This window comes from Mesoplodon bidens (assembly GCF_964165515.1).
Source record: "Mesoplodon bidens genome assembly, chromosome: X".
Taxonomy (NCBI): Eukaryota; Metazoa; Chordata; class Mammalia; order Artiodactyla; family Ziphiidae; genus Mesoplodon; species Mesoplodon bidens.
In genome coordinates, this window is record NC_138163.1 from 3,910,762 (window position 1) to 3,980,055 (window position 69,294).

The following is a 69,294-nucleotide window of genomic DNA, read 5'->3' on the forward strand; positions in this document are numbered from 1 at the left end:
CCGACCAGCTGGCAGGAACAGCTGCAAGCGACCAGAGCTGGAAGGGGGATGGGGGGGGTGGGCACCGACTCAGGCTAGGCCAACCAGCCCGCTAGGGAGCCCCATCTTCTGGGAGGGACAGTCGCCAGTGGCCCACGTGATCCCTGTGGTCTCAGTGGCAGCCAAGCTACGCCTCGCCAGGGCCTGGCCCTTGAGCAAATCAGAAGCCAGCATCAAGGGATGGCAGTGGAGACAGGATCACGTTTCTCAACCCATCTGGGGCCTGGCCCCTTGAAACAAGGTGCCTGGCGGCAGACGGGAGTCTTTCCCGGGAACTTGAACCACGCTTTTTGAGACTTTTAGAAAAAAAGACAGACCCCGGGGACCCCGTTCCCATCCCCTCCCACACACTTGGCCAAGGCTCCCTCTCCAGACCGCCTCTGTGACATCATGTGACCAATAAAGAAGACTGCGACCTAAGTGGCTGGTTGCCCCACTAAAGAGATTCTAGAATCTTGCAGACAGTATTTATTTACTGGGCATCCCCGCTCTGGTAAAAGGCATTTCTGCCCTGAGAATTCAGTGATACGGTCTCGGGTGGAGAATGCTCCCAATCTAGACTGGCTCCATGGCTAGTCAGAGTAGCGATGAGCTGTGTACAGCCACGCTGGGCCCATCGGCTGACGCAGAGCCAGCAATGTGGGTCCCCTCTCGTGCGTCCCCGGATCCAAATGTGGATTCAAGGGAGAGTTCGGAGAAGCAGGGTGACCAAGCCGAGAGCCCAGATCCTGGCTCCCAAGACAACCCGCCACCACAGGGCCCAAACAACCGTGTGGCCAACGAGAGTATCCTTGAGCTCTCCTTCCCAAGAAAGCTCTGGAGGATGGTGGAGGATTCCACCTTCACCTCTGAGCGCTGGAATGACGAGGGAGACATGGTGATCATCGAGGAAGACCTCTTCCAGAGGGAGGCTCTTCACCGCAGAGGCGCAGACAGGATTTTCAACACAGACAGCTTGAAGACTTTCATCCGCCAACTGAACCTGTACGGATTCAGCAAAATACGCCTGACCGGCCGCTCTCCAGGGAAGAAGAGGCTGACGGGAAAGTAGAAAGCCCTTCCGTTGCCCATGTTCTCTTGTTATTCGAGCCCCTTCCAGGGAGGCCAGATGGGCCACGTGCTGAACGGGTTTCATTTCCGAGAATAACTTTCTTCAGCCACAGCCCCTGCGAGAGGACCTGCAGGTGTGCCCACAGACCCTCGAGAGAGGCCACGAGATGTCAGGTAGTGACAGTAACACCTCGACCGAGGCTCACCTCGGGGAGCTCTAGGGAGCGCACACTCCAAGGCGGGATAACCTGCCAGGAACTTAAAGAGACCTTTCCTCCATAATCAGATAAGACCATTATGATGGACGGGGGGGTGGGGTGGGGGGGTGGGGGGGAGGAATGGGTATTTTCTCCCAGAATGGCTCAAGTGATTCGTTTCATTTCAGATCTACCGCAGCTCCAACTTTCAGAGAGACAAGCCTCTGCTCATCGAGAACATTCAGAGAAAAGGCAACCCGGGAGCAACCGCTCAGCCCGGGACCAGCGCAACAGCCCCAAAGAGAAAGAAGCCAGTGGCTGCTACCAGACGCTCCCCACAAATCCATTACAACAATTCCACCACCCAGAAGAAAGCCCCAAGTGCTCAGAGGCCCAGCGGTACCCAGTCTTTCCTGTTCTCTAGCATGTGCTCTATGAGCGGTGGAGCGGGATGAGCCAGGGAAAACCATCGCCCCAGTGAGCGGGGCAGTCCGAGTGGGGAGGGCACTCCCTGGAATGTCACTTCTGTGCCCCCGGCTACCGCCGGAAGGGACGGCGCCAGGGAACTGCCCGCCAGCCCCACGGTTTACCGGGCTTATGGCTCGGAGATGTCTCTGTACAGCTGTTTCTCCCTCCTGCTGGCGGCCCTTTTAGCCACGTCCCCAAACAAGGTCCCTGAGGTGGATGAGGAGCAGGAGGGCTCCGCAGATTGCAGGCGTGCACACTGCCGTCTGCCGCAGAAGAGACGGGCCCTTCCAGCCGACACCTGGGGGAAAGCCCAGCACCGTCAGAGGTAACAACCCCTAGAAAGCTTGCTGACAAATGGCCCCAAACCCCACAGAGAAGTAAGAGATTTCCACAAAGTGAGCGACAGCCCTTCTCACTTTGCCGTCAGAGCTGTATTTAGGAGCCTGTCTTCGGACGTGAAGTGGCCGGGCAGCACGTCTAACACACACGCTTCGTGAGCCAAGGGACACTTTACAACAGGGCCAGGGTCACCTGCAAGGACAGACCGCGCCCTGTTTCTGGGCCCGCGGTCCTCTCCCGCGTGCACGAGGCCCGCCACCAGCCTTCCCCCATCGTTCGTTCCCCAGACGCACTCCAAACATCTGGGAGTTCTGACCAGGACAAAGAGGGGAAAACGCTAACTGGTACCCTCAAAACACATTTCTCTCAACCACCCAGAATCAGTAGGGCCAAAACGAGTGGCACTGCCATCTTTTCCTAAAGGTCAAAGTCCTCGAGACTCTATCGCTGAGCCCAGAGCGGCATCGCACGAGGAGAGTCCCAACCCGTCCCCGCACCAGGTGGGCACGTCTGCTTCCGTGAACAGCACGGAGCGGGCAGCGCTCCCCAGGGGAGGGCCTATTCAGACCGAACCAGACGTGCACGTCCAGGGCGTGAAGGTGAGCGGACGGTGGCACGATGAGCTGGTCTCTCCATCACCTTCCTCTCGAGAGCCCAGTCTGGTCAGGCCTCCTGCCCAAAGGGGATCAGGTGCTCGGGGATGTCCACCTGGAAGACGTCCTTCCCGCCTCTCCCGGGGACAGGCTGCAGCAGCCAGCGGGGGTTGGCAAGCGCAGTCAGGTACTTCTGCCGCAGGTTGGGCAGCAGGGCTTGATTCTCCAGCTCCGCAACCTCGTTGGGACCTAAGTTTTCTGGGCACAGCAAAGTGTCCCCAATGTCAACCAGCCCTGTGCACAAAGACAGAAACACACAGATGGAGAACAAGGTGATTCAAAGTCACGACCGCTAGAGACTAAGACCACGTCGTCGAGGGGACCCGGCGAGAACTGGGTCCCTCTGGCTGAGCATTTCCCACCTGCCAACCTCGGTTCAGGGAATTCAGGGCGAGGCCGAGGGAGGGAGGGAGAGCAATGAAAAGGAGAGGTCTGGTCCTCCATGACCCCACCAAGGCCCGGGAAGCCCCCAGCCCGACCGCTGCAGGCAGCAGGTACAGTTCAGGAGGGCCCCCGGCCGCCGCTGCAGGGAGCCTACGGGCAATCAGGTCCCTGAGCGATTCACTGGGGGCCAGCGGTTGATGCGGGACCTCGCCCCCGCCGGGGGGCTTAGGGGACTTCCTCAGGACGCCGCGGGCAGCGGGGGTGAGGCAGGCACGTGAAGCCGGGCGGGCAGCCTGAGTTCCCAGGTCCCCTCACACGCAGCTCTGGCTGCCATGCTGCCTCCCGCGGGCTCTGCCAGGGCACACAGACACACGCGTGTACACGTGCGCGTGCACACGTACACACACGGAGACGAGCGCCACGGGCAGAGCCGGAGCCACCTCTGCTTCTCAGAGCACAAAGGGGGACTGAGGCCCAGAGGGGCGGGAGGGGACCTGGGCCCGCCGACCCCCAGCCCAGGGATCTTCCCGGCCCCTCCGAAGGTGAGGTGCCTCAGGAAAACTAACCCTAACCCCACACCGACCGGTTCAAAAGAGAACGAGGCGCCGAAGCCCCGGGTGAGACCCTGGGGGGCAGCCCCGGGGCGCGGTCGCCACTTGCCGGCTATCACTCCACGGCCGAACTTCTCCCCGTCCCGCAGCAAGGCCTGGATCTGCGTGGGGCTCATCCCCAGCCTCTCGGCCAGCAGCTCCCTCCAGGCCGCGTCCTCCCAGTCCCTGTGCGCGATGTGGACGGCCAGGGTGCGGTGCCGCTGGCCGCTCAGCACGGGCCGCCACCGCGTCTCCAGGGTCTTCACCCCATTTAAGATGAAACCCGCATAAGGCTGCCGGAAGGACAGGCAGCCGAACTTCATCTCCCAGAGCTCCCAGGGCCTCACGCAGCTGCGGAAACACAGAACCGTAATGGTCAAGGAGCCTGACGTGCCGGCCTCCGAGCTCGTGACCCGTGGGCCTGACCTCAGCCCCGTGGGCCCCCCGGGCGCCAGCCCCTTCCATATCCGTCTCCGCGCCATCAGCCGACACGGGGTGCCGACCGGGGGGATCCGTCCATCAGATGGAGTCCGCGGGGAGCTCACAAGGGAGGCCGGGACAGCGAGAGACAGGCGTGTGGGCAATTCCACGACAGAGGGCACTGGGCCCCGGGCAGCAGAGAGGACGGAGGGAGGGCCCCTTGGCTTCACAGCCCAGTGGCCGGGCTCTGGCCCTCTCCTGGCACAGACAGGGACAGTCCTGGGCCTGGCTTCTCCCCTGTCCCCGGCCCCGCAGCTCCCTGGCCCTGCCGCTGCCCATGCTCTGCGGATCCCCCACCTTACCCCAGGGCTGCTGAGTGCAAATCCTTGGCAACCAACCTTGGCTCGGCCCTGGGGACGCCCTGGCTCTCACATGGCCCTGCCAGGTGTCTCTTCCCCGTGCCTTGGGAGCCACCCTCCTCCCACCCCTTCCTGCACCACCGCTTCCACCCCGGCCCGGAGCCCAAGAAAGGATACGTGACGGCAGGAACTATTGGCACTGGTGCGCGCTCCGTCTCCACGCCAGGACCTGGGACGGGCACCATCCAGGGATCATAGATTTCAATCCTCAAATAACCCGGGAGGTTACTGTCACCCCGCTCTGCAGCTGAGGAGGCGCCGAAGGATAGAGAGACAGCGCATGGTTCCAGGGGACCTGACTCCACGCACCCCCGTCCTCGCCTGCTTTCCTTGTACCTGGGGTTGGGGGGAAGGGTCCCCGCTCGCTGAGGACAGAGGAGCAGGGGAGCCGCGGGCCTGAATGTCAGCCGGGTCCGGCACCGCACGGAGCCTCCACTTCCACGTGGCTGTGAGGACGGGGGACAGGGCCGCAAAGGCAGCCAGCTCAGGACCTTCCAGGGCTTTCCTGCCCCGAGCAGGGCGGAGCCACATTTCTCTCCAGGGCCCATGAGGCCCCACATGATCTGGCTCCTCCCCCTGGCTGCCTGCTCTCCTCGCCCCTGGATTCATCCCCTGCAGCCATGAAGGCCTTCCTTCCATCCCTGGAACGTTCCACGTGTGCTCCTACCTCAGAGCCTTTGGAGGGTGTTAGGGGTCACACCGTGCCCCTGAAATTCACGTGCTGGAATCTCAACCCCAAGTCCCTCAGGGCGTGACCCTACCTACAAAGCAAAGGTCTTCACAGGGGTGATCAAGGTCAGATGAGCTCATTAGGGTCGACCCTCCTCTAACAGGACTGATGTCCCCATAAAACGGGGCCAGTTAGAGACAGACCGGCACACAGGACAGCCAGCAAAGCCCCGGGAGTGAGGGGGGTGGGACGGGACAGATTCCCTCTGCAGCCCTCACAAGAGCCACCATCAGCGGCACCTAGATCTCGGGCTTCTGGCCTCCAGAACCGCAAGGCAATACATTCTGTAGTTCAAGCCACCCAGACTGTGGGACTCTGACACGACTGCCCGGGCAAGCGATCACAGAGGGTCAGCCCTGTCCTGGATGCCTCTCCACGCGGGGGTGGGGGATGACTTCTCCGCTCACAGCACCTCGGGAACACTGCTTCACGTCTGTACGTCTCCATCTGTCCTATTTTCACCGCCCACACTGTACTGCGTCGTCGGCTGTCCCACAGGTTGCTGACTCTTCCCCCTGCCGATGGGGACTCACAGACTGCTTGGCACATTCTGCCCCTCTAGACACTCAACATGACCACGCACTCACTAACTGAAGCCCCGGGTCGGAGGAGGCCCACGTCACATGGCACACATCCCGAGATGCTGACACACGCCAGCAAACGGCCTTCTGCAAAGGCTCCCCCATGTACACTCTGCCAGCCACGGGCGAGGCTGCCGTGCCCTCACGCACTGGCGGGCCCCCGAGCATCATCATCCCGCTTAACCTCTGCCAACCTGATGGGTGACAAAGGGTCGCCCTCCTCACTGCGTTTGGGTTAGTTACGAGGGAGGCTGGCCAGTCCCTGGGGCCTGGCCGTTTCTCTGGCTCCTACTGGGGTGTGTGACTGGATCCCAGGCTTGCCCGCGGTTTCCGCCACTCAGCTTCTCAGCCAGCCCCTTCCTCACGGGCGCCACCAGATCACAACCATGGGACCCGAACCGTGTGGGTGGAATCCCTGGGGAGAATCCCTCGGGAAGAAGGGGGCTGAGTGCCCTCCTACCTCTCGACGCAGAGGGTGCCTGCTTGGCGGCCAGAGGAGAAAACACTCTTCCACTTGTCTGGGTGTATTCACCTGCACGAGGACCAGAGGGACAAGGAGAAAAGTCATCAGCCACAAGACAGCAATGCTGGCCAAGGAACCACAACGGTCTTCTCCTCGGCAGGGACCGGAGACCACCAGGACCCAGGAGTGCCCAACCGATGAGAAACACACGTGCCGGCTCCCTCAGGGTCGGTCGGTTCTGCTCATCAAGGCAACGGCCCCGTGTCCGCCCGGCTGGGTCGGGAACCCCACGATGCCTCAGCCCGCAGCACAGAAGCCCATCCCACAGGACTGATGGTGATCTTACAGCCCAGCAGCTCCCGCATCCAACAGGAGAAAACGACACTTCTCCTCACAGTGCCACGCGGGAAGGATCTGGAGAGCCCCACAGTCCGTGACCCTCAATGGACTCCTGGGTGGGCCCCACCGGGAGGGGAGCCACGGACAAGCAGCTGAGCCCCGCAGGGCAGGGAGGTGGGCTGGGCGGGGTGGGGGTGGGGCAGCACTGCGGGTGGCAGGTGCGTGTGGACCAGCGCATCGCGGGACACACACGTGGAAGGATGGCGGGCGGGGACGGTGGCGTTGGAGGGGACAGGAAGGTGCGGCCTCGGCCGCCCCGCGCACGCTCCCCAACACAGAGCCCGGGAAGCTCCCGCCCGGAGGTACCGTCCGCGGGCGCGGCGGGTCCCGGCTCCTTGCAGGCGGGGCGAGTCGCGGGCACACTGGGACAGCCCGGCTGCGGCCACCCGGCAGGACGGTCGTCCGCCTCGGGGAACCGGGACCGGTGACAGGTGCTCGCGCCCGCAAGCGCTGACGCCCCTTATTTCCGGGGTGAACGCATGCACGTACACACGTACGCACGCACGTACGCAGGCACGCAGGTACGTAGACACGCCCTTACGAACAATCGCGCATTCGCCGCAGGCTCCGGCCGCTAGGAGACAGAGTAGGAGCCGCCAGGCCGTGCGGCGCACAGAAGGCCAGGCCGCTCAGAGGCTCGAGACCGGCGGCGGGGAGCGGCACCCGGAGGAGGACCAGGAAGTGGGCGGGGGCGCGGGTCGGAAGGGAAGGGGCGGGGCTGTGGCGAATAGCTGGGGAGGAGCTGGGGGAGGGGCAGGGCGGGGGTGGGAGGAACAGGGGGAGGAGTATTTGGGGCTGAGGTGTGGGAAAGAGCTGGGTGAGGAGGAGCTTCTGGAGGAGGAGGCAGAGCTGAGGAGGAGTGGGGCGGAGCTGGGGAAAAGCCGGGCACGTGCGGGGCGGGGGCGGAGCTGACAGGGATGGAGCTTGGACCCCTGGGAACCCATGGAGGGTGGGCGAGGCCAGCTCAGCTGCGGAGGCCAGGCGGTGCCCTTTTGAGTCCCTTGCCTTAGGCGTCCAGTCCGCGCCGCAACAGTCGGCAAGGGTCAAAGTGGCAGCGACCCAGGGTCCTTAGCGACCGAATCCGAGCCTCAGAATGGACCCCAGGGGACAGGGAGGCGGGGTGGGGGGGAAGACGGAGGATGGGGAGGGCCAGGGGGAGGGCGGGGAGGGGAGCGGGAGGGGGACAGGGCGGGGCCTCTGGGCTGAATGCCCAGGCCACCTCCTGTCCAAGCCACCCTGGGACTGCTGGCCGTGTCCTGAGGGACAGTCTTTATCTGGCCTTTTCTGAGGTGAGAAGAAAATTTCTCACTCGGCTTTCTGTTGCCCCTGGGACCTGGCATGTCCCAAACAAAGCCAACTTCCCCTTCAGAGCAGTTTCCTGTCCTCTTCCTCCCAGTGGGGGGGCGGGGGGCGGGGCCTCAGCCCACTCAGTGCCGCCCACCTGGCTCTGCTCCTCCTGGCTTTGCTTACCCGAAGCCCGCCCTCCCTCCCATTTCCTTGGTGACCCAGTCCTGTGTCCCTGCCTCCCAAGTGCCTGATGAGAATAAATGCTCCTCTTTCTGTCCCCACTGCTACTGGCTGACTTCAGGCCTCATGACCTAGGCCCGGCGCTGTCACCTGAGTCTCCCCACCGGCCGGGACGCCTCCTGTCTCTCCTCCCCCAGTGGGTGCCCCACAGGCCATCGGTTCCGTGTCACACCGCACATCTGTCCTCATCAACCCCGGACTGAAAACCCTGCCAAGCACTCTCCTGGTTAAGCTCCAACACCTCCTTGGTGCCCTGGGAGGGCCTTCGAGTGGCCCCAGCTCTCCGTCCTTGTCGCCCAACACCCTGGGTGCCTGTGCTGTCCCTGCACGCTGCGCGCACGCGCTCTGCGGGTCTCTACCCTTCGGCACGCGCGGTTCCCGCTCCTGGACCCCTGGTTCCTCTTGTCCTGGCAAGCTCCTGTCCTCCTCCCAGGCACAAGTGTAACGTCCCCTTCTCCACCTGCCGCGAGCGTCAGGAGCTCCCGTCCGGGGTTCTGGCAGCGCCCTGTGCCTTCCTGCTGCCTTCCTTCGCTGGGCTCTTCTTCCTGCGCTGGAGCTGCTCTCCAGGAGTCCCGGGAAGACAAGGACAGGCTCTTACTCGTTCCTGGAAGCCGGGCGCCTGACACAGCTGCTGCTGAGGGGACGTTGGCTCGACAGCGCACTGCTTTCTCTTGCAGCGAGCTGGCCTCCTGTCTCCTTGCAGAAGCCCAAGGAAACAGGAATGCCGGCCCCGAGGTGAGGAGCGGAGGGTGCCTTCGTGGATTTGAGGCCTCGGGCCTGCGGGGGACCTGAGCGATCAGCAGATCTAGCTCCCTCCATGCCCCTCCTCCCCTCCTCGGCTCCTCGCCCTAAGAGTGGTTACCAGCTGCGTCCAGACACCCCAGAACCTCGTCGGAGTGGTTTCAAATCATGAGGGAGGGTCCCGTGAATGGTGGGTGGGCTGCTGGTGTTCCAGAACTAGAAGAACTAGAACTTGCCCGGTGAGCTAGAGGCACGTGATAGGTGGCTGCTGGTTGGGGGACAGCTGTGATGGCCCTCCCTAAGGACTCCCTTCTCTGACCCTCCCCTGAGTGCTGAGAGGCGGGGAGCCCCAGGGCCCCCGGGGCGGGGGAGGTCTGGGGTAGTGGCTGCCAGGCCAGTTTGCTGCCGGATGGGCGGGCCCAGGAGGAATGGCCTGGCCGTGTTGCAGGTGGGCGTGGGACGGTGTTTGGCTGCCCCTGTGAGACGGACCCCTTTGCAACTCAGCCTTGATCTTCAGTACAGGTAAGTCAGCGCCGAGCCTTAAAACCATCTGATTTCTGACTTCCCGGTGACGGTTTCTCCACCTGCTGCTTCCCACACCCTCCAGGAGCAAGGTCCCGGCAGGAACAGGCCTTCTCTCCCTTCTGTCTGCTCATCAGGGTGTCAGCCGTGGCCTCCAGCCTGGCTGCTCCTGCCTTCCGCTGCTCGGGCTCCTGCTTCCTCCCAGCCCCTGTGACTGGGCCGCAGCCCACATCCCAGAAGGGAGTCTCCTCTTCAAGCTCCGCTTCTTCCCCAGACACACTTCTGTCCCCGTGAGGCACCCCGTCTTCCTTCTAGGAAGTCCTCGTCGTTTGCGCCACTGCTCTTTGGGGGACGGTGCCCCGAGGACATCGCCTCCTCTCAGAGCCCAGGGCACCTGCTCCGAGTCCACTTCCCTTTCTGACCCCCCGCCCGTGGCACCAGCAGACCTCACTGTCCCTGCGACCCATCTGGGCACTTGCCTTTGCGGCTGCATCCCCTTCTGGTCCCCGGTGGCCTGGGTCCCTCCAGCCCCGCACCCCAACTGTGTCTTTGAGGCCCGGAGAGGGTTCCAGTTTGCTCCTGCTGCTCGTTTGGGGGGCACCACCAGTGTGGGACGGGCTCGACCCAGAGTCTCGGTTTCACTAGTGTCCTCCTTGGTAGGGCTGGTTTCCTCTCTGAAACGCCTTTGGCCCATCTTTCCACCGAGCTGCGTGTCTGTCCTTTTTGTGCCGAGTCGTGGGAGCTCCTTTCGGGGTCCGGGTACTAATCCCGCCCTGGTTGTTGGTGTTGCAGATGCCTCCTCTTGCCCCGTGGGGGCTGGTTTCCTCCTCTCTTTGAAGGCCAGCTTTGGACTCCGCATGCACCTACACCTTCTCCGACTTGTAAGTGCCCCACACGTCAGAGCGTGTCCCGCCGGCCCTCCAGCTGGAGGCTGCCGTCCACTCCCAGGCCCGCCCCCTGGGGCTAGTGGTCCCCGCGGAGGCGGTGCCCTGGCGTCCAGCGCTCTGCCCGTGAGAAGGGGCTCCTTCTTGACAGGGTAAGTCACTCGGTCACCGCCTGGCTTTAGTTCCGTGCCCTGGACTCATGCAGGCAGCCGTGCGGCTGCAGGAAGGCGGCCGGCCTTGTTTTCTCTGCCCCAGCTCCCGGTTTACCTCCTGCCGCCCCACATCTGGCCTGTTTCTAAGACGTGCTCCCCTGCCCCCGCCTTCCCCTCTGTCCCCTGGGCAGCTCCTGTTGGCCGTGTCCCTCTCCACACGGCCCAGATCGAGGGGTCCAGCCTGAGAACCGCAGGTGTTTCTGATTCTGTCTTAGTGACTGGCGCTGCAGGACCTCGGGAAGAAGTTGCACACAGGGGCCCCGCAGACGTGAGGAGCCACTTTGCCACCACTGCTCGGGGTGGTGCCTGCGTAGGGAACGTGGCACAGCACAGGGGGACTCCTGTGCACTTCTGGCGATGCCCCCACGTGCATTCACGTTACAGACCATTACATCACCTTTGGCTGGGGGCGGGAGACGCTCGTCTCCACATCTGCGGCTCCTGAGCTCTTGGGGCTACGTGCTCTTGAGCGTCCTCAGTCTCTGGGCCGATCAGCAACGACCCGAGCCCCTGGCCCTCTCCAGCTGGAGGGGGCCTTCCCGACATCAGGCCGTGGCCCAGTGAATGGGTCCAGCTTACTTGTTTGAGAGATTCAGGAGTGGGGCCGGGGTGCAGGGGTGGGGGTCTGGAGCGAGTGTTGCCATCCCGTAACCGTGGTTACAGCGCTTGGATGACAGGACTGATGTGCTCTGCATGTGGGGCCCATTCAGCCGCCTCTTGAGTATCTATGTGCTCTCGGTGGCGACTTTACAAAGTACGGAGAGGATGTGAAGAGGCAGGAGCGAGGGACGCCCATGAGGCGTCACCTGGAGGCAAGACGGTTTGCGGGTTCACGCCTGGGGCGTGTTTCCCCTGCTCCTTTTCTACACGTTTCTCCTTCACTCACTGCAGTGCGTGCAGGGTTACCATGGGGCCTTAACATCTTCTCACTCCCGTTAAGTGTTACCCGGGTTCTGAAGGATTCCTCGGCAGACAGCTCACTAAGCCCTGCACCTGGTTCTGGAGGATATTGGATTGCAGCCTCTCCCTGCTCAAGACCAACTGACAAATCCTCGGGAACGGCCCAGTGACAGCCTCTGCTCAGAAACCCCAGCCCAGGGGTCCTCCTGAAGCGGCTGCAGAGACAGAGTTTATTGCGTCTCCCACATCAGGGTCAAGCTGGGCCCAGTGTCCAACAGCCTCCAACTGTCTGGTTGTCCCGCTTCCCGGTGTTGGGTCACCCAGCACGGAGCCCGAGGTCCCTTTGGGAGGGGCTTGGGGGTCATTCCAGTGCCTGCTTGCCTTGGTGCTGCAGCGTCCTTCCCCCTGGGGACCCGCCAAGTCCCTGGTCTGCGGTTCCACGTCTGAGAACTGGCTCAGGGGCAGAACCTGGGCGAGGGATCATGACCTGTTCACTGGGGCGGCTGCCCTCGGCCTCCTGCCGTCTGTCCTCGCTCTTTTGAGTGTCCGTTTTAGACTGTATCTTGGTTGGTTGCCCATCCATCGAGCCCCCGGGAAGCCGTGTTGTACTGATCACCTGCCCCCCTCGGTGGGTCAGGCCTCCTGGTCAGTGGCGGTCATCGTCATAGCCCCTGGTTTCTGGCTGCTCAGTGGCGCCCCACGACCTCTGCTGCAGTCCCTGGGTGGCGGGGGAGGGCAGGGGCTCGTCCGTTTCCTCCCTCACCAGGCCTGGCGTGCCTGGCCTGTGTTGTGCGGTGGCTTCGCTCTGCTTGGGGGCCTGGCAGTGGGCTGCCCACATCTCCCCATTTTTCCTGCACTTTCCTGCTTGTAGCGCTTCAGGTCCCACAGCAAATCGGGGTGGCTGGCTACCCTGTCTCCTGGGACAGAGGGCACCTGTGGGGAAGGACTCGGGTCATGTTTGCTCCCTCGGGGGTGAGGTGGGGATGCCCGCTCTTTGGGGGAGGGGTGGGCCGCTGCCGCAGGCTCAGAAGTTCAGAGACATCTGGGGATTCCTGCTCTTCTGGGGCTTCCTCCCAGTCTCCCTGTTCCTCGTGTCAAGGATGCAGGTTTTCCCAAGTGGGCTTCCGATGCTGGCGGGACAGACGTGCCTTGGTTGAACATTCAGCGTCTTTGAGGTTCAGGCACTTCTCTCGAATCCTGGGTTGGGCAATTGTCCACTGCCTGAGATGGGGGCTCCTTTGTAAGGTACTGGGGAGACCCTGGGGCCCCCTTTTTTCTCACTTTGCTCTTCACCCTAAGCTGCTCATCCCCTATGGTCGGCAAAGCAAAGAAGTCACCTCCCCTTGTGCCCCCCACGTTCCGCACGCTTGGCTCTTCTCACCTGCCAGGAAATTCCTCTCCCCCTGCCAGCCCAGCGAAAGTTCTAGCATGAAAGTTCTAGCAACTGGGCTGTGGCCTTGTGCCCGGGGCTGTCCACCCGCACGCCACCCATCCCCGGGGTGGGGTCCTCATTGCCAGTGGGGCAGGTGATGACGATCCCGTACCAAGACCCCATCTTGTCACCTGCTCCTTGGACCATTCCAGGACCGACCGGCTGGGGTTGTGTCCCTCGGGAAGCTGATCCCAGGAGAGAGTTAGTGTCAAAGGCTGGCTGGGGACTCACACCTGCTAAGGGGACAGGGAGCAAGCAGGGTTGGGCAGGGTGTCCTTTCAATCTGTGATGTCGACCTGATAGTATCTGCCAGCCCGTCGGGGAGCTGCAGAGCACGGACGGGCATTAGAGGTCCCTGCAGTGGGCCCCAGTGGTCAGGGCCTCGTAGTGCCTGAGGCCTCGTGATCCACATCGACTGACCAGGAGAGCCAACACCCAGAATTGGTGCCCGAGGAGTGGCTGCGTGCGCACACAGGGCACCAGCTGCCTTTGCCCGGGCAGCACCTTGCTCTGCCCTGCGGCCGGCCTGGTGGGAGGTGCTTTGGCTTCTTGAGCATCAGACAACCGCTGGGTTGGGCAGGGGACGTGCTTCCAGGGCGCTGGCTAACTGGCCATCTGTTAGCATCGTCGGTGTAAGCGCAGCTTGATGGGAGAGGGCAGATCTGGATACCAGACATCATAAGGCAAAGCCCATTTAAGTCCGCAGACGTCGTCCTGTGAGAGGGTCCTGGGCTGTGCAGGGACACAGGTGTCCACTCACCCTTGGGTTCCTCAGGGCTGGTGGGGGAGGGGCATCTTCCAGGCAGACATGTAAGGCACAGAGTCTGAAGCGAGGTGGAAGGAGGGGAACGTGAGGAGCGGGGAACCCCTGACTCAGAGCAAGGGCTGCAGAGGGCTTCAGAGAGGAGCACCATCTGGGCTGGGTCTTGAAGTGAGAAGGGTCTCCTTAGCTAGGAGATGGGGGACAGGCCCCCTGGAAGGGCCAGGCACATTCAGGGGACTGAGACCAGGTGTGTGGCTGGAGTAGATGAGTTTATGGAGTGCCCCAGCCTGACACCCATCAATTCAGGTCCTCTGAGCGATTGTTGGCACAGAAGTTTTAGAGATTTTGATGTGCTGTGAAGTTTCATTCATTGCCTGTAGAGGGAAGTGTGTGTGCAGAGCTACCCAGGTAGGCTGGGCAGGCTCCTGTCGTCCACAGGGAGCAGCATGCGAGGAAGCACAAGCTCTGCTCTGCCATCACAAACCTGGGATTGATCCCCGGCACCACCACTGCTGGAGTGTGAGTCTAAGCAAATCACTTTACCTCTGTGAGTCTTGATTTCCTCATCTGAAGGATGGGCATAATGTGCAAGTCTCCCCATAAGGACTAGCTTTTTTTATTCTGTCTGGTGGGGGTGAGGATGACACGGGATGATTCACATGAGAGCAGTCTGTAAACCCGAAAGCACCTCCTACGAATAATGTTTGAAGAGGCGTCTCTGTTTTCCCAAAAAGGATTTGCCAGGCTAGAAAGAGTATGGGAAAGCAGGCCTGTGCCTTGAAGCCTGCAGCTTGGAGACAGGCAGACACTGAGAAGCCTCCAGCTTGGAAGGGAGAAAGAGAACAGTGACACTATCGGACCCCAGTCCCAAAGGTCCTACAGGATATGTCCTGGGGACTTGGGGCCCATGGGTAGGTTTAGACCAAAGACGTATAGTGGCCCCTGGACACAATAGGAGGCAGCGTGAACTGAGTCAATCCGACAGGGTTTGAGAATTAGGGGCTGTAGCAGTGCCGGGAATCGCTGAAGCTAGGAGCTTCCCTGAACTGTGTGGGAGTTGATGTCAGCCTGCTGCCTCGGGTAATACGGGTCTGTGATCTGCTCTCCACGATTCCATCAGCCATGATGTTTTGGCAACCAAAAGTGTTTTCAGCAGCTTGACCTAAACCCGTTTGGTGGTAAAACCAAAAATGGATGATGGCACAAAGCTATTTATAGCATCCTGAATTTTTTTTATTTATCCCATTTGGTGTTAAGAGTCATGTGGTTCACTGCAGAGAAGTCAGCGTGTTTGCTAGACCCTGCCAGGGTGTCACTGATACATGCTCTGTGTCCCCGTCATCTTTATGAATCCTGAAACTCACGTGGCCCCCAAGGCTTTTGGACAAAGCATTGTGCGCATGTGATATTAACACCAGTAAGAGCCAACATTTTGACAGAGGCCCAGGGTTCCTGGGTGTGTGACCTTCCTCCAGCCTTCGGCCAGCAGGGATGCCCTTCCTGGGACAGGCAGGACTGAGGCCCAAGCCCCAGGTCAACCTAGATGACTAGACACCCCACCATCTGTCAAACTGCATCAGGATGTGGAATCTCGTTTGGTACCAACCACGGTCTTCCGTGGTAGAAATGGGATGAACCTAGAGCTAAAAGGAGGAAGGGCTCTTGGAAAGCGTGAATGTCCACTGTTTATATCTCTCAAAACCTGTCCACTGTCTTGTTTCAGGAAATCCCGAGCCCTGTGCCATCTCCCAGTGCCGTCCCACAAAGCCTGGGTCCCGCACACAATTCTGGCGTGTTTTGTGATTTAGGAGTCTCTGATTTTGAGAGCTCGGTGATGACACAGGAAGCTTGGCAGCGTCAGGCTCACCCGCTTGCCTTGCTTTCATAGCACACTTCACAAGGGCCCAGTGGGAAATGCAGCTGGAGGAGATGAGCTGAATGGGCGCTGTGCTGCCACAGGTGCTAGTTGCTCTGCTGGGCGGCCCCCCTCTGTCCTTGAAGCCTGTCTGTTAACTTTGGACAGGATGGAAAGATGCCTTCAGGGAGTAGCACCGACATCTCACTTGCTCTATGCTTAGTAACTAATTATATTATTAGGATTAACCTGGACCCTAAATTGCAAAGTCCATGTTTTCCCTGAGCAAAATTGGGGTTTTCTGCCAGCCAATGATCTGGAAGCTCTCTCTTGCCTGCCCACCCCTGCTTCTGTGCCTTGGTGACTCTCCATGTACCCTGGTTGCCCATGAGGATGCATGGTGATCAGCCTCACATACAGGGCTGAGCGGCCCAGACCAGTGCCCTGGGCTGGGTTTGTCCTTGGCATTGTGGCCGTCATGGCTCAGAGGCTAGGGTTTAAGTTCCAGCTCTGCTGGCGGTGAGATCTTGAGCCAGTGCTGACCCTTCTCCAGCCTCAGTTTGCACATCTGTATGCTGGGCGTAGTAACTGCACAGTTCCTGGGGCAGCAGGGAGGATTCTGTGAGTTGAAAGGCTGGAATGAATTTGGTGCACAAAGATGTTATGGGGAAGAGAAGCAGGAAAATTATGTTGGGGTCTTTTGCCTGCCTTTGGGCCCCACCACCGGCTGACAATTGCAGAAAAAGTGCTCAATGCTACCTTGCCTCCAGCCTGTTGTCGTGTGCCTCTGGGGTTCTGAGGACTGGTTCTTTAAGCAGCTTGTTGTTGACGTAGAAGACAAGTTACACTGGAAATGTGAAACCAGAGTCGCTCTGCTCATAGTGCCAGGAACAAGGCACCAGGAAGATGCCCCACTTGCTCCCTGGAGCCTGTCAGGCAACTGGGTGGGCATCACCTGAGTAAGGCTGAAGTCCCCTGTGCCACAGGCTGCGGCTTCAGAACTGGAAGCATTTCACTGGCCCAGCTGGCATTACTCTGAAGTTCATGAGCCATGGTGTGGGACTCAGGAGAGCCAGCAATCGCTGAGGCTATGCGCCAGTGAGGCTAGAGCTGGGGCAGGCCAGGTAGGGCAGGATCTGGAACTCCATTGGCAGGACCTGCTACCCACAGCCCCAGATTATTGAGTACCTGCTGGACACTGGGAACAGACCCCTAGGTAGTCTCGTTGTGGGAATTCACATTTCCTGATGTGGCCAAGGGAGGTTTAGCAGCGGGTCAGGACCACCCTGTGGAGCTAAGATTGAAAGTGCATCTGTCTGAAGGCAGAGCCCATGCTCATTGAATTGCCCCATCATGTGGCCACTCCACGTGCCATCACTCAGAGAGGTGGGGGCCACATGGCCAGCTGGAGGCCAGCAAGCTGTCGGGGGCAGTGACATTGGGCAGCTGGTGGTTTCTGCCGGGGTACAAGGTGAAGGCTAGGACTGGGAGTTTCAAGCTTTTGCTCCTATCCGGGGTTCAAAGGCAGCACTTGGGCTCCAAAATTCAATGGAGAGAAATCCCAGCTTTAAGGACTTTTGCAAGCTGTGTTTTGCCTGTGAACACATGTCCTTTAGCAAGAATCCCCTCTGGTATGCCTTCCACCCAAGTGTTTTTATTGGTCCCTTAGAGACTCTTACAGAAGTTTCCCATATTGATAGACTTTTAAATGATGTTACAGAAATATCACATCACACTGATTACGTAAGGGGTGACGTCCACTGCTTCCCAAATGCCACATTTCTTCAAGTAAAACGCAGATGACAGCCTGCAGTATATAAGGAAATCACATCCTAGTAAAGACAGAATTGAAATTCTCATCCCTTTTACTTATTTTAAAATTATTAGTGCCATATAAAATGAGGGCTTCCTTTTCCTCACCAAGCCCGTGCTCCCCTTGCTACCTTTCTGGCGTAAACTACTAACTGCATGAAGACACCTGTCTGATGAGGCACATGCTAATTCACCGTACCACCGAAGATTCCTTCCACACTTCTGTTCCTCCCCGCCCCTGAAAAGGGCCCCGTTTCGGGCTGTCTTTAGCTATTCCTTCTGTAGATGGACCCATTCGCGCCTGAGGTGTGTTTCATGGCACAAGTATGAGAGGGGCCACAGAGGAATGTCACCCAAGCCTCACGCTGTCTCCCAGCTCCACTTGTCCCCTGGCTTTGACTGCAGAAGTGCAGAGGGAGAGGGGGTTGCCCTGGCCATCCAGCTGTGGGCTCCCATTCGCAAGAAACACCCAATTGTCAAGAGTCTAAGAGCACAGGTGTGCAATGCCAGACAGGCCTGGGGCTGGCTCGCAGCCCCTCCCCTCACACAGGAAGCCCCCCAACTATGAGAGTCCTCCTTGAGGTCTCATTATTCCCCTTCCCTGAGGCTCTTAAATCTGGGGGAGTAAGCCGAAATCCTCCCTAGATGGAAGAGGAACGGGAAAACCAGGAGGAAGGGGGTGACCAAATGTAACCTCCTCAATTCGGGTGCATGCAGCGCAAATGGGAAAAAAAAAGATCTGACTAGGCATTTGTAGTTTGTTTTAAGTGTGTGCTTCGTCTATATATTATTTTAAGGACATGAATCACTAATGAAGTAGCGCCAGCGAACACCAGCGCTTGGGCGGCCCCTGCTGGAGGCTTTTAGAAATTCTCCACTTCCTGGCTCTGACAGCCCTAGAGTTGCCTGCTCCAAGCTAGAGGCCTGTCATCCCACCCAGAGCCATGCTCGGGGAATCAATGAATGGCAGGATGGAAAAGTCTGGGCTTGAAGAGAAAATGAAGGAAAAAGAGAGTAGAGAGAAGGGAAAGGAAAGATTGTTCACAGAATGATGCAAGATGTCCAGAGACAAATGGGCCTGGGACCAACCTCTTCCACAATGAGAGAATCATCTCACCTTACAAAGTCCTTGACTTAGGGCCAGAGCTCAGCGAACGTCAATGCTGCAGTGATGCCCAGTCCCTCTTCTGCCCCCTCATGTTCCATAACGCTTTACTTCAACAGAATCAGATTCTGGTTGTGATCCAATTCACCTTCACTCCCCCGGGAGTTCCCAGCTAGACACCAGGCTATCCCTGCTGTATCATCAACCTTGGGGCAGCCCAGACCCAGCTCCATCCACCTGGCACTCCCCAGGCAGTTAGAGAACAATCCAGCACATCTTGAGACAGCCATTTCCGGGAACAGGACCCTCGGTATCCGGCACATGTGGTGGCAATCGCAGCCCACATCAGGTTCCTTCTCAGATTCAGTTCACATGCCCACAGACACAAGGGTGCTGCCTGCCTCTCTGTGCAGGGTGAGCTCTGCCTTCTCATCCAAGTAATTCTGGTCATGCTTGTCATCCCAGTGATCCCTCGAAACCCAACAAATAGTGCCAGCCCTGTGGATACAGCAGCGAATGGAAGGAGCAGAGCCTGCCCTCGAGGAGTGCCCGTCCGAGGATCCCAGATCTGGAATGAAACAAGCCTTAAATTCTCCGCCGAGTCCTCATCCTTCTGCTGCGGCAGGGGATTGTGGAATATTGACCAATACACCAATATTTTCTGCCCTCGCCCCCTGAGAGCGCCTGTGAGAGGGCCATCTGGCAAGGAACTGCAAATGGTTTCTAGGAGCTGAGAGCGGCCCTGGCTGATGGCCAGCAAGAAAATGGGGACCTCAGCCTACAGCCACAAGAAACTGAATTCTGCCAACAACCTGAATAAGTTGGAAGAAGACACAGAGCCTCAGATGAGAACATAGCCCTGGCTAACATCGATTGCAGCTTTGTGAAACCCTGAGCAGAAGACCCAGTTAAGCTGCACGCAGACTTCTGACCCAAGGAAACTATGAGGTGATAAATGAGTGCTGCTTACAGCCACTAAGATTGTGGTTACACAGCACTGATTGGTCCCTCTCCCTCACTCATTGAAGACTCGGGCACCTGACTCACTGGTTTCCTTGGCATCCTAAGTCCTGCCATCATCCTGGGTGACTTCAGTGTCTACCTGGGCAGCTTGTGCTACTCACAGCCCCTTGACTTCTTCCTTGCCTTTGACAATCTCTCTTCCTCTCCACCTCAGCACCCCCATCTTCAAGGCCACATCCTAGACCTTTTCATCATCAGGATCTGCTCCACCTCAAACATCTTAAACTTCAGGATCCCACTCACTGACTGAAACCAGTTCTCTCACACCCTCCCTCTTAACCACTGTCACCCAAACTGCTCCCTCACGGGCCCTCTCCATTCACTCTCACTCTTGTCCTGCTGTTGCTACTGCCCAGCAAAAGAATAATAATAACAAAAACAATATAATTATGCCAACTGCTACATGTAATTTTCTATCTCAGCTTACATTCTGCACAGCCCAGCAATCTCATTACATTTTGAAATGTTTTTAAGTTGTATTTCTCTGCTAGGGCTGATGTGACGTACCACAAACTGGGTGGCTTAGAACAACAAAAATTTATTCTCTTACAATTCTGGAAGCAGCAAGTCCGAAATCAAGGTATTAGCAGAGGTATGTTCCCTCTGAAACCAGTACCAGAAGGATCATTCCTTGCCTCTTCCAGCTTCTGGTGGTTTACTGGCAATTTTTGCCTTTCGTTGGCTTGTAGATGCATCACGCCAATCTTCCATCTTCACGTGGGCATCTTCCTTCTGTGTGTGTGTGCCTTCTGTGTCCAAATTTCCCCTTTTTATAAGGACATCAGTCACATTAGATTAGGTCCCACCTTAATGACCTGATTTTTTTAAAGGTATTTTTTAAAATTTATTTATTTTATTTATTTATTTTTGGCTGCGTTGGGTGTTTGTTGTTGTGCGCGGGCTTTCTCTAGTTGCGGTGAGCAGGCTTCTCATTACGGTGGCTTCTCTTGTTGCAGAGCTCAGGCTCTAGGTGCCCGGGCTTCAGAAGTTGTGGCTCGCGGGCTCTGGAGCGCAGGCCCGGTAGTTGTGGCGCATGGGCTTAGTCGCTTCGCGGCATGTGGGATCTTCCCGGACCAGGGCTCGAACCCATGTCCCCTGCATTGGCAGGTGGATTCTTAACCACTGCGCCACCAGGGAAGCCCTAATGACCTGATTTTAACTTGATTACCACTGTAAAGACCCTAGTTCCAAATAAGGTCACATGCTGAGGTACTGGGGGTTAGGACTCCAACAAATCTTTTTCTTTTTTTGGGGGGTGGGGTGGGCAGACACAATTCAACCCGTAACGGAAGTCAAAGAGAACAAAAGGCATATAATACAAAGCAAAGGTCCTGTGCTCTGCCCCTCAGCACCCCATTCTCATTTTAAATGTTTCTAGTTTCAGTTCGTCTGATAGTTTGCCTCTACCTTTGTAAATACTATGCTTATATCTATATCAACTTTTTTACGTTGTCAATTTTAGACATTATCTGCTGACTTCCTGCTATGCTAGATGAGATTATAGTTCAGTCATCCTTTCATCTTTTTGCCTATATTTTTAACTTTTGATTATGGTAATTGATCAAACATATGCAAAAGTACAGAAAATAGTATAATAAAATTCACATGCTCATCACTGAAGTTCATCAACTCATGACCAATTTCCTTTCATCTCTCCCTATCATTATTCCTTTTCCTCATAATATATAGATATATCACTATTTTCAGGTCTTCTATTGGCTACTTTTATACCTTTAAATAATATCCCTATACCTCTATTTTTCTTTCCCTCAACTAGGGACAATAACTATTGATTTTCTACTTTGTAATGATATTAATGTGCCTCCATTTCCCTCCACTTCTCTTCCTCCCTTCCTCTTCCCAACTTTCTGTCAATTGTTGTTGCAGGTTGGATTCCCACAGAAGCAGGCTCTAAGGTGAGATTAATATGCAGGAGTTTCTTTGGGAGTTCTCTCAGGATCAACATCTGTGGAAGGTAAGGAAGGGAAGAGAAAGGAAGGGAAGGAATCAGGATTGGGTAGATGGAGAAGGTGGGCTGTAATGCCGTCTCAAAAAAGGCTTCAGCCAAGCCTACAGGGATTTCTGAAGCTGGGACGGTCTTTCAGAGATAATTTGGTTTTATATTATATTAATTATATTAATAGATATAATTTCCTAATATATATGAATATATTATATAAGTTATGGTGGGGATAGCAATGGTGGTGTTCTTCCATACTTCCTTTGGTTGCTAGAGTACATCCTTAAGTAACCTCCTAAGAAAGGGTCGAACAGGAAGTAAGTTTTTGAATTCTTGCATGTCTGAAAAAGTCTTTATTCTATTCTCATAGTTATTTGACAGTTTGGCTATGTATAAAACTTCACTCTGAAATTTTGTATAATTTTTTAATCTCTGCAAGCTTTTAGAATCTTTCCTTATCCTTGGCGTTCTGAACTTTCACAAAACTATGCATAAGCTTGGGTATGTGTTCATTCATTGTGCTAGGTACTCAATAAACCTTTTCAGTATGAACTATTTTTTCTTTAGCTCTAAAGTTATTTTTCTAATATACCTTTAATTTCCTCCCCTCCATGTTTTCTCTTCCATTTCTATAACTTAGGAAGGTGTTAGTCTTCCTAATTGTCTCATATTTTGTTTCATACTGCCGATATTTTGTTTGCTTATGTTATTGAGTAATAACTTACATACACTAAAGTGCACAAATCTTAAGTGTAGAGCTTCATTTTTTTTCATATATACTCACTCATATAATCACTAATCAGATAAAATACTAGAACATTTCCAGCACCCGTGAAGACTTCCTCATGCCCCACTCCTGTTCCATACCTTCCCCCAAAGGTAACCACTATTCTGATCTTACCACCACAGATCTGTTTTGCTGTTCTAGAACTTCCTATAAATGTCATCGCACACTATGTACTCTTTGATGTCTGGCTTCTTGCAATTAACGTTATGTTTTTTTGAATTTAACTATGTTGTTGCATGTATCAGTAGTTTGTTCATTTTACTGCTGCATTGTATTACATTCTGTGATTATATCACAGCTTATCTATCCAAATTATTGGATACAATTGAAGGACCTTTGGGTTGCTTCCAGTTGTGGGCTATTACGAATAATACCATATGAACGTTCTTGTCCATGTCTTTTGGTGGCTAGAAGTCTCACATCTGTTGGGCATATGCCTTGGAGTAGAGTTGCCAGTTCTTGGGGTAGGCACGTGTTTAACTTTAGCTTTGGCAAATTCTCCCACAGAGTTTTCCAAAATGGCTGTATCATTGAATGCTCCTACAAGCAATGTGAGAGTTTGAATCACTCCACATTCTTGCCAGCCCTTGGTGGTGTTCTTTGCTATATTTCTGTTCAACATTTTAAAAGTTTCTCTCAACTTGACTTTTCAATTCTTTTATTGAATGTTGAACTTTACAACCATAGTTTTAACTTCCAAGTGGTCTTTAATGTTTTGTTGGAATTTTTCCATAGCAATCTATTCTTGTTTCATATATTCAATTGCTTCTCAAGTCTTTCTGATGATCTTAATAAAGGGTATTTTTGTTTGTCCTTTAAAAATTATTCTTTTCGGTGCCTTAGTCATCTCTTTCCTTTAGGGCCAGCTTTGCTATTTGTTTTTCTTGATATTTCTCTGTCATCTTGTATGCCATCTTCAAATGTTTGGCCTTTCTTTATTGTCCGATTACACTTAAGAACGAGGCTGACTGGCAGCTCTGAGTACATGGGCGGGAGTTATTGATTTGCAGGCTTTGTTTTAAGATGAAGAGGCAGTGTGCTGATAGTTTTTTTGGGGGTCCTCAAAAATGCCATAATATGGAGAAATTTTTTTGGTGGTGGTGGTTTCAATATTGACTCCAGTTTTCCTAGCCCTCCCCCAGACAAATTATTCAATTTCTTTAGAGAAGAACCCTTCTTTTTTTCATTCTTGTGTTAAAGACTGGCTTTGGGGCCTTCTGGGGGACATTAACAGCCATATAGAAACCTTCAGTTAATCTGTCTGGGTTAAGTCCCATGTCTTACTCTGCCCACTGTCATACCTGCTGTCTCAGAATTGGGAGACTGTCTAAGCTAAGTTTGTCCCCTCCTTAGCTGAAGTCCCTTTGTAGGTATTCTAGGCTGTGGCTTCATCAGTCTTCACTGTGGCAGCTTCCAGGAATTTGGGGACTTTTTTTTTTTTTTTTTTTTGCGGTATGCGGGCCTCTCACTGTTGTAGCCTCTCCCGTTGCGGAGCACAGGCTCCGGATGCGCAGGCTCAGCGGCCATGGCTCACGGGCCCAGCCGCTCCGCGGCATATGGGATCCTCCCGGACCGGGGCACGAACCCGTATCCCCTGCGTCGGCAGGCGGACTCTCAACCACTGCGCCACCAGGGAGGCCCTTGGGGACGTTTTTAAGCCATTGTAGGTCCCCCTCCCTTTTTTTTTTTTTTTTTTTTAAATTGAGATAAAATTCACATAATGTAAAATTAACCATTTTAAAGTAAGTAATTCAGTGGCATTTAGTGCATTCACAGTGTTGTACAACCACCACCTCTATCTAGTTCCAAAACATTTTTATCATCCCCAAAGGAAACCCCATACACATTAAGCAGTTGCTCCCCATCCCCTCTCCCCCAACCCCTGGCAGCCACCAATTAGTGTTCTGTCTCTACAGATTTATCTCTTGTGACTATTTCAGATAAATGGAATCATACAATATGTGACCCTTTGTGTCTGGATTCTTTCAATTAGCAGGATGCTTTCAAATTCATCCATGGTGTAGCATCATCCATGGTGTAGCATGCATCAGTACTCCATTCCTTTTATATGGCTGCGTGATATTCCATTGTATGTATCTACCACGATTCATTTATCCAGTCACCTGTTGATGGACATTTCAGCTTGTTCTACTCTTGGCTATTGTGACGTGATGCTATGAACATGCATGTACATATATTTGTTTGGGTACCAATTTTCAAATCTTCAAATCTTCTACCTAAGAGTAGAACCACTGAGTCAAATGGTCATTCTATGTTTAATTTTTGAGGAACTGAAAACTGTTTTCCACAGTAACTGAATCATTTTACATTCCTAAGAGTAAGGTATAAGGGTTCCGATTTCTCCACATCCTCACCCATGCTTGTTATTTTTAGTTTTTTGATATTAATCAGTCTAGTGGATGTAAAGTGCTACTTCACTGTGGTTTTGATGTACAGTTCCCTAATAACAGTTGAATTTGAGCCTCTTCTCCCATCCTATCTTGCTGTCAGGTTATATTACTTTTGTTCCTTCATGATGATTTCAAAGGGCAGAAGAGATGTGAACACAGAGATGGGCCACTTAAGCCCCCTCTCAATGAAGGCCTTCTTGCCCCAGTGGCTGAGAGGGCAGCCCTTTAGGGCCACCTACCCCTTCAGGGCTTGCCTCAGCTTCAGAGAGCCACTTTGCCCAAGATCACAGCCCTCCAAGGGTAGCCACATTCAGTGACTTATCCAGGTGATGTACAAATACCTGGCCATCTCGGCCTAACTCGAGACAACTCTGAAGGCCTATTCTAGCTCTACACTGCCCTGTGGGGTTAGCCAAGGCCTGTAGCACTGCTCGACTGCTCTTTCTGTCCATTCTTACGCCCTTCCCACCCTTTCCACAGGTATTTCTCCTAAAGGCACTCCCTAATAAACATCCTGCACACTTAACTCTGTTTTAGAGTCAGCTTTCTGATGAACCCAACCCATAAGAGACAATAAATGCATGTGTCTTGTTAGTCAATTTGAGCTGGAAGTGGAACCAATTATTATTTCTTTAATATTCCAGAAGTATAGTTAAGATTGGCTTGTATAAACTACTTTATATTGAAAGATTGGGACTCTGTGCTCTGGATACCCCTATTAAATCTCACGCAGGCATTGAGCTACAAAGTGGTGACAGTCTTGAGACATCCAAGGCCTGATTTTATGATGTTTCCAGCTAAATATTTTAGTTTTTAGTGAAACTAGGTTACTCCCTTAACTGCTCAATGAATTGGAGCCACTGTATGAACGCAGCTGATATTGAAGAGGGCATTCACATTCTGGTCTGTTGGGATGTTTAAGTACTTTTTTAAAACTCAGCTTTGAAATTTCAATCATGGGAGTCATTAAAGTCCAGGGTATCTAGAGCAATCAGGGCTGCTTTGTGTTCCTGAAATTGGACTATGTGTCCAACAAAGTCAGTCTTCAGTGTTTGTTTTCACTTCTCCTCCACCATGATCTCCCTCTACTTCTGCATTTCATCTTTCAAGCCTCGCCAGTTGCCCTCCAAGTTCAATCTCAGCTGTGCCTGTGGCCTCTTGGCCTTTGTTGGAACATTGAAGGCCTCCCCTCTTCCCTCAGTCTTTTTTTAAATTAATTAATTAATCTATTTATTAATCTGTTTGTTTGTTTATGGCTGCATTGGGTCTTCATTGCTGCACACGGGCTTTCTCTAGTTGCGGCGAGCGGGGGCTACTCTTCATTGTGGTGCATGGGCTTCTCATTGCGGTGGCTTCTCTTGTTGTGCAGCACGGGCTCTAGAGCGCAGGCTCAGTAGTTGTGGTGCATGGGCTTAGTTGCTCCACGGCATGTGGGATCTTCCCGGACCAGGGATCAAACCCGTGTCCCCTGCATTGGCAGGCAGATTCTTAACCACTGCGCCACTAGGGAAGTCCCCCCTCAGTCTTTTCTTTGATGATGGCCATAGCAAGGTTGAGGACAGAGAGGCCATGTTTTCTGTCCAGAATTGTGTTGCCTTCACACACCCTGGCGGAGCTGGTGGATTGGTGTTAATCGGCACGGTTTCTGTGGAACCATTCCAACCTGCTCTCATGGACTCTTATGGCATCAATGCTTTCATAACCATAAGAACACTCCCTAGGAAGGGATCTGACCTTGCAGTCAATGGTCTATTCATTTTGTGAATGAGCAATGTTGTATTCACCTTGTATTGCTTCATAATAAGTTACCACAAATTTAGTGGCTTAAAACAACACACATTTGTTAGTTCACAGTTTCTGTGGGTCAGGAGTCCAGGCACAGCTTAGCTGGATCCTCTGCTCAGGGTCTCACAAGGCTGCGTTCCCTTGTGGAGTTCAGAGTCCTCTATCAGGCTCTTGTGGTTGTTGGCCAAATCCATTTCTTTGTGGTTCTAGGACTGAGTTCTCTTGGCTTCTCAATGACTGTTGGCTGGAGGCCACTCTCAGGTCCTAAAAACCACCCACAGTTCCCTGCCATGTGGCTCTCTCTAGGGGCAGTTACAATACGGTTTTTCCAAGACCAGCAGGATATCTCTCTGTGCTAGCAAGATGGACCCTTATACACATCATAATGTAGTCACAGGTGTGACATCCTGTCTCGCCTTTGCCAGATTCTATTGGCTAGAAGCACAGGTTCCACTCACACCCAATGGGAGGGGATTATACACGGGCATGACTCATTGATGCTCACCTTAGGGGTGTGTACACCACGTCTGTCAATGGATGCTAGCTGTGCACCTTTATTCAAATTTAAACTCTTCCAGAAAGATGCAGCTGAGACTGCATGCTCAAATGTTCATAGGCCTCATGTCTGGTCTCTCATATCTGTCATTAGAGGCCCGGCTGTTGTCTAGACAGGCTCTCCAGCTGCTCCTTCTTGGTGTACCCCAACACCTTGGCAACAAGTCAGAGGCTGCTTAGATCAGTGTTGGACTGGGTGAATTTGTCTTCACATCTGATTGCTTCCTCTGGAGAAACTCTCTTTTTGACAAGTCAGAAGGCTACCTCTGTGATGGTGATCAGGTCGTGCTGCTGTCCCTCCTCCCCACAGGTTGTACGTGCCTGGGGGGCTGCAGGCAAGGACCCGTCTGCCTCCTGATTCCTCATGCATCCTTCTCACCTCCCACCCCAGGGCCTGGACGGGATGATGCTCCGGAAACGTTTGCTGACTTGAACGGAGTCCACAGGAGAACTACAGACATTTTTAGAGGTGGGAACTGTGTGTGACTTTTGCCTCATTCCCCTCCTTGGCCAACCCTGGGGTTTACTGAATGATTTTTTGTTAATGGCTTTTTGATAATGACAAGTATGATATCATTTGCTCCTTAGTTCACAAGCTCTCAGGAGACACCTGTTGCTATGAGACAGTATCACAGATGCCAAGGAAAGAGGAAGTAAGGATGAGAGTAATTTTCTAAATAGACACTGGAGTCCTTGTTGAGGTTGGGCTCAGAGTTTCCTGAAACATTAGGGGCCATACTTTTGGGAGGGAAAAGGCAGCCACCAATACAAGGGAAGTGTCAGGATGAGGAGGGACAGCTGAGGTGCCTCCTGAAGCCTGGCAGCTTGGGCACTTGGCTGGGGCTGGCCCACCCTGAGGGACTCGTCCTATGCTCTGGTCTGGGGAGTGCAGGTGGAAGCTGGCCCTTCCCAGGGAAGGGGGCGTTGCCAGCCAGGCTGCAGTGTGAACAGCCAACCTGCTGGGACCCCAGGATACAGCAAATGAGGTGCAGCAGCAATGGCAGCAAGCCTCCTGCGGTGACTGCGCTCTGGCTACCAACCGCGGAGGTTCCCTCTCACAGAAAGCCACCCTGCACCTCCACTTCCTGGCTGTGTGCCAGGTCAAGCGATTTGGCCTCTTTGAGTTTTAATTTCTGGATCTGTAAAATGGGAATGTTAGTAGCATCTAGCTCACAGTGTTGGTGTGAGGAGAAAATTAGCATGTTGCCTGGGTATAGGAAACCCTCAATAACTATACTAATATTTATGTATTCCTATATGCAAAAAAAGATCTCCAATCTGCCTGGCATTGTGTTAGGTTATTTCACTAGGAGTTGGAAGTGAGTCAGAGACAGAGAGAGAGGATTGTGATGTCCTGCCTAAGCCTCAGCCCCAGGCACGCAGTGAATGATTCTTGCCACTGAAGAGTTATGACCCTCACTCCTCCCATCTCCTACCTGCTCCCCATCTCCTGTTTCCCCGCCAGCCCCACTAGCCTCTGTGCCATCAGCTAACACTGTCAAGCATGCTCTCCACAATGCCTGCTCCCCCACCTCCTTCAAGTTTTTATTCACATATCACTTTACTAGTGAGGCTTTGCCTGGCCACCCCATAGAAAATAACATGAAACTCCCCATGTGCCACCCACGCCCCCATATTATTTTTTTCCAGACCGCGCATGCCCACTGCTATTCAATGTTTATTTGGTCATTTATTGTCCACAAGCTCCACAGGGGAAGGGACTTAGAACTCCCAAGCCGCCAGAACTCCCAAGCTGCCAACAGTGCTCGGTATACATATCTGGTGTACTTAATAAGTATTTGTTGAACAAATGCATAGGAGAGGGGTCCCTTTAGATGGAGGAAGGCGAGTTCTCAGAGGGCCTCATGCAAGGAGAACGGCATTTGGGCTGGTCTGCAAGGAAAAGTATGACTTTTATAGAGAGAAGAGGGAAGGGAAGGGCCTCTAGGTGAAAGGCATAGCACGAGCAAAGGCAAAGTGGCAGGAAACTGCTGGTTGAGGACAGTGGTTGCAATGCAAATCTTTGGAGACACCTGGAAAGACTTCCCAACTACCTGCCCGACGGGGTAGGTGCGCCCCAACCAGTGAGTCGGCCCGGTGGGCGGGGCAGGCGCTGCGCTAGAGCCGCGGCTCCGCCCCCTGTGGCCCGGATCTCGCGCAGGCGCACTCGCGCTCGGGGGCCGGGGCGCGGGCCGGGGCGCAGGCCTCTGCGGCCGCGTCGGGCGGGATTCCCGGGTTTGCGACGCGCGACAGGCGGCCCTGCCCTCCTGTCAAAACCTGTCATCGTCGCCCCGGAGTGGCCGCGCCGGGGCAAGATGCTGCCGCCTGGCGGGGGCCTGCTCTGGCTTGGCCTGGCCCTGGGCTCTGTCGGATCCGCGGCGCTGGGCAACTCGGCCACAGGTGCCTCTGGCTCCCTCGTCCACATTGCGGGGCTCCCTCCTTACTTCCCTGCCTACCTCCCTCCTTAACTCCCTCGCTCCCTCCCTCCTGCCATTCCTTCTTCTATCGAACCTTCCTCCCTTCCCTCCCTCCCACCCACCCACCATCCTTCCCTCCCTCCCTCTTTTTTCTCTCCCTCCCTCATCCAGGCTTGAGGCCATGGCCAAAGCCTAACCCTGCCACCCCGGACTTGGGCTTCTTCTGTGCACCCACTCCCACCCTCTCTGGCTTAGCTGGCTGGGCTGTCAAGGTGCTGGGGCCAGCCTTGGATCTCTGGGTACCCTAGCACCTACCCTGGGTGGGGGTTGGGTGTCAGTGCAGGTGATCTCACTGAAGCTCCTCCTTCCTGTGCAGATGCTCTGAATGTCCTTCTAATCATCGTGGATGACCTACGCCCCTCCCTGGGTTGTTACGGGGACAAGCTCATAAGGTCCCCAAACGTGGACCAGCTGGCCTCCCACAGCCTCCTCTTCCAGAATGCCTTTGCCCAGGTATGTCTGGGCACCTCTGGGTGTGGGTGTGTGCCTCGTGCACTGAGGGTTGGGGGGATGGCACTCATTGTACCAGGCGTCTCTTTAGTAGAGGGGAGCACAGTTTGGAAAATGGCGGCTGAGAAAACCTGGTTGTCCACTGGCAAGGAAGCTTGTGCCTTTCAGGGGTGCTTCTCCTTGGGTGGAGGGTGTGCCCTGGTATACTGTGTTCAGGCTGGTCCTGCCCACCTTTTTTCCCCCCACTGGAGATTGCCTGGTGCTGAGAAGGAGGGGATGCTGCCACAGTGGCCCTCCTTCCTGTGCCCCTTCATGGGGCCACTCCCTATACCTTTGCCTGCTCCGGGCACCCGTGAGATGCCATCATGCAGAAGGGCACAGTCATCTGCTGGATGGAGGGCCTGGGGCCTTCCTCTCTCGGGGAAGACTTCTTGCTGGCGGCTGGGTGAGGCCCAAATCCTGCTGGTTGGCTTTGAGATCTGCATGACTCAGCCGCCAAGCTGTTAGCCGAGGACCTGGGAGGTTGCCTGGTTACCTTTTAGCTCCCAGACTTTGTTTTCCTCTGAGGACGTGTCCCTCTGCTTGTGCTCCCTACCAGCAAGCCGTGTGCGCCCCGAGCCGCGTGTCCTTGCTCACCGGGAGGAGACCAGACACTACCCGCCTGTATGACTTCAACTCCTACTGGAGGGCACACTCTGGAAACTTCTCCACCATCCCCCAGTACTTCAAGGAGAATGGCTACGTGACCATGTCGGTTGGAAAAGTCTTTCATCCTGGTACTGCTTGCCCCTCCGAGTCTGGGCTCTCTCTATTCTCGTGTCTGAGGACGGGGGTCCCCTCCTGGGGCTGGGGCTCAGTGGACACCTGGTTAGTCACTGTCACGTTTGTCCAGGATATTACTTCTCAGCTTGGCTTTGTGTTCTCACCAAAAGTGAAAAAGGGTAGAAGGGCTTTTTCTTCCTCTTGGAAACTAGTCATGGTGCTGTTTGGTTCCTTTGGCTGTGTGTGGTGGGGGGAGGGAAGGGCACTGGCTGGGGGGAGGGGGAGTGTTGGCTGCGAGTCCAGCTCTGCGCCTGACCCCCTGTAACCCGGGGTCCCTGGCAGTGAAGTGAGACCAGGGCAGGTCTGCTGACTTGCCCAGTGAAGAGGCTGCAATTTGGCAGGGGTTGCCTGCCCACTGTCTGTGAATTAGGTCAGAAAGAGGAGGGTAAGCTGGTACCCAGGGTCTCTAGGGTGCCAGGGGCCACCCAGTCCTGACCTTCAACACTGCCAGCTAAACTGGCTCTCTTTAATGCCAGAATGAGAATGCTGAAACAGGGAGTTTAAAACTCTTTTGTTTTGAACTTGAAGTAAGGCATGAGTATTTGACAGAAAGTTGGGGGAGAAAAAGGGAAGTATAAACTAAAGAATATAAATTGGGAATTCCCTGGCAGTCCAGTGGTTAGGACTCAGTGCTTTCACGGCTGAGGGCCCGGGTTAAATCCCTGGTCGGGATCTAAGACCCCACAAGCTGCGCAGCGCGGCAGAAAAGAGAAAAAAAAAAGAATATAAATTGCTTGTATTTGCACCACTAAGGAGAGATTTATTGTGGTGATGTCCCCTGGTTCTGGGCATATTATTTTTCTGATTTGAGATTTTCCTGGATATACAACTTTATATTGTGGAAGGCAGCTGTGCTCACCACTCTACCACCAGCGATACACAGCTATATTGTGAGTGTTTTAGACATAAACGTTTTCCCGCGTGGTGACTCTTCGTGCCGTCATTTTTAATGGCAGCACAGTGGTCTAACAGAGACACATACTGTAGTTTAGTCCCACTTGTTTTCAGGTCTCCTCTGTGCCGCATTCCGCCGGGATGGGCACCTCTGGAGGCGGAGTGAACCGCTGATGGGCAGTGGCACGGGGAATGCCGGCCCCTGGGTTCTAGTCCCAGTTCTGCCACTTCTTAAGTGTGCATTGGACCTGGGGCAAATCATTCAACCTCTTCGAACCTCCGATTCCTCCTCTGGGAAGCTGGAGTGGCAGCTGCCTTGATTCCCTTCCCAGGGGAGCATCCCAGGACAGCATGTGTGTGTGTGTGGGGGGGTGCCTTGAGAGCCCGAGCTCTGTCCCAAGAAGCGCTTATCACGAGGGGCCGCAAAGTTGGGCCCATTATGGAAGGCAGGTCTGTCAGGCTGTGTGGCCGAAAGGTCGCCAGCAAGTGCAAGTAGAACTTTCTGCAGTCGGTGCTCACATCTTGACACTCTGGCCTGAGCACAGCTGGAGAGAGAGACAAAAGGAGCAAACACAGCAGAGGGGAGATCGTGCTTCAGGAAGGGAGGCCTGACGAGGCCCGAGGGGTGGCGCCTGGCCTCCTTACCCCTGGTAATTAGATTGTGGGGTTGTCTTAGCCGGAGAGCAAACACTTGGCCTGCAGCCCTCCTGGAGACACATTTTTCAAGCGGGTCTTTGTTCTTAAGACCCTGTTGTGTCGAGGACGGGACTGCTTGAGGCTGACAGCAGCCACCATTGATTGAGCGCCAGGCGCCTGCTGGATGCTGTGCCAGCTGCTCCCGTAATCCTCTCCCCAGCAGCAGGCAAGGTGGGTTTCCTCATCGGCGTCATTTCCTGAGGAGGAAACGGAGGCTCGTGGAGCGTGCCCGAGATGGCACGGGCACGCGGGGCAGCATGGGGGTTTGGACCAGGTCTGTCAGCCCGCTCTGCGCTTCCACTGTGCCTGCGGGGTTGAGAAGCCCTCCGCCCGCTGCCCCTTGGCCTCCAGTCCTGCCTCACCAGGTGCTCATCATTGGAGTCCCCGTGTGTCCCCGTGCTGGCGCCGCCCTTCTCCCGTGGCGCTGCCCACGCTACCCTCTCAGCTCCTCACAGCTCATCTGCACAGGCAGTCCCTCCCTCCAGAGCCCTCGCTGCCAGGCCTCCCCGGACCCACGTCCCCTCTGTGCCCAGGGCTCCCTCACTCACAGCACTTCTCCTCTCCAGACGGCTGGCAGTCCTTCCTCAGTGTCGCACGTTGTTATTTTGTCTTCCCAGGTAGACTGTAAACTACCGAGCTTAGGGATGGGTTTCTGCATCATGACAGAGCACTGAACCTGGCGTCCAAGGCAGTGTCACGGGTTCGAACCCCGGCCCCCTCGTCTCGTGTCTGGTTGGCATCCGGCAAAGCATCCCCCCTTTGCAGAGCCTCCCCTTGCCCAGCCAGCCCTGGTTGTGCCCCTGCCTCTGCCGCCTCCTTTGTAGGGTGGGGAGAGGTGCCAGCAAGGGCTCTTTGGGGCCGGGTCAGGGGCTCAGTACTCAGATAGAAGCCCAGAGGGTCGGTTTTCGTGGGGACTTCTCATCATCTGGCCTAGGCTCCTGATTTTATAGATGAGGAAACTGAGGCCAAAAGAAGGGGATGGCCCTTTCCCGGTTGTGTACAAAGTGTACATTTTGGTGGGGGAGGGCATTGAAGGACTCGCCATGCTTTATTTAATGACTTCCCTTCTTTTTCCCCCTCAAGGAGTATCTTCCAATCATAGTGATGATTCTCCATATAGCTGGTCTATTCCACCTTATCATCCCTCCTCTGAAAAGTATGAAAACACCAAGGTAAGGCCGTGAAAGGGGTACTGGTCTGAAGAGGAACCTCTTCTTCCCTGTCTAGCAAATGAAGGTTAACTATTGTGTGTGCAGCATGCGTGTCCTTTCCAGCTGGTTATATGGTGGGCTTTATGGGTTTGGGTTGTGATCATGACCTGACAGTGATGAGTGTTGGGACCTTTAGCATTAGGTCCAGTGGAGAGGTGGCTGCATTTTAGAAGCCGGCAGGGATGCCTTGCTCTAGAAGCTTATGCTCTAGTGTGCAAGGCTCACTTGATGGCTCCTTCGTGCTCACTCTGGATAAGGCTCAGTGCAGAGGGTTCGTTATAGGAGATGCCGAGACATGGAAGGACAAAGAGAGACCTGTGCTCTAAGCACCTCAGCCCAGATTGGGAGAAAGCCTTTCCGTCTATCTGTCTGTCTGTCTATCTGTCTTGGCCCTAATGGATATGTTCAGGTGCTGAGACCTTTGATAGGGGCTTTAAAGCATTATGAAAAAAAGGAATCTATAAGGAAACTTAATCTCGGTTCAGAGGAGCCCCCAATGTATAAATGCAACTAAAACTTACATTTAAGAAATTCAGGAAAACAGCTGGAGTGTTGAGAAATGACATGTTTCTCAGAGGATTTTAGAGCCATCGTGTAGAGAAGGGTGTGGATTTTGGGAGGTTGGTGGGGTGCAGAAGAGTGTTCTAAATTCATGACAACTTTCATTTCAGAATACAGTGAAAGCCAGCGGGCTCTGGCCTTTGGCTTGTGGCTTGAGTATTAAGAGAATGAGATCGGAAGACCCCATCTCAATCCTTCTATTCCCTGAAATCATCTTGCTACTTTTAGTAGCCTCACAAATGCCAGGTCCCTGTCCCCATCTCCCACATCATTCTCAAGATAGTGGGTCTGACTGCACCAAATCCCTGGCAGTGCTGCAGACCATGTGAACCTGAGCAGGTACTGGGAGGCAGACGGCGGCTGCCCTGCCCAGGTTGGTGTGGACAGGGCAGAGCTGTGAAAGGATGCTCCTCGGTGAGATGGAGCAGCAGCTGTCGCTGCCTCTGGGTATTTGTGAGGTAGAAGTCATGGTCAGAACTGAAATTGGCCTTGTGGCCGGCATGGCCACTTTTAAGAAATGAAGCGGTAAGTTCCATCCTGTGCATGGTGTAGTTGAGGATCTGGAAATTCCATGAACTGTCACTATATCTAGTTAACTGTGGCCCTGTCACTTAGAAGCTTTAGTCTGTCCTTGAAATTGAAAACAGATTACAGATTTTTTTTTCCTTTCCCTAATGACTGTTAAGTATCTTTATATGTGCTTATTGGCTATTTGAATATCTTCTTTGGGGAAATATCTATTCAAGTCCTTTGTCTATGTTATTTTTATTGTTGAATTAGAGACAGATTTTTTTTTGATCGCTAGCTTACTTCGGTTTCCTTTAATTAATTATGACCTAGAGACAGAGAATGAACAACAAGAAGCTAAGTAAGTTCTGGTGGATTTCTGGCGTCTGCCTGGAAAAGAAGAAACACGTCTCTGTTTTACTTCTACTTCTATGTGCCCGTGTAGTCTACATGACTAATACTTAATGTGCTCGAAATAGAAATGTTAAATCCATTGTGTGGAACTTTCATGACTTCAATTTCTTGCATTTAAAAAGCTGACTTTGTATGTTTTGTTTTGAAAGACCTGTAGGGGACCAGACGGAGAACTCCATGCCAACCTGCTGTGCCCTGTGGATGTGGCAGATGTGCCCGAGGGCACCCTGCCTGACAAGCAGAGCACCGAGCAAGCCATACGGTTGTTGGGAAAGATGAAAACATCTGCCAGTCCTTTCTTCCTGGCTGTGGGCTATCATAAGCCGCACATCCCCTTCAGATACCCCAAGGTGAAGAGCTGGCTGAGGGCTGATCCAGCACAGCTGTGACAGCTGTGTCATAGTGAAGGTGGCCACATCCTGCCGTCCCTGGTCACCAGGGACACCTGATGGCACTAGTATACTCAGTGGTCTGAAGATGGGTTTCAGAGGTCAAGGCTAAGCAGTAGACTTAGGACACGTAAGAATCTTGTTAGAAACGCTTGGCTTCTACTTCCTCCACTGGAGGATTTTTCCCTAGAAGTCAGTGAGTAATGTTGGGTTGGCTAGTGAGTCATCACGGAGAAGGGATGCAGAGCTGGCCACTGAAGCCTGCAGTAAGTGGCAGTCCTTGGTACAGAATTCCAGGAGATGTGAGGCCCTCTTCAGTAACTGCCTTTCCCCTTGAGCCCTGAAACACAGGGCACCACGTGGCTTGTTGGAAGGTCGAATCCTGCACTTGCATGTGTATCATTTAGAGTATGTAGTCTCTTCTTTTTCAGAATATTTTTCAGTTTTTTCCTATCATGTTTTCCCCGGGCCTGAGCAGCCCACCCTTTTGACTTTGCAAAGCATGCCCGTCACTTGTGATGGCCGTGGAGACCAGAGACGTGCCCTTTGATGCTGTGAGTGTCACGCTTTGATTGGCCCAGGGGATCTCGCCTTCCTAGCAGGAGGTGTCAGCCCCCCTTGATGGGAGTGAGACCAACTTCTGTCTCTCGTGCAGAAGGAGTTAACCTAGCAGGCCTGACTGTGATCCGTTGAAAGCCCTGCTCGTGAGCTTGGGCCTTGGCCTGGCCTCTGGGAACCTGGATCTCGGGAGTGTTCCCACCATTCCCAGAACTGCCAAGTGGCTCCCTAGGCCTGAACTGTTCATGGAAACCCCTCCTTTCCTGCTTTGAGTCTGGGATTTTGATCTGTGCAGGCACAGGGTGCCTGCGTGACCAGCCCCAGTATAAATCCTGGGTGCTGAGGCTTTCACGAGCCTCTGCTTCCCGGGCAGCAGCGTTGTACACATGCTGTCACACAGATTGTTGCTGGTGGAATTGCGCGCATCCTGTGTGATTTCACCGGGGGAAGACTCTGGCAGCCTGTGCCTGGTTTTCCCCCAGATACCCCCTGTGACAATCCCCTTTGCTGACTGTGGCTGGTATCCTTTCGCTGCAGTAATTGCAGCCATGAGTAGGGCTTTGTGTGGACTCCTGTGTGGTCTCCCAGTGAACTTCTGAGTGAGAGGGTGATTTGGGGAACTGGCCACACCTCTGCACACCTTTTCTAGTTGGAGGGGAGGTGGCAATGGGAAGAGGAGGGCATCGGTGTCTATGAGGGAAGAGAGCTGTCGCTGCTCGGTTTGTAGGAAACTAGTCGAATGATTTCATTACCACTGGCATCTCGTGAGAGTGACTTTCAAGTGGGGGAGATACTTGTGTAAACGCATCACAGGCTTAGAGAAGAGGTAGCGTAAACACCAGTAGAGGCCCAACCTTGTGCCTTTGCCAGAAGAGTGACAGCCTGGTGGCTTTGTGTGCTTTTCCCCCAAGGAATTTCAGAAGCTGTATCCCTTGGAGAACATCACCCTGGCTCCCGATCCCCAGGTCCCTGCCGGCCTCCCTCCTGTGGCCTACAACCCCTGGATGGATGTCCGACAGCGGGAGGATGTCCAAGCCTTAAACCTCAGCGTGCCCTACGGCCCGATCCCCGCCGACTTTCAGGTATCAAGGACGGATGTGGGGGACACATAGGGCACTTACGGCATGATGTCACAAGTGACGGTGCTTTTCTCAGTGGACATGCTCTGTCCCCTGTGTCTTGCTGAGCACTTTCTCTATGTGAGGTGGCCTGTGGAGCGCCGGGGTTGGGGCGAACGTGCTGGGTGGATAGACAGTCTCCCCTTCAGCGTCTCTGCTTCCAAAGAAGGGGGCATCTGGAGATCTGGGGACTCGCGGGCTGTGGACCCGGTATGGGGAGAAGCCCTGGGTGACCCTCACTAAATGATAGGAGGTGCTATTGAATCCAGGTGACAGTCTGTCAGGTGTAGGGTGGTTGGCGACTCCCGTGCCACCCAGAACTCTCAGTTAGCTGGTCCTGGCGGGTCCCCTGTGGGAAAGCCGACACGGGCATCCGTTACTCTCAGGAGGTGGCTTGGTGAGTGGGGCCTTGGCGCAGAGGGAGCTGGGGCACCAACACGGCCAGCGCCGTCCAGCTGCAGTGTCTGGGGTCCGTTTGCCGTGACATGGGGGTGACTCGTCAACCCCTCTCTCCCTGGCATGCAGAGCGCACGCTGAGCAACACTCTTTCCGGAATATTCCACACACAGCCCTGCCTTTCTGTTAGCACGTGAACACTCCAGCAGCCCGTCTACAGGGGAAGGAAGAGGACAGCGTTTTCACAGTGCTTCCTGGGCCGCCTGCATCAGAACCCCCACGAGGGCTCGTTAGAAGCACGGCATCCTGGTCCCACTCAGAGTCAGGGAGTTGGAGGCTGGGAGTGGGGCCCGAGAACCTGCATTTCCAAAAACACACACCTGGTGATTCTAATGCAGGCAGAAGTTTGAGAACCATTGCCGTAGGCTACGTGTCGAGACACAACAAAATCAGACAGACTGCCCAGGTGTCTCTTGCTCTCTGGCCCCTGTGTTCGGCCGGCAAGGGTTTGGGCGAGGAGGCTGCGCGTCCCTGCGTCTCGGGTGGCAGTGGTGAGAGTTTGAGAAGCAGTGGGCCCGTCGGTCTGTTGGGTTCCTGCTTCCCCCCGCAGGGGTTCTGAGAGCAAGGTTTGCTGGAGTTGCAGCTCCGAGGCTGTGCCTCGACATCACATTAGTGACAGTCACTCCCGATGACCCTGCACACCAGGAAGGGTGCTCAGCATTTTGTGTGTGCTCTTTGGTCCCCATGGGACCCTAGTGGGGGGCCTGCTGTCTCTGTTGTCCAGGTAAGGACACTAGAGACTTGCCCAGGTCATGTGGTTGCTGTGGAGGAGCGCCCCTTGGGAGGTGTGATGCCAGAGCCCCCGTGTTTGTTTCGTTGGCTCTGACCAGTCTAGGTTCGAATTCCAGTTACCCCGCACCAGCTGCATGGCTGCTGACGAGTCATCCTATTTCCCTGAGTCTCGGTGTCCTTATCTGTAAAATCGACACAAGATGGGGGAAGGTTTTCCATGATGACAGCTGCTCTGGAGGTTTTCAGCGGGGACCACAGTGAACGTGTGGGGTGTCTAGGACAGTGTCGGCCACACGGCGAGGGTGCCTTCCCGATTGTCTCAGCCCCTCCTCTCACCACGCCCACTGGCGGTGTAGCTGCCCAGTTGGGTGCACAGGTTCACAGTGTGACCCAGAGGACCTCCCTGGTGTACTCGTGTGCTGATTCCCGCCCCACATTCACCTTGCACTTGGTCCTCCTCATCATCTGCCTGTAGCTCTGGGTCTTGAGCCTCTGGGTTCTGTGCCCCCTTCAGCCGTCAGCCCTCTAACTCAGTGCCATGTGCGTGAGCCTGGGGCCACGTGGGGATCGCTGGTGTGTGGCCCCCTCTCCCGTGTCCAGCTCACCTCTGGGCTTTGCTCCCTCCCTGGATAGCTGAGGCCCCGTGGCCAGTCACTTACTCTTGCCGCCAGCTCCTGAGCGTGCGCGTCCCTCTATCCTCGTCCTGACTGCAGTACCCTGACCACAGGACAGTCCGGCCACCCTGTCTGCTCTCAAGCCTGCGTCCTGAGGCAGGAACATGCTCGCATGCCCAGTCCTCTGCTCGGCTCCCTCTTGCCCTCTGCGGCTGCTCGGAACCCTTCCAGCCCCTCCCCCCACCCTGCCCTTCTGCCCCATCTCTCAGCAGATGACTGTACTTCCTGTTTCAGAGGCAGAGGCTGGTTACCAGTCTGAGGAAGGGGAAGGCACAGGCTGAACGTGGGTACACATCCTGGCTGTGCCCCTTGCCAGCTGTGTGTCTCTAGGCAAGTTAATCAACCTCTCAGAGCCTCGGAGTCCTCCTGTGTAAGATGGAAGTGGTAATGCTCACCTTCTGGGGTGGTTCGGAGGATCAGATGGCACCCAGCAGGTACTTGGTGAACGGAAGCTGTAAATAACCTCCCTCACTTGTAGCCAGAATTGTGTGTGCCTGTGTGCTGAGCTTGCGGCCTTCTCCCTGGTCTCAGAAGAAGAGCAGCAGGGACTCGGCCCCTCCCTACCCCGTTCCCCCTCCTTGCCGTCTCCTCCCAACTTCCGTCCAGCCTGTGCGTCCGCTGCCATCCATCCCATCTTCAGAAGTACTGCCTCCCTGGGCCGTACCTGTTTCTTCCCCTTCCTGCCCCTTCGCCCACCCTCCACAGGAGAATGAGTGTGACGTGCTCTGTTCTGCTGTGTCTGTGGCCTCACTGTCCTTTCATTCTTCGTCCACCTCGGTGCGGCCTCCTGCCTCCCCATCTCACTAAGCGTTCTCTCATCTGGGTCAGCCCTGATCCCGCTGGCAAATAAAATCCATCCTCGTGGGTCCTGACCTTCCCTGAATCCCTGCCGCCCTCTCACTGTTGAGAGAGCTGCGCCTTCTGGAAATGTCTGCTTCCTGGGCTTCCTTTCCAAGCCTCCTGGACCCCCTCCACTGCAGTCCCCAGGGCAGGCCCCTCGTTCTGTGTCTGCCACTTAGGAGGTGCGCCTCTCCAGGGTCAAGCCCAGGGCCCCCCCCCGTGTTGTTTATGCTCTTCACCCCCAGCCCTGCCCGCTGAGCCTGCTGTGGATGAGCCCCGGAACAACCTCTCCAGCCCCACGCTCCTGATTCCAGACGTGTCTGTCTGTCTGTCTGTCCACTGGTTGCTAGAGGCCCCGTGTGGCTGCACCACCATTCCTGCTCTTCCTTTTCTCCTCCTCCTGTGCCCCCGCCCCCTCCGTGCCATTGAATCATGCTGCCAGCCTAGTGAGAAACCTGGAGTTCCCTTTGGGGTCCTCAGCTCCTTTCCCTCCCCCGCTCCTACCCCATCTCCCTAAATTCCTCTTCGGCACCACTTTGTGGACCACCGCAGTGGTCTGGTCTTGGTTTGTCGCTTCAACGAGCGACCGTGGAGGTTGCCCTGTGCGTGCAGTGCTGATCTAGTGCTGGTTCCCCTCGAGCCCCTGGCGTCTGCTCCGGGCTCTCGGTGGGGGACCCTCATTCACCTGCAGCCCAGATTGTGTCACTTCCTCTTCTCGGGTGACCTCTGTGCCTTCGTTGGCCTCCAACCCGAGACCTCCACTCCTTGGATGGACCCTCTGGGTCCGTATCATGTGGCCGTGACCTGCCTTTTCAGCATCCTGTCCTGCTCCCTGGCCTTCCCCTGTGACTCTCCAGCCACACTGGCCAGCTTGCTGGCCCAAAACGTGCCCTGGCCTGCGGTGACTCCACACTGTTCCACGCTCTGCAGCCCCTGCTTAGGGCATCCGACCCCCGCTTGTCTGACTGCCAGCTTCTCTCCTCAAATGCTAACTCCTCTGTGAAGCCTCCCCCGATTTCCCCAGGCCAACTCGAGGGCTCATTCTCCAGGGTCGTCCCTGGGCCCTGCCAGTAACGCACCTTTTCTTGTCTCCATGCCTGTCCTCACCTGACGGGTGGCTCAGTGAGGTTGACGACCACATCTGCTGCTTCTCCTGTCTCCAGGGGCCCACGTAGGAAGGAAGGCGTACCCTTGACTAGTACACAGCCATCCTGACAGGTGTCTTTGGTCCCCAGGAGGACCGAAGTTCCCCAAGTTACAGACTGGAGACTTTTATCTACCAGAAGGTAGAAGTAGCCAGGGTTCAGCATAATCCTTCTAGAAGGTTAGATGGATATCCATTGTCTTCACTATCTGGGGAGAGGGGGTGAGTCTCATGACTGTTCTCACCGTGGGTCCGGCTGACAGGACCAGCTGGGACACACGGAAGCTGGGGCTGGTCTGATCGCTCGGCAGCTCCCTCGCTTCTCCCCTGTGGCAGGGGTAGGGGACTCATCTTTTTCTTTAAGATTTGTGAACAAGGCGGGGGAAGAGTCAGCCCAGCAGAGGCTGTGGCTCTTTCATGGAGCCTGTCTGCTCCGGAGGCTGCTTTGGGGTTGAGGGTCCGTGGAGGGTGTGCCGCTCTCCCTCCTCCGCCACCATTGTCCTGCCCGTGGGCAGTTTGTTGGGACGGAGGCACGCGTGCCAGCCACAGGCTATGAGGGAAGCGGCTGCCATCCGCTGGGTAACGAAGAGCTTGGGGGAGAGGCCCACTCACGGCTGTTGTTAGAGTTGAGTTGTGTCCCTCAGAAAGATCCGTGGAGGTCCTGACCCCAGGGTCTCAGAATGTGGCCTTGTTTGGAAATAGGGTCATTGCAGGTATGACTGGTCAGGATGAGGTCATGCTGCCGTGCAGTGGCCCCTGACCCAGTATGGCTGGGGTCCTTGTGAGAAGAAACACCAAGGATTGTGGCCACCACCGGAAGCTAGAACGTTCCTCCCCTGGAGCCTTCAGAGAGGCTCTGCCGACACCTTGAGCTCAGACTGCTGGCTTCCAGAACTGGGAGGCGATCTGTTTCTGTTGTTTGAAGCCACCAAGTCTGTCATACTTTGTTAGAGCGGCCCAGGAAATGAATACAGCTATATGGTATCTTTGGTGTGACCCTCAGCAGACTTTGGAAGGCTGAGGGGTCAGTTTCTGTGTACATGGTTGTCTCCTGGGACCTGCAAGAGTATGTGACGGAGACAGAAAGGAATAGTAAGTGGCACATCCACGTGCTGTGATCTGTGCCCTAAAGTGAAAACTGACTTGCTTAGCAAAGAATCCTCCTTGTGGACGTGCGGGTTTTGCTGTGGCTGTACGAGGCCGGGGGCGGGGGGTGGGGGATGGCAGGGAAAGGAGTGTTCCGTTTTGGCTAAGAAGGTCATCAAGGGCACCCAAGGGCTGGGGCTCGGGAGGGGTGCTCAGGCGAGCACTGTGGCTGGGTAAGCCGTGCACTTTAACTTGCAGTCACTCTCATTATTATTATTATTCTTTAAATTGCAGCGGAAAATCCGCCAGAGCTACTTTGCCTGTGTTTCGTATTTGGATACGCAGGTTGGCCACCTTTTGAGTGCTCTGGACGATCTTCAGCTGGCCAGCAGCACGATTGTGGCGCTCACCTCGGATCACGGTAAGCATTTTGAAATGCCCGGGTGAGTCGCTCAAAGCATCTGATGTTTTCTGTGAAAACTTTCCTAGACTGCCTGAAATAGGTGTGTATTCTCTTTTGTGAATCAGCAGTGCCCTGAGTCTGGAGTCTTGGGTGCTTTTATGGCCACCTTGTTAGTCCTGGGACTTCTCTCCACGGAGGCGGGCCCTCTTTTGGGTCAAAGAAGCATCTTGGGGGCTTGGATGGTGGAGCTGGGTGGGTGGGGGGAACTTGTAGTAATGGTTGTTTCTTGATGAGCCCAGCAGGAGCCATCCATTTGTGTGGGGAGCCCCTTTAACCTATTTCTAACCTAGCGGGTTGGAAGAGTTTTAGTTTCTCTTATGAAGATCCAGAACAATCCTGGCAGAGCCCAACAAGGCCCTTAGACCCGACTTACCCCTTCCACCCCCAGCCCCACTGTCCCCTCTGCCAGGAGCCTGGGGTTCACAACTCTGTGTCTCTTCTAAGGCAGTTTCTCACTTTTTCCAAAAGTGGAAACAACTTTTTAAAAAAATTCTTTTTAATTTTTGCCAGGGTGTGTTTGAGGCCAGTGAGCCCCAGTTATCCTCCCTCACCCCCAAATTGTTTTGAAGCCAGTCTCAGGTGGTTCAGTTTTCTGAACACTATTTCTAATAAATTTGGCTCTTTTGAAGTTTAACCACACTGCCATCATCCTACCTAGAAACAGGAAAACAGTTCTCTAATATTGTTGAATATGAAGTGGGACAGTGTTAGATCATCGCATGTGCTCACTCTAACAAGAAAGAAGTATACAGAGCACATCATGTAGGGCCAGAGTACCCTGCCCTTTATCCCACCTGCCCAGAGCTAACTGGTGCTGACAGATCAGGGGTCCATCCACCTGCCTTCAGTCGTGCACATACATGGGGCTATATGTCATGAGTGTGTATGTGCGTAATGTATCGTCGTGCAACGTGGCAGAATTGATTGTGCTTGTGTCCTGTTTTGTTCCCTGGCTTGTTTTTTCCACTTAATGTCATAGACAGTTCTCCGTGTCATTTCTCACAGGCCTACCTTGCACCTTGTAAAGACTCGTATCGTTAACTGTGGAGGGGTAATTTTTCACCGTTTGCCTAATGATCTGCCATCCGCTTCCAGACCTTCTTCTCAGCGCCCAGTTTTCTCCACCAGTGCTTCCACAGTCCACTGCACCCCCGTGAAGGCAGGGTCACTCGAAGCTCGCCTTGGCTCGGAGGGGCAGCTGTAGCTGATTACAAATGGCCCTTTGCAAAGGGCCCCTCCTGGGACTGCCTACATCTGAACCACAGAAGCCTTCTTGAACCCATGCACAGCAGCTTTTTGTAGTTTGGGTTACTTTTTTTTTTTTTTTTTTTTTTTTTTCTTTTTGCGGTATGCGGGCCTCTCACTCTTGTGGCCTCTCCCGTTGCGGAGCACAGGCTCCGGATGCGCAGGCCCAGCGGCCATGGCTCACGGGCCCAGCCGCTCCGCGGCATATGGGATCCTCCCAGACCGGGGCACGAACCCGTATCCCCTGCATCGGCAGGCGGACTCTCAACCACTGCGCCACCAGGGAGGCCCTGGGTTACTTTTTAATACGAAATACTCAACATACAGTCTCCTTTATATTTTTTATATCGAAAAGGGCACTCAAACATGAAGTGATTGGAAAGTTCCATCTTGGGGTATTCAAACTATCTTTTGCTTTAAATGAGGGTTGGGGGTGGTTTTTAGTCAAGGTTAAGGGTCTGGAATCAGAAGTTATATTTTCTTGGTCTTTGGTATGTCTTAAAAATTGAAAAAGATACTATTTTTAAAAGTTGAGCGATTGTGCCACAGTTTCACAGCTCCTGTTTTGGTGGTACACGCCCTCTAGACGATCAGGTTTTGCTTCCTCTGGCTTTAACAACAGGGAATGAAACGGTGTCTAACTGAAATGAGCAAGCCACAAGATGATGATTCTTTTTCTGTCATTCTGTGTGCTTTTTATGAACCAGGGTGGGCTCTAGGCGAACATGGAGAATGGGCCAAATACAGCAATTTTGACGTCACTACTCGTGTGCCCTTGATGTTCTACGTTCCAGGAAGGACGGCTCCGCTTCCGGCGGCAGGCAACAAGCTTTTCCCATACCTCGACCCCTTTGATTCCATCTCAGAATTAGTGGAGCCAGGTATGAAAATTCAGGAGTGATGCTGCTTGACCTGGCCCTCCTGCGCACGGAAGGGGAGTGGCAGGCCCAGAGCTAACGAGTATGGCTCCTGTCCACAGGGGCTTGGAGAGGGGGAGGGACAAAGGAGCAGCTGGCACCCCCAGGATGGGGAAGGCTGTCGTAGAGGTGACGGCAGTGTGCTCTGAGCTCAGAGGAGGGGGTAGCAGACTCCACCGGGGCAGGGGCTGCCTGCTTACTGGTGAGCAGAACTCTGTGACCTGCTCACTTCTGGCCGGGACTCAGCTAGGCAGCATCTCCATCTGCTGAAGCACCGGCTCTGTCAGATCAGTGCTTTTGCTTTTGCCGTCCCCAGGAGTGAAGGGCAAGTTTACTTTGACCTCCGTGTCCCAGTCCTCCCAAGCTGGTCCTCTCCAGGTAGCGACAGGTCCCTGGTTATCCTGGTCTTTGTCTTCCAAAAAGCTCCAGTTTGAGAAAGCACTTCCGGAAACATCACTTGGACAAGATGGCCATCCCCGCCATGGGGGTCGACCTGTGTGGGTTCTCTGTGAGTTGTCTCCTGACTCGATCTGCTCAGCGCAGAGATGAGTCATGTACTTAGGTGGCATTAGCTCTTTTTGGAGTGCTTTTGCTGTGAACTCTACTAAAGCAGGTTGCCCCCTTTCGGGACTTCTTCATTTAATCCATCTTGTTAACGTCTAAATCCTGCACTTTCTATTGATTCTTGTTAAAATTTTTCTTGGTTCTGGCCCATCATTCTGGCCTTTCTGGATCTTCCCGAGTTTGTTTTCTATGGCCCAATTTTATTTTCCATACATTTGATTTCTGTGTGCTGCCTGCACTGTCTTCTTTCATGTCATTGATAAAATGTTAAACAGTTTCAGGCCATGATTATAGCCCTTTATTTGCTGGGAGAAATCTTCTGACAGGTTGAGAATCCTTTTTGAAACTTCAGTTGGGAGGTGTTCAGGTTGTAAATTGATGTAACTGTGCTGTCATCCTGCTCATTTCCAAATTTTATCTCTAGCCTGTATGTCTTCCCTGATCTTTGGACTTGGATTTCCAACAGCCTGTCCCCGTTGGCCAGTCTAACGTGCCCAAAGCTGAACACTTGACCTTTGACCTTAAGCCTTTCTTTTGATGCTCCTCCCCGTCTCAGGAAATGGCAGTGGTTGCCCAGGCCACAAAACCATGGGGCCATCGGCCCCTGTCTTTCTGTCATAGTCTGTACGCAATTCGTGCTGTGTCAGCAAGCCTGTCACTCTCCATTCAGAATATGTCCACACCACTTCCCCCCACCGACTGTCACCACTGTGGACCACACTGCCACCATCTCTTGCTAAGCTCTCCTTGCTTGTGACCTTGATCCCTGGAGTTTTTCCTCAGTGATCCTGCTTTTAACAGCCACAGTGAGCCTGATAAAACCCAAGTCAGGTGGTGTCACAGCCCTGCTCTGGGGCCTCCTACACTCCTGTGTCAAGTCTGAGTAAAAAGTCCTTACAGTGGCCAACAAGGCCTGTCATCCTCTGGGACCCCACATCTCCCTGACCTCGTGTCTTTCAAGCGTCCGGGGCGGCTCTCTTGTACAACGACCCACAGCCTGGATTTGTCTGATTGCTTCCTCGGGACTAGATGCAGGGTAAACACTTCGGACACGTGCGCACATGTGAGGTTGTGGCCCCAGCCGTATCCCATCGGGGGCACTTCATGGCGGCCTGTGCCATTATTAGTGATGCCAAGCTTGACGGCCTGGTTAAGGTGGTTGTGTCAGCCAGGTCTTGCCCTTGTAAAGGTATCTTTTAAAAAAGCTTTCTTCACCTGTTTTCTTTTTATTTTACTTACAAACCAAATGTGTCAGAAATAAAATTGAGCCGTATAGAGCAAGTGCTTAAAAGATCCAGAAAGGCTAGAATGATGGCCCAAGGTCAGAATAAATTTTAACAGGAGTCAATATAAAGTGTAGGATTTAGACTTTAAAGATAAATCACCCATAATGAGATACCATTTCACACCCATTAGAACGGCTGTTATCAAAACAAGCAGAAAACAACAGTACTGGCAAGGGTGTGGAGACATTGGAGCCCTCAGACATTGCCGGTGGGAATGTAAAATGGTACAGTCGCTGTGGAAGAGTTTGGTGGTTCCTCAAAAGGTTAAACATAGAATGGTCGTGTGGCTCGGCAGTTCTACTCCTAGGTGCATAGCCCACAGAATTGAAAACAGGCATTCAAAGAAAAATGTGTAGAAGAATGTTCATAGCATTAATTAATAGCCAAAAGGTGGGAGCAACCCGAGTGTCTATTGACAGATGAACGAATAAGCAAAACGTGGCGCGTCCATACAGTGGGATATCATTCAGCCTTACAGGGAAGGAAACTCTGACACGTGCTATGACATGGGTGGACTCTCTGAAGACATGATGCTAAGTGAAAGAAGACCAGGCACAAAAGGACACATACTCTAGATGTGTCCACATACACGTGCCTAGAGTAGTCAACACATAGAGACAGAAAGTAGCAGGGTGGGTGCCAGGAGCTGGGGGGTGGCGGCGGGGAGTTGTGCAAAGTGAAGAGAGCTCTGTGATGGAAGGTGGGACTGTACTTCATGCCACCGACCTGGACACTAAAACACGGTTAAGGTGGTAAACTTTATGTCGTGTGCATTTTACAACAATAAAAGGGCGATGGATCAAGTGCAGACTTCCAAAAAGGAGTGATCCGCGGGGTGATGCTGTGAGGCTCGGGATAGCCTGTCCTCTACAGACTTCTCCCCAGCGGTCTGGGCCTCCACCGATGACCCTTGCCTGAATCACTTAAACACTGGTGGGTCCTAAATTCAAATCGTGTTTAAAAGTGCCAACAGGCTGAGGGCACCTTCATTCTGCCCTGCTATCGGGTGAGGTGCCGAGTCGGCTTTGTTCCTAAAACTCTTGGGCTAAGAATAAATGCTGTAAAAGAACAGAAGTCGGCGTGTAGGGCCCGGGCGCGCGCTCCGCTTGTGCTGCCTGGCTGCAGCAGGCTTCTGTGCTGTAACCCCCTCTGCGGGCCTGCTTCCTCTTTCAGGCCGGCAAGTCGGGGACCTCGTGGAACTGCTCTCTCTCTTCCCCACGCTCACGGGACTGGCAGGGCTGCGCGTCCCTCCTCACTGCCCCATCCCCTCGTTTCATGTGGAGCTGTGCCGAGAAGGCCGGAACCTTCTGAAGCATTTTCAGGTCCGTGACTCGGAAGAGGAACCATACATCCGTGGCAATCCCCGTGAGTTGGTGGCCTATAGCCAGTACCCCCGGCCTGCAGACTCTCCTCAGTGGAATTCTGACAAGCCGAGTTTAAAAGATATAAAGGTCATGGGCTATTCCATACGCACGGTAGACTATAGGTATACTGTGTGGGTTGGCTTCAATCCCCGGAAATTTCTGGCTAACTTTTCAGACGTCCATGCAGGGGAACTGTATTTTGTAGCTTCTGACCCTTGGCAGGATCACAATATGTATAATGACTCCCAAGGTGGAGCCCTTCCCCGATCGTTGACGCCTTGAGTTTTGCCAACCGCAGAGGGCATATATAACACTCTCCTGTCCAGCTGGTGAGAGAAGGAATTACACTGGTTATTTCGTGATTACCTGTAATATTGGAAGCAACCCCAGGGGTAGGAAGTCAAAACAGGCGTCAACAATTTGGCCTAAGAATATGTAACAGCCGAAACTTTTGATTTGTCTTTATAATTGGTAATTGGACTGGGCTGAACCTCTTCTTTCCTTTTTTTTGGAACAGTCATAGCTTATTTGTTAAATGAATAAGTACAGAGTGAGCAAACTAAAATTGTCATAACTTTAGCTATCAAGATCATAATAACTGAACATAACACTGTACTCAAGGAATACTTTACGTATTTGTGAAATTTAGTGCATCTCAAAACGTAACCACATGTCAAATTAGGTTTGAAACAAAGTTCCTAGTTCTTTTGTTTATAATTTAATAATATATCTTATTTAGCCCAATATATTCAAAATATATCAACATGTAATCTAGGTTTCTTTTTAAAAAGTAAAGTTAAATAATATTGCTAGATGCCAATGCCTTAAAGTCTAGCTTCAGTTTTTCTAAGATTGCAAATTTTCAAATCCAAAAATAAAATACGCATGAAGTGATTAATATGGAATTTCTACATCAAATAATAAATAATGCTCACTAAACTAGAGGCATGAGATGTATGAGAAATTCGTTTAAAATTTTTCAGAGACTTTCTGGCCCAAATAATAATTTGTTAGCAAGTAATATGACCTTTGAACCCAAAGGCATCTATTAAAAGACATCTTTATTCACAGTGGAAAATAGTTACAGGCATAAGTGTATCCATGAATTGAGTCATTCAAAACCATTAGTGTTCTCCTTCTCTAGAGATGGCTGGTTGCAAACATCCATTTATCTAGGAGACAGGAAATAGTCTACTTGTTAAGTGCTGATTAAAGACAACATTACTTTTATTAAATTCTAAATTATTTTGAGAACTGTGAAAACTTTTCATTAATATAATATTAGGTGATTTCTAATCCCCCAGAATGTGGTTCTATATTCCCTAAATATGAAAGTAACCAGAAAGGCAGGTGGTAGTAATAAGCTTAGCCTACGTCATCTTTAAAATGATGGAATATTCACAGGTCATATTCACAACACGTTGAAGTTGATTAATTATCAGTAGTCACCAGAAGAGGCAAGCACTCTCTTAATAAACGTCTAATGTAGTCCTGTATCAAAGTAGCTTTCAGTAATTCTTTGTTTACAAGTGCTGCTTTGGTATTTAAATATTTGTGAAACCAAGTACGGCAAATTAAGTTACTGCACTGTGTTAAATTGTAAACAAAAAGGCAAGATATTATAAGATTACTTCAAATCAGTAAAATTTCAAATACAGATTTTTTTTTTTTTACTGATTAGCCTACAGTGGAGGCATATATGGTAACACAGCAATCTTCTAAGCAATTAAGTGACTTAGTGTTCTGGCAACAATTTCTGCTTGAGGAGTGGAGGGCCCTATTCCTCTCTCCTGATCCCGAAGCTCGAGTCTCTTCTGGGAAGCCTCAGCTTTGTAGATGGTTTCCTTCAGCCTTTTCTTTCTCCTTCTTCATCCTATCTTCTTTATCACTCACATCACTTCCACTAAGAATTTTACAATCCGGTCAAATTCCTCATGATGTATTTTCAGCGTATTTAGCTTCATCTCCTACTGCACGGTTACAACGAGAAGTTTTCACCCAGGCTTTTATTTTGCATTCATGGTTGACTATTACATGTACACTTCATCATTTTTTTCTCTCTTTATTTCTTGAAGCACAGTTTTAGTATCAAAAATCTCCAAATTCTACTCTTGCTGAAGGCGTAATTTGAACCGTGCCAAAGAGAGCAAAGTGACATGCATTCTGGCCATCACTCACCCACGTGACCGCAGCCACAGCCGGGGCTGCTTTGGGGGTGTTTCGCGTGTAGATCTGCCTCTGCTAGAAGTGCTTCTGTGTCCTCTTTTCTCCGTGAGGGCGTAGCCTCAGAATGCTCCTTAGGTTTTCGCTTTTCTTGGCCTCCATTTAGAAGCGTGGCTGCATTTCACGTTCAGGGGCGTGCTCTTCTAAATCGTCTCACGGGCGATGGTCGCTTTTTGTGTTTTTGACACTGAACCCAATTTAGAGCCACTTGTGCATGTCTGCAGCGTTCATTGGGATGAGCGGCTGCTCTCTGGCTTTCACACTTCAAAGCCAACCACATTCCTCATCTTGAATCAGCTTTGAGAAACCACATCTTCGTTGCATCACGTAACTTTTCTCTGATCCTGCTGAGCTGGACACGTTTTATTAATGGTTCTCGAGTCACTCTTTGTAGACTTGAGCCAGGGGTTCTTTTATGCAGTTTAGCTGAAACCTGGACCAGTGATCTCAGAAATTTTGAGTGGCCCTAATTCAGTGGCTCAGAAACATGAGGGTGCAGCAGGAGCTCCTGTATTTATTTGCTTCTGCTTCAGGGTGTCTGGGCTGGGGCCTGAGAATCTGCACTTCAGACACATCACGCTGCTCCTCCAAAGAGCACACTTGAGCACCACTGCCCCTAAATATGTGCTGACCAGTAGCCACTAGGTGCATGTGACTATTTAAATTTCAATTAAGTAAAATGAAATAAACATTTCAAAAGCAGAATCTCTGTCACACTTGAGATATTTCATGTGCTCAAGAGCCAGTGTGCGTCGTGGCTACCGTATCAGACAGCACTGATCTACAACCTTTCCGTTGTGCCAGAAAGTGGACTGGACGGAGCTGCCCTAGATTAACTCTGGGCTGATCCACCCGGCTGTTGGCAGGTTCCTCCTATGGGCTGATTCTCTACTCTGTTTGCCCACGAAGACTTGTCTGGTAGTGAGCCACATGCGTTTGGTTTAAGCTTAGCGCAGGGAGTTCCCTCTGGCAATCGGTCTCTTCCCGTCCACTCCCACCTCCATCAACCTAGCCCTTCGCACCTCCTTCCCGCATAGTTTACCTCCCCCTCCTCTTTCCTCCCCGGCTCCCAAAGAATCCACGTGTCTTCCTGAAATCCTTCTTCGGTCCTGCCCTTTAAGAACACCGTTAGTGCCTACTATTGGGTCTACACAGACCTCCGCTGAGCAGTCAGAGTCTTCCCTGACTCCACAAAGCCCCTTTCCTCGGCTGACCAGTTTGCGCGCTGGTCCCTGACTGTCCCTTGCCGATCCCTGCCTCCCTGCCCACCCTTAGGTTGTCCCGTCCTCCCTTCACCACCCACCCACCCAACCATCCATTCACCTATCCATCCATCCATCCATCCATCCATCCATCCATCCATCCATGATCACTCTCCTCCGCCTGCTCCCATGCCCCCACTTCCAAGAGGCTGAGGGGCTTGAACTCTCTAGATTGCATCATGGGATGAAATGAACATCACTGAGGAATCTTGTGGGCACCTTACTTCAAAGGTATTTTTTTCTGATTGTAAAATTAACGTGTTAATTTTAGAAAAATTGGAAAATACAAATGTAGTAAAAGGTAAGAAAATGCGTCAGTGTTTTACACCGAGAGAGTCACTTCATATCTTGTCTTTTGGGGGATGTACATTTTTTACACTGTTACGATCATACCGTGTGCTATATTGTGCAATTTTATATTCCTATTTTTTCACTGTTACATGTGGTTATTACAGGTTTTTGCAAAGATACTTTATACTGGTGGTAGTATATATTTTATTGTGTAATTTCATCATAATTTACTTAACCTTCTTTCAGTTATTGGGAATTTAGTCAGTTTCCAAATTTTCAGTACTGTAAATAATGTTGTGATGAGCAGCTTTGTGAATAAAATAATTTTGTGTACTTCACATTACTCCCATAGGATGGGCTGTCAGTGCCAAATTGCCAAAAGCATCTCGATTTCAGTCCTTGCCCCACTCTCCTGCTTCCTTAAGGTAGTAAAACTGAAAATAAAGCAAACAAGCATACACAGTATACAAACCTTAAAAACAAACAAAAACCCTAACCCTCATAATAATAGGTGAAAGTGGCATCCTGTATGAGCTTTGAATTCTTTGCTTATTAATGACCTTGATCACTGTTCTCTGTATGATTGTTGGGCATTTGTATTTCTAGTTGTGTGAATTTGCCTTTAAATTTTAGGTTTCGCTTTTATAAGTAATCCAACAAATTGCTCTTTTCCTACGTGATTTTTTTCCTCTTTTCCTATTAAACATGGAGACCCTTGCCAATCGAGATTTAATAAATATTCATATTCCTTAGCTTTTCTTGTGGTTGTTTTTTATACTTAATTTACCCTGTCTCTCCACCCCATTATCAGAATAGTATATACTCATCTTGTAAAATTTGGAAGATGCAGGAAGTGGTGACGATGAACAGAAGCGTGCCTCCAGAACGTGGCCGCTGCTGCTGTGGGGACATCGCTTTCTGCTCTTTCTCCTGCCCACGTCCATGTGCACAGACACGAACACATTCACCTTGACACAGCTCACATCTACCACGTAGAATCCCTTGTCCAGCTGTTTTGGTCTAAAGTAACGTTAGCCTGCTTTTTCATGTTCTTGACAGTTCTTGGTTTGCAGTTGTCATGACTGCACCACCATTCCTATGTTAATCTTTTTTTTTGACCGAAATTCTCAAATTTTTGTATGCATTTTTTAAAAATTGTGGTAAAATACACATAACATCAAATTTACCATCTCACACGTTATTAAGTGTACAGTCCTGTGGCGTTAAGCACAGTCACATCACAGTGCTATGCCGCTGTTGCCAGCATCCATCCTCACAACTCTTCCTCTTGCAAAACCAAAACTCTGTCCCCATCCAACAGTCACTCCCCATTCTTCCTCTCTCCCAGCCCCTGGTAGCCACCATTCTACTTTCTGTCTCTCTGAATTTGACTACTTTACAAACCTCATATAAGTGAAATCACACTTATTTGCATTTTGTGTCTGGCTTCTTTCACTTAGAATATCCACTAGGTTCACCCATGTTGTAGCAGGTGTCTGAATGTCCTTCCTTTTTAAGGCTGAATAATGTTCCATGGTGTGGATAGACTGCACTGTTTATTCATTCATCCCCGATGGGCACTTGGGGAGTTTCTGCCCTTAGGCTATCGCAAAAAATGCTGCTCTGAACATGGATGTACAAATACCTGTTCGAGTGTCTGCTTTTTTTTTTTTTTTTTGCTGTACGCGGGCCTCTCACTGCTGTGGCCTCTCCCGTTGTGGAGCACAGGCTCCGGACACACAGGCTCCGCGGCCATGGCTCGCGGGCCCAGCCGCTGCGCGGCATGTGGGATCTTCCGGGATAGGGGCACGAACCCGTGTCCCCTGCATCGGCAGGCGGACTCTCAACCACTGCGCCACCAGGGAAGCCCCGAGTGTCTGCTTTTAATTCTTCTGGGCAGATACCCAGCCCATGCTCATCTCTAATCACTTAAAAATGGGGGGGAGGGGACTTCCCTGGTGGTGCAATGGTTAAGACCCACCTGCCAGTGCAGGGGACATGGGTTCGAGCCCTGGTACGGGAAGATCCCACATGCCATGGAGCAACAAAGCCCGTGCGCCACAACTACTGAGCCTGCGCTCTAGAGCCCATGAGCCACAACTACTGATGCCCGTGTGCCACAACTACTGAAGCCCGCGTGCCTAGAGCCCGTGCTCTGCAACAAGAGAAGCCACCGCAATGAGAAGCCCGTGCACCACAACAAAGAGTACCCTCCGCTTGCTGCAACTAGAGAAAGCCCGTGCACAGCAGCAAAGACCCAATGTGACCAAAAATAAATAATAAATTAATTTTAAAAAATGGTGGGGAGTGAGCTGAGAGATGAGCAAGGTGACTCACCCTGGCTACAGAGGGCAGGATTGCTCTGAACTCTAGCGAGGGGCCGGCCCTTCCCCCTCAGGCCAACCTCAGTGATGCCTGCCAGGCGCCCCAGCTGTCATACCTCACTGTGTGAGAATTTGGGGGTACCCATTCCTAAATGAGGCTCAGCCCCTTCTTGCCCAAGCCCAACCTGCAGCTTATAGCTCCTCTGAGGAGTCTCAAGCTCTGGCCTGGGCTCGGGTGTTGGGCTAGAACCCAGCTGCCCATTTCGGCCTCCACCCAGGGTCTCTTTGGGCCTTAGGTACAGCCCGTTGTGGTTGAACCTGCTCTCAGCCTAGCCCCTTCCCACCTCGATGCACTCGGTGTCCCCTGGGCTCTTCTGGGCAGTCGCTCTCTTCTGTGAACGAGACCTTGAAGCTGAGAGGGCTGTCACTAATTGGGGCCCTCGGGTCACCCACACTGTTGCTGTGATGCTCAGAGCCCTCACTGTCGGGACTTGCCCTCCACGTGCTACTGAAGCACCTGCTGGGACAGAGGCTGCCTTCCTGTCGAGTGTCTGATGTGGTCGGGAGCCCACCTTCAAGGGCTTTTCTTTGGGACAGAGTTTCCTGCCCAAGATCCCTGGCAGCCAATGGCACCAGTCACTGGAGAATGGCCTTGTTTGGCTCTGGATTCCGGACGATGGTTTTAGGCCTCTGCTGGGGACAAGTCCAGGCTGGAGGAAACAAACATGGCTTGGGTTGGCTCTGAATGAGGTGTCTGGGAGACCACCTGCAGGTGCCCGCACAGGATCACAGGCAGGGGGGCAGAGACCCCCTGCCTGGGGGAACAAAGCCACGAGGTCTAGTGTCCTTGGCACCTGCTAGGAAGCAAGAGTTAGGATGCGGACAAAGAGCGGGGCAAAGGCCAAGGGTTAATAAATGCTTTTGCTTTTTCCTGCCCGTGACAGGGACTGTGATTTATGCTGGTAAGGTGGTTTGCAGCAGGACCGAGGCTGACATTTACAAAACCCTTGTCCTAATTTATCGTCGTTTCGAGTGTGTTTTGGAACGAACCTTTTGCAGGTGATTTGTATTCAAAACGCATTATTTACTTAACAGGTTTTATCAATTAATCTCTTCCACACTATTGAAAAGGTGGCCTTGTATGTGTGTTAAGTGCAGCATGAGTTATTGTATGATAAAATCATATACATTTGCCATTATCAGTGAGTGAAATTCTTGCTGCTACTTCAGGACTGCTCGCTGCTGCCTTAAAATATGAATAAATGTAGGCCTTTAGCAGATCTCAGTGCCGCAGTCCAGGTGCGCCGCCGGGTGAGGGCAGTGCAGGGGCGCCGTGGGACGGGTGCAGGAGCCGGGCTCGTGGTGGTAAGGGTGAGTTGCACTAGAGCGTAGAAGCGCCTTTCCGCGCAGTGATCCTTCTTCCGGCTTGCCCTGCAGTTAGAGACTCCCCAGAAAGGAGGAGGTAGGGTGGCCAGTCAGGTGAGCCTGTGTTGAGGGACACCAGATACGCAATAGCGACCGCTTAGAGGAGGGCTGACTTGTCTTCTCGAAGAAAATGGGTGAGTTCCTGGGATCCCAACTGGAAAAGTCACCATTCAGTAGCTTGACTTAAAAGTGCCTTGGTGAGGCTTGCCTCGTGGATGACCTTCAGTGAAGATTTGGAAGGTCTTTGGGGATGAAAGTGAGGCTACTGGAAGACACATCATCCATTTCCAAATGGGTCAGGACAGGCTGGATAGATTGGGTGACCCTAAGCAGGTGAAGTATGTCCCATGTATTTATTTGCTGGCTTGTTTACTGTGACCAGGTAATACATGTGTGCGGTACAAAGTTTAAAAGGCACAGACGTGTGCAATGAAGAGTCATTTTCTCTTCCATACAGTCCCCAGCCCCCCCGCTGACCCTGAGGCAAACATGGTTACAGATTTCTTGTGAAATGGTGAAATTTGAAAAGGATAAACATAGTTAGTCCTAACAGAGGGGGCGGGGGCCCAGATCCAAGGTGCTGTGTTGGGGGGTGACCCAAGAAAGCAGTCACACAGGCAAACCTTCAGCATTTTGGCCAGCAGCTTGGTATGGGGACCTAGTGTGACGTAGCTGTGGGCTACATAAATGGGCGTCCAGGAAGAGGGAGGTGGTCACCCCATGGCCAGCCAGCACCTGGAGAATCGTGTTTAGCCGGGGACCTGGACCAACAAAAGACCCAGCATGTCCTGTGAGGCAAACAGCTGAAGGAGGAATGTTCAACTTGGGAGAGAAATGACTTGGGAGCAGGCGGAGGGGGGCGATGGGGACCAGTGCAGGGCACTGTCTTGAAATCTCTGCAGAAGCATCATACAAAAGTGAGACTGAACACGCTTGCTAATGGGCCCAAAGGAAGAAGCAGCACTGACGCTGGAGGGAGACAGATGGCGGCTCAGTGGAAGGCTGAACTCTCCAACAGTGACTCCTAGGTGTGGTGAGCTCTCTGTCACCTGAGGTATGTAAGCAACACCTAGGCCGGTGGTTCTCAACGGGGGCGATTCTGCCTTTGGTGACATTTGGCAATGTCTAGAGTCACCTTTGCTTGTGACAACTGGGGGCGGGGTGCTGGCATGGAGTGGGGAGAGGCCAGGGCTGATAGGACGCATGCACAGGACAAAACCCAGCCGGCCCCCCACAGCAGGAGTGCTGAGGTCCAGAGACCCTGGCAGGCAATCATTTGCCAGAGCAGGACTAACTCCCAAAACCCCTTCTGTCTCTGACACTTTTATGATTTGGGGAATACACACTCAATTATTAAAATAATGTGCTGACTATATAAGGGGAGTGGCCCTTTGCAAATAACCCTGAGAATAATCTTTCAGGAGGGCAAGGAGCTTTCAAATACAGATGAAGATTTTCAAACAACAAAAAAAGTTTCTCTACTAGTAATTGATTGAATTTCTCCTTTCTTCCTGTCCAGAGAGATTTTTCCCCTCTCAGTTTTCTCTCTGATCGCAGAGGAGTTATATATACTAGGTAATTTCTTTAAAAAAATAAGATTGGGGCTTCCCTGGTGGTGCAGTGGTTGAGAGTCTGCCTGCCGATGCAGGGGATGCGGGTTCGTGCCCCAGTCCGGGAAGATCCCACGTGCCACGCAGCGGCGGCCTGTTCGTCCAGAGCCTGTGCTCCACAACGGGAGAGGCCACAGCAGTGAGAGGCCCGCGTACCGCAAAAAAAAAGAAAAGAAACAAAAAAGAAAAAAAAGATTAGATTCCTCCCCTATTGTGAAAGTATTTACATATTCATCACAGAAAAATTAGGAAAATGTACAAAGCAAAGACAATCTAACTCCACCATTAACTTGGCATAGCCCTCCCTTCCTGTGCACAATATATGCAACAATTGGACCCTGTTCTGCATCCTGTTTTTCTCCATACTGTTTTACAACTTCCTTTTCACACTGCATGATTTCTGAGGTCTTCCCCAACCCCAAGTTTCTATGTATGACACGATGTGAGCACGTGATGCTGTCTCCTGGAGGACAAAGCCGGAAACCTCGGTGTGTCCTTCATCTCCCGTGGCACCTAATCCATGTGAATATTTCTACACAGGTTAACATCAAGGCTGCTGCTCTTCCCAGCCTTGACCTTCATACCGTCCATGCCAACATCTCCAGTCACTTGGACGTGCAGCCACTTCCTAAAGGATCTCCCCCTCCTGCTGCACTGCAATCCAGTTCACACAGTTCTGATCTTTGCAAAATGCAAATCTGATCGTGTCACTGTTTTCACCTCCCTCACCTCCAAATGTTTCAGTGGCTTCCCAAGTGAAACAAGAACACGCAGAAAACACTTCAACCTGGCCTTCGTGTAGATCCTTTGTGGTTTGGCCCCTACAGACCTGCCACGTCTCCCCCATCCTGACTCCTCTGTCCTCAAGGCCAGCTGGACCCTCCCATCCGAAGAGCATCCTTCCCTGCTGCATCATACCCACCCCACTCCCTCGTAGCCCTCAGCTCACTTGTACTTTCACACTCATTTCAAGAATGACTTCATTTGTATCTGTTTTCACGGGAAGCTCCATGGGGGCACAGAGTGTCCATTTTTGCGCCCTTATCTCCTAGTGTCTAGCACATGGTAGCACACACAACAAATGTTCGTGGGATAAATAAGCACCTGTGTAAGCATTAATGTAACACTAAAGGATTAAATTGTAGAAATGGAATTTCCAGGTCAAAGGCATATGTGGAAGACATTTGTCATAATTTTGGCCACCAGCATCGTAAACGTCTTCCTCTGCTGCGGCAATCCCCCACGCTCTTTTTTTGGGTGGGAGGCACAGCCCACTTTCCATCGGAGTAGCAGAAAATATCGGGTCCCCACCTTCCTTGTGGCTTCCTTCTCCCCACTTTGCCATAGGAGGCGTGGGTGGCATGGCACAGCACACAGGCTCTGTGCCCACAGCCAGCAAGCAGCGGCCACCCGCGTCCCGCAGGGACAACGGCAGTGTCATTGCCAGACTGCTCTGTAGTGCAATTTTGGTTATGGTCATGGCAGCTGCCTGGTCACCTACGTCCCTACCTGAGCCTGAGACAGCAGTCTTCCCTGGGACTCAGTGAGTTACTCAATAACCTGGAAAAAAGAAAACAAGCCAGAATCTTTTATGCTTAAGTTAACCAGAGCCAGTCAAGCAGCTGGGGCTCCTGACTCATGCAGTCTGTGCACGTGACAATCTGGAAGCTAGTGCCAAACTGGCCTCCAAAGAGGTGGCCCAAATTTACACTCCCATCAGCAGAGCAGGGTACCCGGGTTGATACCTCTCCTCTGGTACACCTTCTGTCACTTTGCAGTGACCTTGTTCTCAGGAAGGGGGCATTTCCTATTCATTTCTCTATGCTAGGCTTCTAACCCAGTGCCTGGCACATTTTAGGCACGTACATGTTTGTGAAATGAATGAACGAAAGGAATTTCTAAAAAAGAATTTGTGGAAGACCGAAGGCGTCTTGAGGGCATTGAGAGAGACTCGGAGTTGGGAGGACGCCCAGGCAGCTCCTTATTCCACGAGGGGGCGCTGAAGCGCAGAGCCCGGAAGCTGCTGGGCCAAGGACTCGCAGGCGCCCGAGCGGGCAGGCCTCAGACCCAGGTCCACGCGTCTCTCTTCCCGCCACCTCCGATCCGGTTCTCCGTGGCCCCGCTGCAGGGGCTGCTGCGTGGGCATCGTTCGTCTCCTTGGGTATCCCCACGCAGAACGTAGATTTCAGCTGAAATAATGTGCAAATGAGCCAACTCAAAGCTGTGGAGCTGCCAGAATATCAACTTGTGAAAGGGGAAAGGCTGGTGACCCACCCGTTCGGAAAATTGCCTTTGTATGTACCTGGAAGGCGCACACGTGTGTGTGTGTGTGTGTGTGTGTGTTTAAGGATCAAGCGCCGGCCCCTCTATGGCCATATTTTTCATTTCCCTTTATTCTTTGTATTGCTTTCAAATCAAAGGGAAGCTGTGGCAGAGAACCTCTTGCCCCGAGCTGCATATATGAAAATGAACAAGGTTCTGGGAGCCGTGTGTTTTCAATAATGGATCGGCTGTGCCGCCCTTGCTCGGAAATGAAGCGAGACTGTTGCTAGGTTGGAGGTAAGAGGCAAGGGCTGGGGGTGGGAGTACTAATTCCAGTGGTTTTACCACATCTCCCCAACTATCCATTTAAGCATCACCAACTGGTAGAATAAGAATCAATTCCAAGCCCAACCTTCTATTTAAAGGATTTTTTTTGACGTTTCCATCATCACGGCTTGATAAAGAAAAATATTCACAAAGCCGAGTCCGTTTTGAAGAGAACGTCTGTAAAATTGGGTCAGCAGACACGTTGCACGTTGGCACACAAGATGAAATATAACCCTGGTCTGGTCGGAGCTTCACAGCCGCAGGGAAGAGCTTTGTTTCCACGTGGCGCGCTTGGATTTGTGCCTTTCGGCTGCGATCCTCCCACCCAGCCCGGGCCCCGGGGCCGCCGGCGCCGCTCCTCCCTGCAGCCGCCGGGGCCTGGCTCGGGCTCTGGCCGGCGGTGGAGACGGCGTGCGGTTCCCAGGGCGACCACTGGAGGCCGCTGTGGCACCAAGAACACGCGGAGGGCGCCCAGCTGGCAGAGCGGGCGTCTTCTAGAAGTAATGACTGTCACACTCGCACACCGACTGTTCTCGAATTCTAGTCCAGGATTTAAAAGACACTGTTATGAATTAACGAGAAGAAAAGACTCGGCAGATGAAGCGCGGGTCTCGGATTCCCTGGGGTTGTTTTCTTACTACTCTCTAACTCATTTTTCCCCCTCTGGGACTGGGTCTCATTTGCATGCCGTGAGATGCAGGCTTTATATATGGTGAAAACGCCCTCCAAAAATGACACAAGAGGAAGAAAATCCGCGGCTGCAGCCTGTAGTATGTATCCCCCAATACTTTTGCAAAGCAGGATATTTTACTGTTTTCTCCCTCAACCAGTTTTGGCGGCAGGTGCCAGCCACCAAGTGGGCTGCAGGAATAGGGTTGCCTGATAAAATCCAGGACGCCTGGTTAAATACGAATTTCAGATGAACAATGAACACGTTGCTTACTATCAGTACGTCCCAAATATCGCATGGGTCATACTTAACTAAACAATGATTTGTTGTTTATTGGAAATTCCAACTTAACTGGGCATCCGGGATTATGATTTGCTGATTCTGGCCACCCTCCACGGGCAGGGTGACTCGGGTCGGGCAGTAGTGAGCTGCCCTGAGGGGACTCAGAGCCTGGGAGCGGTTAGGGCTGAAGCCAGGCTCCAAGAGTTCTAGTCCAAGGTGGGCAGTAATAAGTCCATGTGTTCAGACAGAGAACGAATAGGTCCTTAGACCCGCCTAGCGGGTAGGAGTCTCAGAAGCAGCAACTGCAGGGAATGCTCTACTTTTCTCTCTTTGTTTACTGCCCTCGCTCTAACACCTACACGGACACACCAGTTTCGGGGGACTTTATTCCGAGCTCCACTGAGTTCAACCATTGGTCACCGGGTTTGGGCTCTGGGAGGCCCTGTGCATACAGGATGCACTGATACAGGCCCTGCCCCTGGCATGGGCACCCAGACCCCGCAGTGGAAGGACCAGCAGTGATTTAACTCTGGGAAGCCCGAGAAGGAGGTGAAGCCTGCCAAGGGGCATTTGCCTGGTATTATAGGTGGCAACATCAGGCATTTTGAACGGGGGGCTCCTGAAATCACTGGGGTCCCAACACATTCATGTCCACATCTCCAGACTCTTCACAAGGCTCTCTCTCCCATCTGGTTGGAGGGCTCCAGGACCCAGTGGGGATGCGCAGCCATGGAATTTCTATCTCCTGGTCTTGACAACGAAACCAGATTTCCCAATGAGCCCCCCACCTCTGGTCCCCTTTTTCGGGTCAGCTTGGACCTTCAGGTGGCCAAGCAGAATTCCCAGGAGGGTCCGGAAGAGCCCACACAGATCCAGGTTGATCCTATTCTGCTGCCTGAAAGCTGGATGACCTTGTGCAAGCCATGCCCCCTCTCAGGCCTGAGAACGTGTCACGTCCGGGCAGTGTCTGGCATCTGTTCCAGAAGTATGTCCCCTCTTTTTTTCCAGGCTCCATGAGATCAGGGACCTTCTGATGAATCTGCACACTCCAAGCTGCCACTGCTGAAGTAGAAACATTAAGAGGGAAGGGGCTCTCTGGTCAGGGGATACTTCTGCTAAAAAGAAGCTACTTAATGGAATAATGACTTTGTAAGTATTAAGGTCTCTGACAGTTATTTATAACGTTTCTTCATGTTTGCCTGGAGGTTAGGGACTGTGTTCCCATCTCTGCCCTCCCAGCCCTGAGACTGAAGCCTTGACCCTGATCCTGCCCATGACCCATGGGGTGACCTGGGACAGATCTCCTTCCTGGTCTTGGGTCTCCCCATCTGGGGCCAGTCCTTCCCAGCTGCCACACTCAGGAGTCCTGCAAAAGGCCTGCTCTTCTGCGCGTGGGAGCTGTGTTCACTCTGAGCAGCAACATAATCCCCTGGGTTTATTTTCCTTCTTTCTTTATAAACTAGACTTGGATGAGTTGAACCTCAAACCAAACTCACACACACACATTTCCCGACTTCCCGGGGCATATCTTCCTCGTCATGTCTTCTTTACCACTGCCCTCTCACACTCAGCACTCAGATCAGGGCCTCACGAGTGCTTGAAGAAGTATTTGTTGCATCACTTTTTGATCACTCTCTGAGAGCTTGTAAGAGAAACCATGGCAGGTAAGAATGGGGCCAGATTTGAAAGTGTGAATTCTGACTCCACCGCTGACTAGCTTTGTGGCCTTAGGTAAGTGCATTAACCTCTCTGAGTCTTAGTCGCATCATGTGTAAAATGGGATGATACACCTGCCTGTCTCCCTGGGTTGTTTTCAGGATTTGCTCAGACCAGTGAACTGTACAGACTGTCCAAACACAAAGCCTCAGAGTGGTTATGCGACCGCAATATCACCCTGCATGTGGACGGCCCTTGACCTTGGGTGTGTCACCTTGGGGGTCGGTGGTCATGCTGACACTTGGACCCTGGTCTCCTAATCTCTGATCCACATGGCTTTTGGTTCACTATTCGTGGTCTCATCAACGTGACCTTGACAAACTATGTACCCACGTAGGAGAAAACGTAGACTGTTTTCCCACTAGGAATTGGGAGCCCCGGCTTTGCTAGTTCCCAGCATCCTCGCTTTTGCAGCTGGCTTGTGCTGATCAAAGCAGCCCAAAGGTGGGGGTGGGGGCTCAGAGGCCAGGCCTTGTTTGCTAAAGCATTTCCTCTCGTGGAAGGTTCCTGCTGTCTTCGTCATCGTGTCCCACTCAACCTGCAGCCTAGAGCCCTTTCATTTTCTCCCCTTTGTCTTGATATGCTGCAGCTGTGTGCGCTGCAGACCCGCAGCCTGGATGGGGGAGGGGCCCGCTGTTTCCACGCCTCCATCTTCCAGGAGCCGCCCAGACCAACAGGGGCAGCTTTGTCTCCGGGGACAGTCGGAAGATTCCCAGCTGGGCCAGGGGTCCCTGCACCAGCCCCCTTTGCTGCTCTTAACACACTAGGGTTTGCCATCTCTGCTGCGTTAATCTTGCGAATCCACTTTCCCAAATCTGTGGCCTTAGATTCCATAAGAAGAGAAGTTGCAGCATCTGCAAGCACTTTGGCAAATATGTGAATGAGCTCTAGGCTCGTGTGTGAGGACTCGTGAAGAACAGGATCAGCTCTGTGACACTTTTTTGTTCTTTTCTTAGCCAGCTCCCCTAAAGGCCACTGGAAGGAGAGACCGAAATAACTCCCTGTGTCTAGAGGAGTTCATTCCCTCCTGAGTTGCTTTTCTCAGCCCATCAGCAGAGAGTAGCACCTCTTCCTGGCCAGGCCCATGCTAGCCTCAGCTCTGGCTGGGCCATCAGATCTGGGCTCTGGGAGTGACACAATTCCCAGCTCAGTGCCTGAGCATGGGTGTTCGGGGGGAGGGGTGCTGTCAGGAAATGGAGCAGGCTTGAATGGGCATGGAAGTGTGTGGAGCGGCGGGCAGAGTGGGGTGTGGGTCTGCAATGCACGATTGACTCCAGCTTCAAGTTGCTGGTTGGGCGTCAGAGGTGGGGAGAACTAGTCAGATTCTGCCAGCTGCTACCAAAGTCTGAAAGTATGGCGATGTGTTTCAGAGAGGTTCTCAACGCAGTCCAGAACAGGGGTGGCGAACGGGTCTCTTCTTGTACACCAGGCTCTACTGACTGCAAAAGGCTGCCCAGAGTGAGGCTTGAGAAAGTTTCTGAGGATGCGACTGGGCCCAGAGGAAAAGATCAACTCACCATGTCTGCGTGGACATGGGAAGAGGAGGGCGAAGCAAGTGTTTGCCAAATCATGTGCCAGTGAGGAGATGGGGCTTCTCGTCTGAACTCTGTGGCGAAGACATTTTGTGACTTCAGTAAGTCACTTAGCTCTATGTATCTATCCAAATATATACATGCAAAGCTATATATACACATACACGTATGTTCTACATATAATGCATATATGTATATATTTGTGTATGTATTTGTTTATGTATGCATTTCTATATGTATATTTGCATGTATATATTTGCATAGATATAGCTATAGATTTGGGGGGCTGGCAAGCCTGAAATCTGCAGGGCAGGCCAGCAGGCTGGAGATGCAGGGAAGAATTGACGTTGCAGCTCAAGTCTGAAGGCCATCCAGAGCAGAACTGCTTCCTCTTTGGGGGAACCTCAGTCTTTTTCTTTTAACACCTTCAGCTGATTGGATGAGGCCCACCCACACAATGGAGGGCAACCTGCTTTACTCAAAGTCTACTGATTTCAGTGTTAATTACATCTAAACAATACCTTCACAGAAAATGTAGAGCGGTGTTTGACCAAACAGCTGAGCACCATGGCCTAGCCAAGTTGACATATAAAATTAACCATTAGAGAGGTGATCTCAGGAAATACCTACAGAGGAATACAGAAATGTTACAAGCCAGGAAAGCGACCACCAAAGTGTGTGTTATGAAGTCAGTTACTACTGTGGACAATGGCAGCTTAATCCCTCTGGAGATCTCTAGGTACCAAAGTAGAATACCTGACTCCCAGTTGTCCTGCCTAAGGGATGAAGGCCTACGTCGTTCATATACTGACTCCCACCAGTCGTTGGTTCAGAGCTGCTTCCAGCACAGGGTTAGTTCCTCATTCTTCAGGCCTGCCACGTGGGCAGGGGAAGCAGACACTAGTGTTCAGAGATAGTGCTCAGGCAAAGAGACACAGATACTGGCAGCAGGAAGCAGGGCCAGCGTGCATGGAAATGCTAAGGGCTGAGGGACATGGATGGGACACAGAAAATATCTACAAGACCAGAGAGAATGATAGTCTCAATCTCCCTCATTGAGGGTTTATAACAGTAAAATGAGAAAATAGAAATGAAAGGACTGGAATTTTAGTCTTTATAAATGAGGTATAATTAATTATTTAATTAAAAAGCTAGAACTTTCAATTAACCTTAATACTGTATTTCTTGAATATTCCATTTAACCAAGATCCTACTGACAGGTGCCATGTCAGGGTAATTCCTATTCATCTTTCTGGTCTCAGAGAGAATGTCATATTTTCTCTGTCCCCTCTGGCTAGGTCAGGTCCCATGTTATACACTCTCAAAGCACCCTGTTCTTTTCCTTCAGAACACTTCCCAGCTCCCTGAAGGAAGGAACCATATCTTTCTCTTTTTTTTTGCGGTACGCGGGCCTCTCACTGTTGTGGCCTCTCCCGTTGCGGAGCACAGGCTCCGGACGCGCAGGCTCAGTGGCCATGGCTCAAGGGCCCAGCCACTCCACGGCATGTGGGATCCTCCCGGACCGGGGCACGAACCCACGTCCCCTGCATCGGCAGGCGGACTGTCAACCGCTGCGCCACAAGGGAAGCCCCATATCTTTCTTTTTTACTATTGATACCCCATCACCTAGCAGAGTACCTGAAACATAGTAGGTGCTCAATAAATATTTGACCAAAAAAATGAAGGGGATATAGCAGAAAGCCTTTCTTGGAATCCATTACACATTGGCAAATGCTGTAAAATAAATTCATATGGTGACTCGAACCGGGATCAAAAGGTATCTTTGAGAACCCGCTTTAATGAAGAGACAATAATGGGGCTTCCCTGGTGGCGCAGTGGTTAAGAATCCGCCTACTAAGGCAGGGGACACAGGTTCGAGCACTGCCCCGAGAGAATCCCACATGCCACGGAGCACCTAAGCCCATGCGCCACAACTACTGAGCCTGCACTCTAGAGCCCACGAGCCACAACTACTGAGGCCATGTACCACAACTGCTGAAGCCCATGTGCCTAGAGCCCGTGCTCCACAACAAGAGAAGCCACCGCAGTAAGAAGCCGGTACTCCACAATGAAGAGTAGCCCCCACTCGCCACAACTAGAGAAGACCCAACACAGCCAAAAATAAAGAAATAAATTTAAAAAATAAATAAATGTATAAAATAAAAACAAGAGAGACAATAATGACTTCTTCTCAACATGGCAATTCTTGGTTAGTACTTGAGTGAAGTCCAAAGCTTAGAATTCTTAATTCTAAAGAATTAAAGTCCAAAATTTCTTCTCTCTAATTTCTTAGTCCGCTCAGTCTCAGCCACAGGTATCCTCCATGTCTGGGTAGAGTAGGGCTTTCTTCAGCAGCTGCCACCTGGGCTGCCTTCGCCTGGAATGGATATGGTTCCTCGGAAGTTGAATTAGCCTCTTGTGTGCTCTGCCTTTAGGAGTCCCGTCACTGCGGCCATGCTGGTCTTCTCAGCACACATTTAATCGGCCACACCATGGTAAGGAGTTGGTCTTTATCCCAAGTGTGCAATGGATCCACCAAAATATTTTAAGAAGGAGGCCGTCACGATGATTGGATATGAATTTTAAATAGATTCTTTTGACTGCAGAGTGGAGTGTAATTGGAAGGGGAGTTGAGATAGGTGGAAGAAAGACCAGTTATGAGACTTGAAGAGGCCAGGCTAGAGTGCATGACAAGATGGTGGCAGCGGCGATAGAGGAAGTGGAGGAATGGTTTTAAAGATGTTGGGAAGTAAAATCAGCAGTACTGATTTGATGTGGAGGATGAGAGAAAGTTCTTTTTTTCATGCAATGACTATGTAGTGTTTTTTTTTTCTTCTTCCTTCCTTCCTCCCTCCTTCCCTCCCTCCCTCCCTTCCTCCCTTCATCTCTTCCTCCCTTCCTTCCTTCCTTTCTTCCTTCCATTCAGTCATTGAAAAACATTTACTGAATGCTGCCTACATTGACTCTATCTTTCAGAAACTGTGCTCTGTACAGCAGGGAGATAACAAGAGGCATCTGCTCTCAAGGAACTCAGTCCAGTTGGAGAAGCTGGGAACAGTTTCAAACAACTATGTGATCATAACAATTTCTTCCATGTGCTGACTCCTCTATGCCGTGCCAGGCACTTGACAAATTGAGGAGTCTTTTGACCTCTGGGTGTGTATTTATTTTATGTGGTTTCAGTGATTGTTTCAGAACATGTAGCCATTTGTAACTCTGATGGAGGCACTGGGAGGTTGGTACACAGGAAGGAGTCTAGCCCAGCATCTAGCATCTGCAGATTCACATGGTTTTACCCTTCTCTACCCATTCCTGCCCACAGAAAAGCTCTAATTAAGGATTCGAAAGTGTCCATGAAATTTCCCAGTGATACATCTTTTTTGTGGGAGCCCTATGTGTTACAGTCTTCTTTGAACCCCAATTCTATAATGGCGAGTATTCTGGGAATCATAGGTGTCCATCATCACCTCTGACTTTCTACTCGTCCCAAGTGGGAGACCAGGATCCTGAAAAAACTCTTGAGCAGAGCGTGACTATGATTCACTGGGCAGGAGGAGAGGACCTGTTCCCCTTCTTTATCCCAAGAACATCCTGCAGATATTTCAACAGTGGAAAAAAAGCTCCCGCAAGCTCCGCGTGGACTCAAGACCACTCTTCTGGGCTCCCTAGCAATAATGCACCCCTTCTTTGGAGTCTGCACCCCAGTTGGCCCAGCCGCTGAGAGTTCCAGTGCCCCCATCTTTCCCCCAGCTTCCTCTCAGCCCCCCTTTCTCCCGTCATCTCTCAATGCCCTGAAACCTTGATATTTAGAACTTAAGTCTGAGTAATGAACTTTGGTAACAACCAGTCGAGGGTGGAATCGACCCAGTGACCTCAAGGGGAAAGAAGTTTTTCTAAGTGACTTTTTTCTTTTCGGTTTTCAAAGGAACGGGTACTGGACTTTTCATTTCACACGTCACAAATTTGCATCTTCAAAAGCTGGGAAACGTCAACACCTTGGGAAAGTAGAGTGGAAACTCTGTGGACATCTGCTCTCGCGGAGCAGCAGTGATCACAGAACTATAATCTCCTGGACCAGGCCATCGCTAGGCTTTAGGGCCCACAACCCGACTTAGGGCCACCTTCAACCTTCTTAGCTTCGCATAACACACAAGGCCAGGCAGCACATTCCCTGAATTAGGCTGCTAGTAAAACCGGAACCTTGTTTCCACAGAAAGTCAACAATGAAGCTGTTGTGTTTTACTGGAGCGAGACAGGCTTGGAGGAGCTTGGCTTCCCACGGTGGGCTAACACCTTCGCTGGGGCCTTCGTCTCCAGCCCAGACCCACAGAGATGGGCGTCAGCATTCCTCAGGTATTTCCTGAGGGCCCCTCTCACAGTTCCCTCTCAACGTGTGCATTCATGGCCAGGTCATTTATCCTGCCTGCCACCTTGGGCTGATGAAAATGTTGCTTTGACTTATGGCTTGAGCACTTCCTCAGAAAGTTGGGGACCCCAAGTGAGTTCCACTCCTAACTTTCTTCATGGAAAGGTTTTCATTGTTTATAGTCTGTGAATTTTGGCTGGCAGCCAATGCCGAAGCCAAGAGGAAGGCTTCCTCTGTGGGATTCTGCCTGCGTCCACCACCATGATAAATATGTGATGTTATTATCAGTATATTTGACTTTCTATAAATCCTTTCTTTGTCTGAGAGAACATCTGTGTGGTTTGCAACTTCATACATTGTCCTATGCTGTTCATTGGCAATCATGGATTCATTTAATTATTAGGAGATTAATGCCACCTCTTTTTGAGGTGGCATTACGTGGTAAATACAATACATCATGTGGTAAAGAAAGCCCGGGCCTTTTTGGATTAAGAAGAACTACCCTTCCAACCAGACCTCCCTTATAATTCCTGGAGAAGATGAGTCAATTATACTAAGACTTAGAAGTACAGAAAAGACAAACTTTCTGTGGGGTGAGGCTTGGTAGCAAATAATAGAATTATTGTTTTACTTTGAGGACAGTTGTCTTTTGGATTATAACTGAGAGGCATTGTAAAATCTTTTCTGACAATCTTTAGAAATAATAGGAATGGTCATGCCTGGTATGGTTTAGGCATTGCACTGTTGCAATTTAAGGGGATGCAGTGATGCTGTCTAGATACCTAGGTGCCATCTAAGGGTAATGGTTAGTGGTGGGCAGGGCTTCCCAAGAGCAGCTTCTTGGTTGGGTTGCCACATTCTAGAGAAGTGATTAAAAACAGAAACTTACTATTACTGGTTTATTATAAAGGGCACAACTCAGGAACAGCCAAATGAAAGAGATGCATAGGGCAGGGTATTGTGGGTGGATAGGGGGTGGCACGGAGTTTCTGTGACTTCTCCGGGCATGCCACCCTCCCAGCACCTATGTGTGTTCACCAACCAGGAAGCTAGAGAAGTGGTTTTTAACCTTTTTTGAGTCATGGGCCACTTTGGGGATCTGATTTTTTTTTTACTTCATATCCCCACAT

The 69,294-nt window shown here is 52.3% G+C and overlaps 2 protein-coding genes and 1 long non-coding RNA gene across 14 annotated transcripts; 2 read left to right on the forward strand and 1 right to left on the reverse strand.

Moving 5' to 3' along the window:
- Nucleotides 1–2,163: 2,163 nt before the first annotated feature.
- Nucleotides 2,164–7,413, reverse strand: EOLA1 (endothelium and lymphocyte associated ASCH domain 1). Of its 11 annotated transcripts, none has more exons than XM_081222038.1 (7): nt 7,274–7,413; nt 6,331–6,402; nt 5,227–5,320; nt 4,896–5,005; nt 4,677–4,806; nt 3,791–4,071; nt 2,164–2,980 (listed from the first exon to the last, which is right to left on the reverse strand). In XM_081222038.1, the coding sequence occupies exons 5-7, from the start codon at nt 4,742–4,744 to the stop codon at nt 2,757–2,759; spliced, it is 573 nt and encodes a 190-aa protein (XP_081078164.1). In that variant the 5' UTR covers nt 4,745–4,806; nt 4,896–5,005; nt 5,227–5,320; nt 6,331–6,402; nt 7,274–7,413; the 3' UTR covers nt 2,164–2,756. The 11 variants fall into 11 exon arrangements, with proteins under 11 accessions (XP_081078164.1, XP_081078167.1, XP_081078161.1 ...); XM_081222041.1 differs by lacking the exon at nt 7,274–7,413 and adding an exon at nt 7,039–7,206; XM_081222035.1 differs by lacking the exon at nt 5,227–5,320.
- A 522-nt stretch (nt 7,414–7,935) lies between these two features.
- Nucleotides 7,936–12,464, forward strand: LOC308608748. The gene is made up of 3 exons (XR_014014227.1): nt 7,936–8,994; nt 9,449–9,522; nt 10,315–12,464. It is a non-coding gene; the product is annotated as an uncharacterized lncRNA (long non-coding RNA).
- Nucleotides 12,465–21,456: 8,992 nt separating this feature from the next.
- On the forward strand, nt 21,457–52,402 carry IDS (iduronate 2-sulfatase). 2 transcript variants are annotated; one of them, XM_081222566.1, is made up of 10 exons: nt 21,457–21,483; nt 27,398–27,475; nt 29,800–29,936; nt 30,532–30,709; nt 33,429–33,517; nt 35,188–35,388; nt 36,897–37,067; nt 42,330–42,456; nt 44,451–44,624; nt 47,684–52,402. In XM_081222566.1, the coding sequence occupies exons 4-10, from the start codon at nt 30,682–30,684 to the stop codon at nt 48,154–48,156; spliced, it is 1,263 nt and encodes a 420-aa protein (XP_081078692.1). In that variant the 5' UTR covers nt 21,457–21,483; nt 27,398–27,475; nt 29,800–29,936; nt 30,532–30,681; the 3' UTR covers nt 48,157–52,402. The 2 variants fall into 2 exon arrangements, with proteins under 2 accessions (XP_081078692.1, XP_081078691.1); XM_081222565.1 differs by lacking the exons at nt 21,457–21,483; nt 27,398–27,475 and adding an exon at nt 29,204–29,406.
- Nucleotides 52,403–69,294: the final 16,892 nt, after the last annotated feature.

What these genes read in the sequence shown, in the direction of transcription:
- EOLA1 (XM_081222039.1), bottom strand. Translation starts at nt 4,744, where the DNA reads ATGGTGCCCGTCCCAGGTCCTGGCGTGGAGACGGAGCGCGCACCAGTG. An exon ending in CCAATAGTTCCTGCCGTCAC is followed by an intron (nt 4,072 to 4,676) that starts GTATCCTTTCTT and finishes GTGTTTCCGCAG; the next exon opens with CTGCGTGAGGCCCTGGGAGC. An exon ending in CGGCCGTGGAGTGATAGCCG is followed by an intron (nt 2,981 to 3,790) that starts GCAAGTGGCGAC and finishes CTTTGTGCACAG; the next exon opens with GGCTGGTTGACATTGGGGAC.
- IDS (XM_081222565.1), top strand. Translation starts at nt 29,322, where the DNA reads ATGCTGCCGCCTGGCGGGGGCCTGCTCTGGCTTGGCCTGGCCCTGGGC. An exon ending in GCTGGGCAACTCGGCCACAG is followed by an intron (nt 29,407 to 29,799) that starts GTGCCTCTGGCT and finishes CTTCCTGTGCAG; the next exon opens with ATGCTCTGAATGTCCTTCTA. An exon ending in TGGAAAAGTCTTTCATCCTG is followed by an intron (nt 30,710 to 33,428) that starts GTACTGCTTGCC and finishes TTCCCCCTCAAG; the next exon opens with GAGTATCTTCCAATCATAGT.